Source organism: Artemia franciscana, chromosome 9 (genome assembly GCF_032884065.1).
Source record: "Artemia franciscana chromosome 9, ASM3288406v1, whole genome shotgun sequence".
In the NCBI taxonomy this organism is placed as follows: Eukaryota; Metazoa; Arthropoda; class Branchiopoda; order Anostraca; family Artemiidae; genus Artemia; species Artemia franciscana.
In genome coordinates, this window is record NC_088871.1 from 6,216,789 (window position 1) to 6,277,736 (window position 60,948).

The following is a 60,948-nucleotide window of genomic DNA, read 5'->3' on the forward strand; positions in this document are numbered from 1 at the left end:
GTTCTTTCGTGAAATTAAATAAAAAAAAAAGTTTTTTTTTAACTGCAAGTAAGGATCGATATTAAAACTTAAAACGAACAGAAATTATTCCGTATATGAAAGAGGTTGTCCCCTCCTCAACACCTCGCTCTTTACGCTGAAGTTTGACTCTTTCTCACAACTCTACTTTTTAAAACAATAAAATTTTCTGAGCGTTTTTGAATTAATGCCTGTTTTGATTTTGGCTCACCGTACATGAATTATTAAAATGATATTTGCATATTTTTTTTTTTTTTTGGCTGAATGGCTTTCTCATGGTTTCGATTGGACAATTTTGATAAAAAAAAATGGGATGGGGGAGGAAGGCCAGCTGCCCTCAAATTTTTAGTTACTTAATAATGCAACTACATTCTTTTTTATGAACGTTTTGGTTAGTAATAAACATACGTACCTTACAAACTTATAATGACGTCAGTCGACAAACATGACGTCAGTCGACACACAAACATGACGTCACTCGACACACACACACACACACACAACTTATTTTTATATATATAGATATGAGGGGTTTCGCTCCCTCGTCAATACCTCGCTCTTTACACTAAAGCTTGAATTTTGTCCCAAATCCTTAAGAATGACCCCTAAATCACAAAGGCCGCAGAACAAATAGTTGAAATTACTAAAAAAGCTTTAGCGTAAAGAGCAAGGTATTGTAGAGGAGACGAACCCCCTTATATACGTAATATTTTACGTTCCTTTTCAATTTTTAATGCTGCTCATTACTTCCAGTAGAAAAAATTATTTATTTTCTCATTGTTTTTTCTCATAATACTAGAAAACCCTTCACCCCTTCATGATAAATTCTTTTCCCCCATGATAAATTCTCCATGGAAAGATTCTCCTACGTAATCCCCTCCCCGCAAGCCACCACACCCATACGCAAAAAGTCCCCCTGAAAACGTCTGTACACTTCATAATAACCATTACTATATGTAAACAATGGTCAAAGTTTGTAACTTGCAGCCCCTCCCCCGAGTACTGTTGGGGATTAAGTCGTCCCCAAAGGATAGTTACTAAGTTTTTGACTACGCTGAACAGAATGGCTATCTCGAAATTTTGATCCGGTGACTGGGAAAAAAAACTGAGCGTAGCAGGAGGCCAAGATGCCCTCCGATTTTTTGGTCACTTACAAAGAGCCCTTGAACTTTTAATTTCCGTTAGAATAAGCCCTCTCGCGACATTCTAGGACAACTGGATCGATACAATCTCCTATGGAAAAACAACAACAAAAAAACAAACAAACAAAGACGCATCCGTGATGTCTTCTGGCAAAAAATACAAAATTCCACATTTTTGTAGATAGGAGCCTTAAACTTCTACAATAGTGTTGTCTGATACGCTGAATCCGATGATGTGATTTTCATTAAGATTCTATGACTTTTAGTGGGTGTTTCCCCTATTTTCTAAAATAAGGCAAATTTTCTCAGGCTCGTAGCTTTTGACAGGTAGGACTAAACTTAATGAAACTTATATATTGAAAATCAGCATTAAAATACGATTCTTTTGATGTAACTATTGGTAACAAAATTCCATTTTTTAGAGTTTCGGTTACTATTGAGCCGGGTGGCTCCTTACTACTCAGTTCGTTATGACGAACTGTTTGACCAACTACGATGCGAAAATCCAGTTTCATAGCCACAAAGACAGAATTCAATTTAGTTTGCTACACATAATGACAGAAGATAGTGTCTGAACATGGATTTCGAAATGAAGGTTTGGGATTTGCCAAAGACGGAAAGAGGCAATTATATCTTTCCAGGATGAGGGGTTGTTGCCCACAACAAAACAGTGCGTCAATGGACATAACATGACTTTATACTCTTACAAGAAGGAACATTTTTGGAAGTGTAACACTGCGTTTTGCGTTCTGGGTACTGGGTAATCTTCCTAATAAAGTATTGTATTTTCATCATATTTTGTTTTATTTCATTAGACCAAAAGTTTGGACTATATATTTTCACATTAGGAGGGGTGGGGTACATTATATCAAATACCTAACCTAACCACCTCCATATAATAAAATATTTAATCAAAATGCACCTGCATCGTAGTTTGTCGAACAGTTCGTGGTTTTCATTACTTCGTATATGAAAGGGGCTGCTTCCTCATCAACGCCCCGCTTTTTACGCTAAAGTTTTTTACTGTTTTAAAAAGAAGAATTGAGAGAAAGAGTCAAACTTTAGCGTAAAGAGCGGGGCGTCGATGAGGAAGCAGCCCCTTTCATATACGAAGTAATTTCTGTTCGTTTTAAGTTTTAATGTCGCTCCTTACTTTCAGTTAAAAAAAAACTTGTTTTTTTTTATTTAATTTCACGAAAGAACCAAACTTCACTTACTGAGTAGTGTGTTCTGAATAATAAACAAGTACCTAAAGATGTAAACAATCTGATTAATAACTGTTCTTAACTACCAAGGTCCTTGCGTCGGCCCTGCAGTGTTTTGCAACTTCAAGGTTCGATCTCTGGGTCCCGTATTTCCCAGCTAATGTCAAACCCACTACGCCACTGTTTTTCGTTATACCTTTCTTTTAAAAAAGTCACACAAACTATATTTGTTTCCGTAATGAAAAGAAAATGGTAAACCATGTTGGACAAATTACCAACACATGGAAGCCCAAATAAAAAACTTAAAAGGAAAGATTATGGGTTTTAAATTACACAGCAGCTCCATTATATAGTGCTTATAAATATTCAATTGTCTAATAAAAAAAAATATTGCACTCTTTAGGTTCTCTGGTTTTTAATACTGATGTGAATCTTCAAAGATGAAGTTTCACATGTTTTTTTTTTCCATATGACATTGACTCGAAGCTTGGGATTGATTAATTGCCTTAATAAAACCCTATCTCTTGTGGTAAGTCTGTATGCAAACAATAACAGCCCGCAATTTGACAACTTGTCCAGACACAAAAAGGAAAGTATTTTACCTTCTAAAAGTTCTTTCCTCTTCAAACGCCTGTTGTTAACTGATCATAACTGAATATTGAATTCTTATTTCTTAGCGACCCAAACGAAACACTTCGAAACTATTGAAGTGATTTCACTTCTCACTTATTGCTGAGTGGACGGATTTTAATTCTGCTGTTCAAGTTACACATAAAGTAATGATTTACGCACGTCGACAGGCAAACGGTGCCAGCTATTTGGTATTTAGACAGGGATCAGATAAAAGATGTTTTCAACTAATAATAAAAGAAGGTAAATGCTTTTTTGGAGGGGGATTTAAAACCAAACTTGAAACTATGAGAGCTTTATTGTATTAGTGACGGCATTATATTAATTGTGGGATTGGGAGGTTTGAGGTGACAAAGAGAAAGCCGTAACAAGGCAAGCAGCTAGGACACGTCAGAACTTTCCCAATTGTTACTAAATAGGCTACTACTACTGCTAACAAGCCACTATAGCACCAGTCCGTCTGAGGCCAACACAGCTACGCGCGCCCCCTCCTCTATCCCTATCTATCCAAAGCCTCCCTCTTTATACCCTCCCAGGAAGTTGTCATTTCCCTTAAATCTTTCCTTACGACATCCTCCAATTCAAACCAGGGATGACCTGCTTCGGGTTTGGCCCTAGACCAGTGTTTCCCAAACAATGTTGGGCCATGCCCCACCTAGGCAATTCTAAAATTTTTCATGCCCCCTCTTGATTCTTAAATTTTATTACTCGAAATTTTACTTATATTCACTTGAAGGAAGCTTAAAGGGCCATAGTGGTGCCAACTAGGGGGGGGGGACAGGAGCACGCCCCCTAGATTGGAAAAAGACCTTGATAGTTTTATTTAATTGTTATTTTGTATTTTAGCAAAGTGCTATATTGAACTAGCCATACTGAAAGACCAGTTTCTATTATTGTTCACTTCCATGCTTTTGATTTTTCAGAGCTATTAAATAGCACGGTTACTTTTCTTACTGTTGCTTTGTTTTGAAATGTTCCTCCTGTCCTCATCTCGGAGAATCCTAAATATACCGATACAAAAACCCTGTTTTGAAATGTGTAAAACAATTCCTCTCCACTGTCTTACCCATTGTCATGATCTCTGATTAGGATACTATCAAAAACTAGTTGTCATCTCGTCAGTTTTTCTGTTTTGCTGTTGTGAATTCGCAATAAAACAATGAATAAAACATAACAGCAAATTTTGGACTTTTTTGCTGTGAATGTCCGGGAGCAAAATGAAGAAACCTATTGCAAGAAATCGGCAATAATGTCAGCGGTCAAAGTGTCAGATTAATGGACATGATTTCCCCTACTTGCAACAATCTTTCAAAAACAAGCGGAAAAGTAGATGATCTAGGTCACCATGGAAGAGTGGTCTGCCTTTGCAGGTTCCATTCGCAATCGAGGATCTCTCTCAGGTATATCTACGGAGCGTCTTGACCAAGCAGCTAAACCTATTCTTAAGAGATATTTGAATCCGTAAAATCTCTACGAAGCGTCCTGACAATTTCCACTTCTGCACAAAAGTGCTCAACATAAAGCAACAGCAGAAATTTCCTAAAAATTCATTTTGCGAGTCTCAGTATCGGCTGATCCTCACAAAGACAAAGGTTTCATTACCGAATTTTTCCAACACTATAGGGAAGTTCTGAAATTGCCAGATTATCCAAGTTTAATTGGCCTAAAATTTTGGCAAACATTTATTGAGAATCTTAAAACTTTAGATTTTAATAATAAAATATTAGAATCTTAAAAGCTAATGATGGATTGTTTAAAGTAAAAGAAAAAATAATGTTTTACTGGCAAAGCGCTGGCTTTTCACTACATTTACAGCAGGAATAATATGTCTCCGAATCTGCAACGTTTTCAATCACAGCGAGAAGCACCACATGGAACTCCCAGAGCTGCCAAATTATCCAAAATGTTATTTCCGATGAACGTTTTCCTAGCTGGTATACTCGTACTTTAGCATTTTAGGGACTACTCTTTCGTGTTCTTTAAAAAGAAGGTTTATCTGTTTGGTTAGAACAACAAAATTAAAGTTTCTAAAAAGCAAATTTCATTTTATGCTGTTTATCAACAGCATAAAATAGGAGAAGCTAATTCGCTTTTCTAATATTTCCAGGAAAGTAGGCTTCGGCTTATATTTTTCTGCTGTTTATTTGGATCCCTTATTCAAGCTCTATAAGCTACGGCAAGACCTCCGAATCTATCCAAATAGTTTGACAAAATTGAAAAGTTGATAAGGGACGATATAGGACGATTTTTTAGGGTGCCACATCGCCTTAAAGGACTAAAAATATGTCAATTTCATGGAAAAATGTAAATTTCCTGATAGGAGAACACAAACCAATAGTCTACAGCTTAATATTTTTATTTTGTTATTATTGTTTTATAGTTTTTAGTAATTTTTTTATTTTGTGTGTTTTTTTTCGGTTTGGCGTCATCTCTGGAGGGTTTTAGATTTTTTCTTAACAATCTTCAAAAATTATTTTTGTAGTTAAAAATTACTGCTCAGTTGGTTCAAGATACATTTTACAATTTCTGAATCATTGTAAATGGGGAATTTTTCTCAAAAGACATACTAAAATAATAATAAAAAAGTTACTAAGGGCTTTAATTTGCTCTTTTCCAGGCTACACTTAACTATGTAACCATGATATTGAAAACACAGTTATAGGTTGAATTATAACTCAGCCCCACTCAACTCCTATTCGACTTAATCGTAGCCATTCTCAGTACCGTTCACCGTTCTTTATATATCCATGAAGTTTCTATTCTACTGATTTTTATTTTTGTTTTGGCTCATGACTTGCTAATCCGTTGGACCTTATAAGGTCGTGATTTCTAAATATTCTTTATAAATACCACATAATGCAAAGAAACATAACCTTGCAGAGTAGTTCAAACCTAAATCTAAAAAAGTTTAATCTCTAAATCTAATAACTAAGAAGTAATTTTTTTGGTTTAATCAATCTTTAAGATATTCCATTTTAAAAAAAGACATGCCCATAAAGAATATCCAGAAGATTTTATGATGTATTTTAATCTGAAAACCCTCAAATTTATCCTCCCCCTAATTTTGATATTACGTCATCCATGTAACGTTCCCAACAGATAAGTTTTAAAAATATGAATTTAAAACCTGATTTTCGAGTAAACAAATGTTCGCCAATAATCCGGATAGAGGTGGTCCCATTTTTAGGCCATTTATTTGTGGATAAAAAGAATTTCAGAACTGAAAATACATTGAATCTTATTACAGAGTTTATCTAAGGAAATTAAAACCTTTCAATCTATTCCCGTAGTCGAATCTTTGATTAAGTGATAGTTTTTGTTTCTATTTTATCTCTTAATAACAGTTCAGATATTGCTACATAAATATTTGAATGCACATAAACTATATCACATAAACTATGTATAACTATGCGTAACCATGTACAGTGAAACTATGTATACTTAGAAACTACTTACAATTGTTTCTTCTGAAATATTTGCAATTTTAAGTTTTTTACTAAATATACCGAATTAGTTATGTACAATTTTTGGGAATAAAGCAAAGGTTGAAGGCTTTACATAGCCATTTTCACTGGAAGCAGGGCCTTTCGTCCATGCTACGATAGGCCTTCAGGAAATACCTTGCCGATGTAATTCTGGTAAAGCATAAACTTTAAAGATATGAATGTAATAACAACCTTGGTAATATTATTTATCTGGACTTTTATTCAGCTATTCTTGTTCTTTAATTCAGCCATTCTTAATTCAATTAATAGTTTCTTTGGCGTTATTAGCTTTTTAATTCTTCCAATTGAGGATTTTTTACTTCATTTTAGTCTTAACGTTATTTGCTTTTTGTCTTTTTATTTTATTTTTTGTGATCTAAATCGTTCGTATTTTTGCTAAAAAAAATGTGGACTTGACTCGATGCTAGAGGTCTGAGGGACTTCTTGCTGTCAGCTTATAATCCAGGCTTAAGGACTTCGGTGTATGCATGAGAAGATGTGATGGTCAGTAGTGAAGCCATAATGCTTTTAAAACAACCATAGGAGGTATACCTGAAGTCGCAAACCCCTCAAGACGCAGGTGCTACTGATTGTCGATCTATTATGTAGACCAGGTTGTTACGTAATAGTAAATTGTTTGCTTATGCAAAGCCCTAGCAAGCAGTTTCAGCCGCAGCGCCTTGGCAGCCAACAAGTGTGATTGATTATTGATCTAATCGCACACCTGATAGTTACTTATACTTTAGGGTATGTTTTTTTCTTCAAGACGTTTCAAGACATTTTCTTTAAGCTGCTTTACCCTCAACGTCGCTAGTCAAGTGGGGAACCCCTGGATGGAAATGAGGATGACATATTGCGCAAAAGTGGGTGTGTAAATTTAAACGTACATGTTTGTTTTTTCTTTAAAAAAATTTTCATCAAATGTTTTTTCTTTGAGACGTTCTTTTTCTTCGAGATATTTTTTCTTCGAGATGTTTTTCGCGAGCCGATACTTTTCTTAAGAAATTTCTTGCTTCGATATTATTTTTCTTAGAGATATTTTTTTCGAGACGTTTTTTCTTCGAGATGTTTTTTTCTTCAAGACTTTTTAAAGTTTTTTGTCTTCTCGACTTTATTCTTCGATGCCTTTTTTCTTCGTGATTTTTTTTCTTGGAGGTTCTTTTTCCTCCAAGTCGTTTTTTCTAGGAGATAATTTTTTCTTCGAGATTTTTTTGTCGAGATGCTTTTTTCTTCGAGATTTTTTCGTCGAAATGTGTTTTTCTTCGAGAATATTTTTCGTCCAAATATTTTTTCTTCCAGATTTTTTTCAAATTTTTATTCTTGTTTCTTCCTCGAGATGTTTCTACAAGGCGTTCCCCAAGCCGCTTACGGAAGACGTGTATTGATTCACAGAACCTATACAATCCATCATCAAAGTTTTTGTCCGGTATAGGAATCGAACGTAAGACAATAGATTTCTGATGAAATGACGAATTAGTCAACTGAACTAAAAACCATTGCTGTTAGTACGTTCTTAGAATAGATTCCATGCAATAGGCTCCTTCTTGATCTCATTGACAATTTCACCTTATTCCTTTTCTCTCTAAGCTCTTGATCGCGTATTTTTTATCCCCAGGAAATAATTTCTATCGGAAAGACGGAATCGGTTATTGGAAGTAGGTTTAAGGGATATTATTGTTTTACATTTGATGCACTCCTGGGTGTTACATCATAGTTAAAAAAATTTAGGTAAGAGTAATGGTTAGTTATAGATATTATTGTTAGTTTGGTCTATTGCTCATCGGTACTTTGGAAATTCAAGGGAACCATGGAAACGTACTAAGATTGTTCGTTAAACCTATCGATAATTATTTTTTAAAGTGATAGTTTAAGAAGTGAAAGCATTTAATTCTTAATTTCTATTTTATTACGAATGAAAGCCCTAATCCGGATTTTCTGTGGGGCAAAAGTGTCATTAAGCTTCACAGGCTGGGAATTGGCTTCGATAAAGACCTTTTAACAATGAAACAGTATGCTTCCGCAGATCAATTAAAAACATAGGTCAACTTTAGTTTATAAGCTCATTTTTGAAAGAGCAATTTTGAGGTATGATATTTCTCGCCAGAGGGTGCCATCGGGTGCCTACATTGAGGCAAGCTGGCGTCAACTGGACTGAGTCACCAGAAGAAATAATATTGGGAATTTTTCTTGAAATTTAAACTCACAATTGTAGTGTAAACTGATATTTTTGCCGAAAATGCCCGTAAAATTTCTAATGTATGATAATATGTATCACAGGAAAGCCCCAAGCCAGTCATATGTTGCTGTGGTGGTGTTAGTTGACAGGTTGTATCATGAAGTGATTGGCTTGCAGAAAGACAAACCAATGAATTTAAAGCATAATTTTTATCGAGAGGATTTCTGAAAAATATCTTAGGAATAATCATGTGTAACAAATGGATGTCACGGGCCAGCCACTGTCGCGACGGTATTAATTGATATGGTGTATCACGATGGGAGGGCTTGCGAAAACACTAAGCAATGGATTCAAAGCACATTTTTTATATGAAATATCTGTGAATATGCCTTAAAAACGAGAATATGCATCAAAGGGATGTAAGATGGCAAACCACATACTACCACGGTGGCATAAATTGACATGTTGTTTCAAGAGTAGGTGGTTTGAGAAAAAAAGAACCATTGGACTTAAAGCATAATTTTTCACCATGAAAAAAATATGAAAAACACCTTAGGAATGGTAGTGTGCATTACAGAAATTTCAGGGACTAGCTGCATATTATTCTATCCTTTTATTATTTATTTATTTATTTTGCATTATTATTTTTATTATTTATTATTTCATATATTATTTTATTATTTATGCCTTAAATTTTATCCTTTATCAGTGTTATCACGTTTTGTTTATTGTTTGTTCAGATTTATGTGATTTTTTCTGTGATTTCACGATTTTATCATGTTTATGATGCTTGGCAATCAGAAATGCATAGTCTTGGCTCAGAGGAACCAGACATCTTGAATCAAAACCTTTCAGAAATACCACTTAATATGGCTCAAATTTATCTCTAATAACAATCCTCCCCCTGGAATTGATCACTAGGGTTCCCACCTCTCTTTTATTTACGCCTTTTAGTTAAAATTTATACTTTATCAGCTTTTTCACAATTTTTGCGTTCTATAGTTCGTGTTTTTACTTAAAGTTAATATCTTTTTAACGTTACGTTTTTCTGTTTGTTGAGTTGTCATTGCTTTTTTCTGTGATTGCATGTTTTTGTAATATAATGCTTGACAATCATAAGTGTATAGTCTTTGCTCAAAGAAACAAGGTATTTTCATTAAAACATCTCATAAATACCTCTTAATATGGCTTAAACTTACCTCGAATAACAACTTCCCCCTGGAAGTGGTTGCTAGGGTTCCCGCCTTTCTTTCATTCACACTTTTAGCTTATATGTACTCCTTTACCAGCTTTTTCAAGTTTTTATTTTTCTGTTTGTTGGGTTTTAACTGCTTTTTTCTGAGGTTTCGTGATTCTATGTTTTTTTTTATTGGTAAAACTTTTATGTACATAAGAAAGTCCCTGTCTTACCAAGTCATTTGAGAAAATCACATTAGAAAATTAATTCAATGTAGTAAACAGGTGTGTCTAATAGAGCAATAGTCAATAACAATTTTGGATACTTAAGTGAAATTAATTTCACTCTCAAATGACATGGATTGGAAACATAAGATCAACAGCTTGTCAAGTAAAATCTTTTTTTTGAATAATAATATTATGAATTGTAGGCAAGTATAGTTGGTTGAGGATCTGGTCTGGTCATTGGTAAAATCTCTGGTCTAATATTCGATTCCTATAGCTAACAAAATCTTGAAGAAAAAATGCCTTGAAACGAAACAAAACGCCTTGAAGAAAATTAAATATTGAAGAAAAATCTCTTAAAGTATTATGTAATATCCCACGTGTGCAACGTTATTACATAACTATCACGTTTGTGCCACCATTACGTAAGAGCCACGTATGTTCCACCCTCAGTTACAAGTGGGGGTTCCCAAAGGGCTCTGAAAAAACAAATCACACGAGGTTACGTCATTCTCAGTAGAAATCGGGAATCCCCTACTTGACGAGAGCACCCCCGTTGAAATTGGTTGCTAGGACCCGGTTGGAATTCACTGCTATAGCCCCTGTTGGAATTAGTTGCTAGGGTCCCATTGGATTGGCTGCTAAGTTCCCCTGTTGGAGTTGACTGCTAGGGTACAGTTTGAATTGGTTGCTAAGGCCACTTTGGAACTGCTTGCTAGGGCCCCCCGTTGGAATTGGTTGCTAGGATCCAGTTGGAATAGATTGCTAGGACCCCTTTTGGAATCAACTACTAGGGTCTCGTTAGGAAGGCCTGCTTGGGCCTGGCATCGTAAAACTTCCTCCACCGGCAGGCCCTTGAAGAAAAAGTTTTCATAATTAAACAAATTATCGACTATTATTCAATAATCAGCTTCACAGTACCATTCTATAAGAAACAAATGTACTATAGTACTGTGTATGACCCAAGTGTGTGTAATAACGACTTGAGGGGTTAGTAGCTCCATTTGTGTACCCCTACCAGTGTCTTGGGATTTCGTTTTAGGACACTACTAACATTTATAGAGAATCTTGACGTCAATTTGAAAAGCCAATGGAAGGCTGTTTTAAATTTAAAAGAAATGAATAATTTACTACCAAAATACTGGCTAATCACAATATCTACAGCATAAGTAATACGCTTCTCAAACTGCAATGTTTTCAATTAAAGCGGAAAGCATCACAATGAAGTGCCATAGCTGCCAAATCACCCAAAAATGTTATTGTTTGAGCATAGTGTAAAAGGTGAGCATTTTTGAGTAGTATAAATGTTTGAGAGCATTTTTAACGTATTCGTAGCCAGTATACTCATCCTCCCTAGCTGGTATGACGTTTCATTTAACCTAACTTAACTTAACCTACAATATTTAGGTTAGGTGTGGGTTCCACCATGATTGGTAAAGTCCCCCAAACCTAACCTATTCTACTACAGATTCCATGAACAAAGTCAGTTTCACGAGCATAAAATCAATGTTCAAATTTCACAAAGAGGCAAAAAATATAAAACAAGTTCCAAGACAAGAATTCCCACGCAACAAGTTCCACGAATGAAAATCAGCAGGCAGCAAGTTCAATGAACTAAGTATCAGTTTCACTAGGACAAAAATCAATTTACAAGTTTAGTGAAATGACAAATCAACATGCAACAAGTTTGACGAACAAACATCAGCACGCATCAAGTTCCATGAACAGAATCAGCACGTAGAAAGTTTCATGGGTAAAACCAGTTTTACGAGGAGAAAAAACATCGTACAAAGACAAAAATTAACATTCAACAAGATTCAGAAACGAAAAATCAGCACAAAGCAAGTTTCACGAACAAAAAATCAGGAGAAAAATCAATGTACCAGTTTCACGATGAGGAAAATAAATATGCAAAAAGTATCTCGAACAGAAATCAGCGCACAACAAGCTCCGTTAACAAATTAAAAAGCAAAACGTCCAATGAACAAAATCAGCTTTGTGAGGAGAAAAATAATTGTACAAGTTTCAATAAGAGAAAAATCAACACGCAAGAAGTTTCACGACCAAAAATGAGAACGCAACAAGTGAAAAGAGCAAAAATCAGCCCACAAAAAGCTCCATGAACAAAATCAGTTTCACGAGGAGAAAAATCAATGTACCAGTTTCACGAAGGGAAAAATCAATATGCAACAAATTACAAGAACAAAAATCAGCTCGCAAGAAGTTCCACATACAAAAATCAGCACTCAACAGGCTCGATGAACGAAATCATTTTGACGAAGAGAAAAATCAATATACGAGTTTAACGAAGAAAAATATCAACACGCAACAAATCTTAAGAATAAAATCAGCACACAATAAATATTATGAACAAAATTGACACACGACAAGTTCCATGTACAAATTCAGTTTCACTAAAAGAAAAATGAACATGCAACATGTTTCACGAACAAAATTGGCACACAACAGGTTTCACGAGCCATAATCAACACGCAGCGAGTTCCTTGAACAAAATCAGTTTAACAAGGAGAGAAAACGAATGTGTAAGTTTCACGAAGGGAAGCGTTGAGAAATATCAATATGCATGAAGTATCAAGAGAAAAATCAGCACGCAATAAGTTTCAAGAGCCACAATCAACACGCAAGAAGTTCCATGAGCAAAATCAGTTTGACGAAGAGAAAGATCTATGTACAGATTTCACAAAGAAATAAATCAACATGCTAAAAATCTGACGAACAAAGCCAGCACGCAATAAGTTCCATGAACAAAATCAGTACACGACAAGTTCCATGAAAAAATCTAGTTCACTAAAAGAAATTGAAAATGCAATATGTTTCTCACGAACAAAAATTGGGACACAACAGGTGTCACGAGCCATCATCAACACGCTGCAAGTTACATGAACGAAATCAGTTTGGAGAGGAGAGAAAATGAATGTACAAGTTTCATGAAGGGAAAATAATCATGCAACAATTTTCACGAACAAAAATCAGCACACAAGAGGTTCCAAGAACAAAAGTCAGCACGCAACAATTTCCATGAATAAAATCAGTTTCACGAAGAGAACAAATCAATGTATAAATTTCAAAAAGAGAAGCTCCATGACATTCCATGAACAAAATCAGTTTTGTGAGGAGAAAAATCAATATACAAGTTTCACGAAGAGAAAAATTCAGCATGCTACAAATTTCACGAACAAAATGAGCAGACAACAAGTTCCATGTTCCATGAACCACTAAAAGGGTGTCATCGGGGGTTGGTACATTGTGCTATACAGACCTCAACTGCTAGAAGTCTTCAGAAGAAACGCAAATGGGGATTTTTTATTAAGTTTAAACGATCGATCCTTAGGTAAACGAATTTTTTTGCATGAAAATGTTCGAAAAATGTCATAGATGTGATAATACATCCTAGAGCTTCTCATTTGTGTCAAGCATTGAGTGTCACATGCTTGGCATTGCCAAGGATCTTCGCAATTTAGCATGGAAATAGCAAGTTTCCGTTTTTCAAATAAAAACAATGATCATTTTTAGTTTATAAATCTATTTTGAGATTAATAGCTTAAAAAACTTTAGGTCTGATAATACTCACCAAAAGAATGTCATTTGAGGGGGAATTGGGGAGTCATCAGAAGAAACGCTATTTGGGATTTTTTTTTCATAAAGTTTAAGCGATTGATTCTTGTTGAAAGGAATATTTTTGTATAAAAATGCTCGAAAATGTGATATGTATGATAATGCTTGCTTAGATGTGTTTTTTGTCAGCCATTGAGGGTCACAGGCTTGGAATTGTCATGGAACATCGCAATATTGTAATGAAATGGGAAGTTTCCGCTGTTCAAATAAAAAACAATGGTCGTTTTTTAACTTATAAATTTATTTTGAGGAAAACATTGAAGAAACCCTTAGGTGTGATAATTGCGGAAGATTGTCATTGGGGCTGATACATTGTACCACGCAGGCCTCAATTGCTAATAGTCATCAGACAAAAATGCTAATGCGGACTTTTTAAAAGATCAATTCTTGAGTAAACGATTTTTTTGCATAAAAATGCTTGAAAAATATCATATGTGTGATTATTCATGCTAGAGGGTGTCGTTTGTTAGCCATTGAGTGTCGTGGTCTTGAATGTGCCATGTAACATCACAACCTAGCAACGAAATGGCAAGTTTCTGCTGTTCAAGTAAAAGCAATGGTAATTTTGAAGTTTATAGATTTGCTTTGAGGGTAAAAGCTTGAAAACAATCTTAGGTGTAATATTATGCGCAGAATGGTCTCATCAGGAATGGTAAGTTGTGCAACGGTGGCCTAAATTGCTAGGACTCATTAGTAGAACCTCTAATGGGAATTTTCCCGTTAAATTTAAACGATCGATTCCTGTGTAAACGAATTTTTTTGCTTAAAAATGCCCAAGAAATGTTATATATGTGATACTGTTCTTAGAGGGTGTCGTTTTTCAGTCACTGAGCTTCACAGGCTGGGAATTGAGAGAGCATAACACCAAGAAGAATGAACCAAATAAAGATTTAAGTCACATGTCTTGTGCCGTCATTTTCATTTATTTTGAGCAAACTTAGAAAATATCTCTAAATATCCTCTAAAAAAAATGTTTTCCTATGTTTTGAAAAAGTTTATATCATTCTCCAGGAAAAAATCTCTAGAAATTCTATAAGAAGGACCCTCCAAAAGGCTTGGATCATATCGCTAAGAAGTGAAGAATCACTTCGCAAGGGTTTATAATACGCTTCTAAAGCAATACTTAGCAAGCAGGTGCACTTCAAATATAACCAAATTCTAATAATCGATTTTCCCCTCTGGATCTCAATTATAGCAGTCATAGGAAACACGTTATCAATATTTTAGTCATTCTCGTAAGCGAAACATGGATATTCTCCACGTGTGGAATTTTTATTTCGTAGACTCTCTTTCCCGAATCAAAATATAAAAAAATAGATTGCCGTTTCAGCTGTCTAGGGCACAGTTCCATTGAGTAGAAATAGTCCTTTCGAATGCTAATGGGGACAAAATCATTAGAATATAAAGGTTCCCTGACAGAAAAACTCCTTCAAAGAAAAAGAAATCCCGAAGAAAAAATATCTTAATGCATTACGTAACAATGATGTGTGTACCGTCATTACGTAACATCCCACGTGTGCACTGCCATTACATAACACCCACGTGTGACCACTGTCATTACGTAACACCCACACACAAGATTACGAGATATCCCCAGTGTCCACCGTCATTGCCTAGCACCCCACGTTTGCGCTGCCATTTCGTGACATCTCACGTTTGCGTCGCCATTACGTAAAACCTACGTATACACAACCATTACGTAGCACCCGTGTTTGCAACGCCCTTACATAACACCACGTGTGCACCGTGCTCAGTTACAAGTGTACACGTGGGGGCTCATATCATATTACGTAACATGTACCTGCACCTCTTAGAAAACATTCTCTTTTACGTAACATGCTCCTGCTTTCTGTCGTCAGAAAGACACGATAGGTATTCGTTTGAAACCAGGGTTCCGGTTAAAAGCAGGGCTCCGTTTAAAAGCAGAGATAGGACTCCCGTCAGAATCCAGGGATATGTGTGTCATAGAATCCATGGATATGCGTGTCATAAAAACATATGATGTAACATGCACCTGTGTCTCTTAGAAAATATTCTCTATAACACAAGACAAACCTGGGTCTTAAAGAAGTTTTGAAAAAAGTGTTGGGATCGGGATTCGAAGGGATAGGGCTGTGGTTGGAGGCCTTACAGCATCACTACTAACTTCCGTTTTCTAGAGTTTCGGTTACTATTGATCTGGGTTGCTCATAAAATCATACATACAATCAGGAGATCACGGAAAAAAGCAGTTAAAACCCGACAAACAGAAAGACAAAACGTGAAAAAGCTGATAAAGGATACAATATAAGCAAAAAAGTGTGAAGTAAAGAATTGTGGGAACCCTAGCAGCCATTTCCAGGATGGGGGAGGGTCGTTATTAGAGGTAAATTTAAGCCATATTAAGAGATAATGTAGTACGCCATAATAAGAGATAAATGTCTTGTTTCTTTGAGTAAAGACTATGCATTCCTGATTGCCAAGTATCATAAACATTATAAAATCGTGAAATCACAGAAAAAAATACTTTATTCCCAATAAATGGAAAAACAAAACGTGAAGAAGCTAATAAAGGATAAATATAGGCAAAAAAGTGTGAATTAAAGAACGAATTTGGTATTGAGTGCTGTAGCACCCAATTCCAAAGGGAGGGGAAGGCTTGTTATTAAAGGTAAATTTAAGCTATATTAAGAGATATTTCTGAGAGATTTTATTGAAAATGCCTCCTTTTTTCGAGCCAAGACTAAGCCTTCTGATTTATAAGTACGTATTTCAGCAATATTTTTCTTCATATTTGGCATTATGTCGTTACAGGTAAATTTGAGCCTTAAAAGATAAATTTAAGTCTTTCTCCTTTAAAGGAGAACTTTTAAAGGGAACGCTCAATTCATTAAGCCATGGCTAGGCCTTCCTGTTTGACAAGCACACATTTGAATCGTAATTTTGCATTTTTTTTTTTTTGCACAAGCCATTCAAATATTTTTATGATAAAAATTATACTTTGAATCCAGTGGTTCCTGTTTTTGCAAGTCATCCCCTCGTGATACAACATGTTAATTCAAGCCATCGTGACAATATGTGCCTGGTCCTTCACATCCCTGTGATACATATTATCATTCCTAAGGCAATTTACCAGATCTTTTCTTGATATAAATTGTGATTTTAGTCTACTGGTTCGTGTTCTTGCAAACCATCCCCTATTGAAACGACATGTCAGTTTATGACAGCGTGGCAATATGTGGCTGACCCTTGACACCCCTGTGATACATATTATCGTTCCTAGGTATTTTTTAGACATTTTCTTGATAAAAATTTTGCTTTAAATCCATTACTTCGTGTTTTTTCAAGCCCCCCCCCCTCGTGATACACCATGTAAATTGACGCCAACGTGGCAATATGTAGCTGGACCGTGACATCCATGGAATACTATTATCATTCCTAAAGCATTTTTCAGATATTCTCTTGATAAGAATTATGCTTTAAATCCATTTATTTTTGTTTTCCTTACAAACCCCTTCATGATACACCATACCAATTCACACCACCATGGTAATATGTGGCTGGTCCGTCGCATATCTGTGAGGCATATTATCACACATAAGACTTTTTTCAGACATTTTCTGATAAGACATCCATTAACACTAGAATCGTTAATTTAAACTTAAATGATAATTCCCAATAATGTCTCTTCTGTTGAATCATGGCATTTGACCTCGGCGTGCCACAATGTACATGTCCGACGTCACCCTCTGGCATGCACTGTCCTACCTAAGGCATTTATAAGCTTTTTTCTTGCAAAAATTAGCTTATAAATTAAAATTGACCATTATTTTTATATTGAACTATGGGAGTAACAATTTCATTGTTAGAACGTGTTATTCCGAGGCAATTCCCAGCCGGTGACACTTAATGGCTGGAAAACAGCACCTTATGGTGTTCATTATCACGCATAAGACACTTTTCAGGCATTTCCGGCAACAATATCTGTCTACACTTGGATCATACGTTTAAACTTAAAGAAAAATTCCCAATAGCGCATCTTCTGACGACTCGTGGCAGTCGACACAAACGTGCCAAGAAAAACGAACACGCACGAACAACCATGCACAAGTCAGAAAAACAGGCACACACAGTCATACACACAGGCACGGTGAGAGACTGACAAAAACAAACAGATACACACAGAGTAAGGCACACAAGTAGTGATAAAAAATCAGTTTCACAAGGATTCGTGTACAAATTTCACAAAGATAAAAATCACAAAGAATAAAAATCAACATACAAGTTTAACGAACAAAAATAAGCACGCAGCAAGTTCCAAGAAGAAAAAAAATCAGCACGTAACAAGTTCCATGAACAAAATCAGTTTCACAAAGAGAAAAATCAACATGCAACAAGTTTCACGAACAAAAATCAGCACGCTACAAGTTCAAATAAAAACAATGGTCATTTTTTGGTTTACAAATTTATTTTTGAGGGAAAATGTTGAAAAAACCCTTAGGTGTGAAAAGTTCCATGAACAAAATCAGTGTCACAAAGAGAAAAATCAATGTAAAAGTTTCACAAAAAGAAAAATCGACATGCAACAAGTTTCACGGACAAAATCAGCACGCTACAAGTTCAAGTAAAAACAATGGTCATTTCTTAGTTTGTAAATTTATTTTGAGGTGAAAATGTCGAAAAAACACTGATGTGTCATAATATGCGCTAGAAGAGTGTCATCAGGAGTGGCATATTGTGCCACACGGGCCACAAATGCTAGGAGTCATCAGAAGAAACTCTAATGGGGATTATTATTAAGTTAAACAATCAATTCTTGTGTTAACGAATATTTTTGCAGGAGAATGCTCGAAAAAATGTCATACGTATGATGACGCTTGCTAAAGGGTGTGATTTTTCAGCCATTGAGTGTCATGGGCTGGGAAGTGTCATGGAACATCACAGTCTTGTAATAAAATGACAAGTTTTCGCTGTTCAAATAGAAACAATGGTCATTTTCTTCGTTTACAAATTTATTTTTGAGGGTAAAGGCATGAAAAAACCCTTAGGTGTGATAATGTGTGCCACAAGGGTGTCATTGGGGCTGGTAAATTGTGCCACACTGGCCGCAAACGCTATTAGTCATCAAAAGTAACGCTAGAAGGGATTTTTTCATTTAAGTTTAAACGATTGATTCCTGATTTAAAGGAATATTTTTGCATGAAAATGCTCGAAAAATGTCAAATGTGTGATAATCCATGCTAGAGGGTGTTGTTTGTCAGCCATTGTGTGTCACGGGCTTGGAATTACCATGGAAAATCGCAGTCTAGTAATGAAATTGCAGCTTTCCACTGTTCAAATAAAAAAATGGTCTTTTTTAGTTTACAAATTTTTGAGGGTAAAAGCTTGAAAAAACCTTCAGGTTTGATAATATGCACCAGAAGTGTTTCATTTGTTGGGGGGGGGGTATATTGTGCCAAGCTGGCCTCAATTGCTAGAAGTCATCAGAGGAAATATTAACAGAGATTTTCATTAAGTTTAAACGTATGATTTCAAAGGAATAAATGAAGGGAATACATGTTGTTGGTTGTCCAATCAACTTGGAACTCTTAGGACGTCAAGAGTGGTACAAAAGTGGCACAACAAACCGGCAGTTCACCGTTCTCCTTTCAAATAGCTTACCTGTCCTCCGCGTTTTACTTACATAAGGAAATGTGAATTTGTCATACACGGCATTCATAAGATTTTGCTTGTACAGTAAACATTTAGATATCAACAGACAGTTTTCTCTTTATCACAAAGAGTAACTAATGAGCAAGAATAGTAAAACTACCTCAGGAATGACACGTTATATAATTGTGCTAATTGGCCACCTTTTATTCGTTTCCGATACTTGGAGGTTCTACAAATATATTAAATGAAAACGGGCAGTTACATATTGGGTTGTAAGAAGAAAACTAGCATCAAGTAAAACAGAGCGGGATGAATACCCATAAATTCAACACCCCTTTCTTGAGCTGACCTTTCTTGTGTCAGAAACGTTTTTCCTTTTTTTGAAGCGTGTTCAAAATTTTTCTTTAGGTGTGTCCACTGTAAGAAAAAAAGCCGTAAGGTAGAACAGCGCTAACTGAATACTCAAAAATTTTGCTTATTTTCTTGATTTTTCGACCTCTCTTATTTCAGGCAGTTTTCATTTTTAGATGTTGAAACGTTTTCCTTTTTCTTCGCAGGATGTATGTGAAATAATTAGACTGCGCGAAAAAATCCGGAAAGTAGAACTGAATATTAATAAATTTGTCTTGAAATGATTTCCTTTTTCTTGTTTTTACGCAGGATAAATTTGAGATATATATACTGCAGATAAACAAGCCGGAAAAGAGAATTGAAGGGACTGAATATTCATAAACTCGGTTAGAAATGTTTAATTTTTTTCCCAGGATATATTTGAGATATATAGATTGCAGGAAAGCAAGCCGGAAGGGAGAACTGAATATTCATAAACTCGGCTTGAAACGATTTCCTTTTCTTGTTTTTTTCGCAGGATATATTTGAGATATATTGACCACCAGATGTATCCTGCGAACTGAATATTTATTAACTCGGTTAGTTTTCTTTTTTCTTGTTTTTTTTTTCGCAGGATACATTTGAGATATATAGACCTGCAAATATAAGGACTGCAGGAAACCAAGCCAGAAAAGAGAACTGAAGGGACTGAATATTCATAAATTCGGCTTGAAATGATTTCTTTTTTCTTGTTTTTTCGAAGGATATATTTGAGATATATTGACCACCAGATTTATAGACGGCAGGAAAAGAAGACAGAAAGAAGAACTGAATATTCATAAGCTTGGCTTGAAATGTTTTCTTTTCTCTTTTTTTTTGGTCAGGATACATTTGAGATGCATAGACCTGCAGATATAAGGACTGAAGGAAATCAAGCCAGAAAGGAGAACTGAAGGGACTGAATATTCATAAACTCGGCTTGAAATGATTTCTTTTTTCTTGTTTTTTCGAAGGATATATTTGAGATATATAAACCAACAGATATACAGACTGCAGGAAAATAAAACGGAAAAGGGATTGAATATTTATAAACTTGGCTAGAAACGATTTCTTTTTTCTTGATTTTTGCAGGATATATTTGAAATATATAAATTGCAGGAAAACAAGCCATTTGAAACTAAGTTTTGACTTGACATTAAAAACTCTTAATGAGAAGACATTTTTGTCAGATTTTTAAATGTAGATACACAAAATAAAAACTTAACATAAAATGCCTGTAGGCTGCAACAAATCTTAACAGCATTTGCAAAACAGCTTATTTATTAAAAATTAATCACTGTGTAAAAAGGCACAAAAATGAGTAAATGTAAAAAAATTCAGAGAGAACATTAAGTGGCAGCAGCTGCATCTTCTGCCACTGCATTTCGAACAGTTTGAAAGGTGGCAACTAGGCTTGACAACTGAAGCTTTTCATTGGTTCCAGCAGCCAAACGAACTTCGAGTTCTGCCAGCTTTTCCAAAAGATAAATTCGAACTTTTGGTGGCAATTCAACTACAAAAAAATGAAAAAAATAAAATAATAACACACTGGTTTCTCTATCCTGTCAATATACTAATTTGTCAGCTTTACGGTTCGCTGTAAAGGCGTTAGGAGGGAAAAGAGAAGCGCTACCCCACAAAGACATTATGAAACTCCTAACAATTCCAATTTCTAGTTCAAGTTAAGGTTCTTTGCCCCCCCCCAAGGAAAAAATTGGACAGCGTTGCTAGAGGTATCGAAAGGTCATGGACCAGAAGGAAAAGAAAAGGAAAGAGAAACGCTACCACGCAAAGACATTCCCAACTTACTAAAAAAATATATAAATAAATATATATATATATATATATATATATATATATATATATATATATATATATATATATATATATATATATATATATATATATATATATATACAAATATATATATGTGTGTAAATTAAATAGTGAATCCTTTGTTGATAATACAATTCATATTATCGCTAAAACAAAATGAATAGACTCTTCAAAAATTACCGATATTCGTTTCGAAAGTTTTATTTAAGCATCAAATTGTTAAACCGCCAAACCAATAAAATAAAAAACGAAAGTTTTGACGAAAAGTGTAATTTAATTTAATTACAAAATGCAAATGAAATTATTCAAAGTTTTCTGCTTCATTTCTTGTGACCCTAATTTGTGTTGTGATATTCTTCTGTTTTTGTTAACTTTGACAGGTTAGAGAGTCCTTTACTGTTCTGAGTCCCTCTTCTAATATTAAAATTTTCCAGACTCTTTTAGTGTTATTATTGCATTTACTTTCCTTAAATAATTCCTTCTTTTCAAATTTTGATAATCATCTTCGAATGAATTGACAATAGGATAAAACCACAGATTGGCTATCTGAATACATATCATATAGTATGGAAATAAGCCGCCAGGCCTATAAAGCAAATGGTAGCAACCAATAGCTGTAATAGAGAAACTAACAACAACTCACAGCAGTACTAAACCACCTAAGGCCAAAAGAGTTACATACACTCTTTCTCCATCCCAATCCATTCAATGTCTCCCCTTTTACACCCTTCCAAGAAGTTATAATTTCACTTAAATCCTTCCTTACGACCACTTTCGTTTGGCTCCAGATAGTCAGTCGAAAAGTACAATTAACAGTCAAGAGCGATCTTAATACACATGCAGACAGAAATAACCGGTTTTGCGTGCTTCAAGCACCTTAGAAGACCTTTGCTGATAGTATGTAAGAAAAAAAAGCTCACTAAAACACATGCTGTCTCTAGTTTATGTAAACTCAAAACAAAAATATATAAGAATATGTATATAAGGAATTATTCCACTTTTTAATCAACTTAAGTTTGTCAGTTTTGGCTGAATCTATGCGAGGTGAGGATTCTTAGACTCTTCCACCAAAATTAAAATCTGTGACTTTAGTTTGAAAATTGATATTATCGATGATATTTTTGGAGTAAATTTGTTTGCTTTTTTGTTTGATATATATTGTATTTTTCTGATGATAGCTGTTGTATATATACTGATATGTCCGCTTAAGTTTTATTCACTGTCTTCATAAATTACCTTATTACCTTCTCTTGTTCTGTATAATGGAAAGGCGGTGTGGTCTTCATCAGCATTTATGTGACAAATTGAAACATATGTTGGCAGGACAAAGCTCAAATATGTACGAGCTTTGAAAATCTTTTTCAATCCCTTGTAGTTTAAGAGACCACGCTTTAAACCAAAAACCTCTATTTTGTTGGATCTCTATTTTCTATCCTTTTTTAAAGCACCAATTTTACAACTAACTTAGTTGTTAGGGTGAACAATAGATTCATTACCCCAGTAAGTAACGGGCAATGTAAAAAGACTTTGCAATAAGAAAACAAGTAAGCAGCCATTAGGTATCTAACAAGGGTGGTGGCAATCTCTGTGATAATGGAGAAGCAGACCTAAATAACCGTTTTTTTCTGCTTCAAAAACCTTAAAACCTTATGAGACCTTTGCTGGCAGTGCGTAAGAAAAGGGGACAAATAGCTTGCTAAAACACATGCTGTCTCTAGTATGTTATAAGCTAAAACGTATGTGAATCGGACGGAGTTGGTTTAAGAAACGAGTTTTACTACAAACGCCAATTTTATTGGATGTGATTCTTATTCTTTTTTAAGCGTTAATTGTTGCAGCTAACTTATTTGTTAGTACGAACCATGAATTTATTACCTAAGAAGGTACTGAATAACGTAGAAAGAAATTGCAATACGAAAGCAAGAAAGCAGCCATCTAACAAGAGCAGCGGCAATCCTTATTTTACAAGGATTGCCACAGTTTTAAAATAATTTTCCCTTACAACTCTTTCGACACGACGAGATGAATTGTGTTTTAAATTTGGTGTAGGTATTTTGTCAAATCGAGGGCTTCGTGAAATCCTCCCCCATCCCGCCTTAGAATCTCCTTTTGCACTAACGGCTCCCGCGACAAGTAGCTCAACCGGTACCAAAATTTCAATCGGCACACGGCACATGTGTTACGCAAGTAGTTTTGTTCACTGGTTCGTCAAGATTTTTAATACTGCACCCACTCGTCAATAATTGTACCTATTTATTTGCTTTAGTTCATTAATATATTTATTCTTTTTTAAGTTATTTTCTTTATTTTGAACTTTTTTTTTATATAGATAGTTGGATATTTCAATGTCTTCGGTTTATGTTTGACTCTCTGATCTTTCAAGTCAACATATAAATTTGTATGACGATAGATATGGCTGTGATTTTTATATGTTTAGTACCTTATGTTTTAGGATAAGATAAAATATTTATTTCAAAAAGATCTCCATCACAAGCCCTCAAAGGGGCAAATTCGGATTTCGGAGTCGACAAAATACATGGTTGCACTAACAATGCAAAAAACAACAACGACAAATAAAAATCATAATGAATAATCAATTATGAGTCTATAAATAAACTATAATAAGCTAATTAAAAAGTTAAAAAGAGAAAAACCGGTCAAACTAAACTTGAAACTAGACTAGAAGTTTCACTAAACTAGTATTCTAGTACACTCAACTAGTATTCTAGTATATTCTAGTACACTAAACTAGAAGTAGCCATAAATAACCAGTTTGGCCTGCTTCAAACACCATAGACAAACTTTGTTGGTCACATGGAAGAAGAATCACAAGAGGCCTGCCAAAAAAATTATTTCTGTAGCCTATTATAGACTAATACGTCTATGCAGGACCGTATCTAGCATTTTTTTTTTCGAGGGAAGGTTTACACATAAAAAAACTTCAAAAACGCATCAAAATTTGTTTTTTGTTAAATTTTTACAAGCCGTACGAACATTTTCTGGGCGAGGGGTTGAAACCCCCTACCCCTCTCCCTGGATACTGCCTTGCGTCTATAGATAAAACCTAGCTAATGCATTATTTCTTAAAAAGTTCATAGAATCTACTTTAGAGCTGCTCACATCTACTTTCGACAAACTACATTTGATAAAGTAATTATAGAAACAAACAATACAGAAAGATAAAATTATCACGAAAAAAAAAGAAAAAAAAGAAATGAAACCATAGAACAATTCAAAAGTTTAAACAGCCGAATAGTAAAAAGCAAATAAAAGAGGACAACGTTATTACCTTTGTGCATAAACGCATGCAACTCTGACAGAATATCAGCTAAAGCCAGGCCTTTCAATATCTGTAAGTCTCGAACTTCTGAAAAAAAATTGAATTCGAATACAAAAGACAATAAAAGAAGCATGTGCAAAATTTAGCGGAGAAAATGTACATTTTAAGCATGTGTTGCGAAAAACCTTCATTCAAAACAATTCTATTTAACCTTGTCTGTTAAGAGGATAAAGAAAAATTGCTCATAAAAAAAAAACAATGAAAAAATAAACATGAAAAAGTTTTTTCAATTGAAAGTAACGAGTAGCATTGAAACTTAAAACGAACAGTGATTACGCATATGAGGGGTTCTAAAAATACTTTAGCATAAAGAACGAGGTATTTAAGAGGAGATAAATACCCCGCTCTTTATGCTAAAGTATTTTTAGTAATTTCAATTATTTATTCCACGGCCTTTCTGATTCAGGGGTCATTCTTAAAGAATTGGGACAAAACTTACGATTTAGTGTAAAGAGCGAGGTATTAACGAGGGTACAAACCCCCTCATATACATAATAAAAATATAAGAATATAGAAGTGTGTTACGTAAGTTAATTCTTAAGTTACGTATATTTTTTACTAATAAAAAAGTTCGTTAAAAATTAAAAGTTCTAGTTGCCTTTTTAAGTAACCGAAAAATTGGAGGTTAACTAGGCATCCTTCCCCACCCCTTATTTCTCAAAATCGTCTGATCAAAACTAAGGGAAAGCCATTTAGCCAAAAAAAAAGAATTAATATGCAAATTTCATTTTAATAATTTAAAAAATCAAACAAGCATAAATTCAAAAACGTTACGAAAATTAAATAAAAAAGTAGTTTTTTTAACTGAAAGTAAGGAGCAACATTAAAACTTAAAACGAACAGAAATTACTCCGTGTATGAAATCGGTTGTCCCCTCCGCAATCCCTTCCTCTTTACGCTAAAGTTTGACTCTTGGCCACAATTTTACTTTAAAAACAATTAAATCTTTAGCGCAAAGAGCGAGGCGTTGAGGAGGGGACAACCCATTTCATATACGGAGTAATTTCTGTTTGTTTTAAGTTTTAATGTTGCTCCTTACCTTCAGTAAAAAAACTAGTTTTTTTTATTTAATTTTTTTAATGAACTAAGATTCGGTTCTTTAAATAAACGTCCAAAATTAACTAAGAACTAAAGAAAGGCAAAATCTACTTAATAGTTAACTATTTAAGTAAACCGAACGAGACTCAAAACTAGAGATTTAAGTGAACAAATTGTAGTTTTGAAGGCAGACACATAAAATACTAGAGCAAAGTTAGAAATACACATATAAATACTACATTCTAAAAAAAAAAAAAAAAAAAAAAAAAAAAAAAAAAAAAAAACATTAGGGAATCCCATTTTACTAACCAATGTCTTCAGTAAAGAATTTCTTTTTCCATTATCACTATTATTAGATACCTCTGAGTTGCTTCAAAAATTCTTTGTTGAAAAGCTATTTATTATAAGTTATCTAAGGTTACAAAAAACTTAAAAATTTGTTTATATTTATTTTTTTACATTTCTACGAGCCGGAAAAACGTTTCGGGGGGGAGGGGGTAAAACACCCTATCCCCTCTTCCTAGACATGGCCTTGACTATATATAAATAGAACCGCACAGCGGTCCTAGGATATATTGTGCCTATATCGCTCTTTACTTAGGCAGTGCTATATCGTTGCCTATGATTTTTTTCACCCTAATTTTTTAATATTATTATTTGGAGCCAACTATTTTTGTTACAAAACACAGTTAAATGTCGTAGTTAGAGCTATTTTAGTGTGTTTTCATGCCCATATCCTATTTCTTATTTTTCGTCATAGTCCCTGCGAAATGTTACTAATGTAACATTTGAATTACAGTATTTGAAAATATTGCTGTAGAAGCAGCTGAAACTCTTCTAGAAAAAAAGTTATGAAGAATTTGGACTAGATTAGTGGTAAAACAGATTTGAAAGTTTCTGTAATTATGTATTTAGTAAGGTTGTGCAATAAGTTCTCTAATTTTTTTTTTCAATTTAAAAAAGAATTCTTCGAACAAGTAAATGGTATATTTTGTAACAATGTAAACCAATTTCTTTGTAACAAAGAAATGCAAGAAAATCACATTATAGCTGCAACTATAATCCAACAGTTCGTGGTAACGAACTGTAGTAAGGAGCGACCCGGCTCAGTAGTAACCGAAACTCTAAAAAACGGAATTTTTATAACAATACGAGCCTGAAAAAATTTGCCTTATTTTAGAAAATAGGGGGTAACATCCCCTAAAAGTCATATATAACTTCGAAGACCACACTGCCTTTCCATGACGAAAGTAAAACAGTTCAAAATAGGGATGAAACCTTTTTATTGACAGTGAACAGATACAAAATTTAACTGGATATTTCGAACACATATACAGTGTTCATCATCAGCAGTAAAACAGTTTTAATATCTAGTTTAATCTAGTTGAAATATCTAGTTAAATTTTGTATCTGTTCATTGTCAATAAAAAGGTTTCATCCCTATTTTGAACTGTTTTACTTTCTAAAAGTCATAGAATCTTAACGAAAATCCCACCATCAGATTCAGCGTATCAGAGATTTCTGCAATAGAAGTTTCAAGCTCCTATCTATAAAAATGTTGAATTTTATATTTTTGGCCACAAGACAGATCATAGATGCGTGTTTATTTGTTTGTTTGTTGTTTTTTTTTTCCCAGGGGTGATCGTATCTACCCAGTGGTCCTAGAATGTCGTGTTAGGGCTCATTCTAACGGAAATTAAAAGTTCTAGTACCCTTTTTAAGTGACCAAAAAAATCGGAGGGCACCTAGGCCCCCTCTCATGCTATTTTTTCCCAAAGTCACCAGATCAAAATTCTGATATAGCCCTTTTATTCAAAATAGTCAAAAAACCTAATAGCCATGTCTTCGGAGACGACTTACTCCCCCACAGTCCCCGTGAGAGGGGTTGCAAATTAAAAACTTTGATCAGTGTTTACAAATATCAATGGTTATTGGGAAGTGTACAGACGCTTTCAGGGGGATTTTTTGGTTGGGGGAGGGGGTTATGCGGGGAGAACTTTCCACGGAAGAATTTGTGATGGGGGAAGAAAATTTCCATGAAAGGGGCGCAGGATTTTTTAGCATTTTTTAAAGAACAATGAAAAAAAATATGAAAAGTTTTTTCAGCTGAAAGTAAGGAGCAGCATTAAAACTTAAAACGAACAGAAATTATTGCGCTTATGAGGAGTTCATCTCCTCCTAATACCTCACTCTTTACGCTAAAGTAATTTTCTTAATTTAACTATTTATTCTACGGCCTTTGTGATTCAGGGGTCATTCTTAAGGAATTGGGACAAAATTTAAGCTTTAGTGTAAAGAGCGAGATATTGATGAGGAGGTAAACCCCCTCATATACGTGCTAATAATATACGAATATAGAAGTTTGTTACAAAATTTAATTCGGAAGTTACTAATATTTTTACTAATAAAAACGTTCGTAAAAAAATAAAAGTTCTAGTTGCCTTTTTAAATAATCAAAAAATTGGAGGGTAACTAGGCCTACTCCCCCGCTTCTTTTTTTTCAAAATCGTCCGATCAAAACTACGAGAAAGCCATTTAGCCATAAAAAAAAATTAATATGCAAATTTCGTTTAAATTATTCATGTGCGGAGAGCCAAAATCATAACATGCATTAATTCAAAAACGTTCAGAAATTAAATAAAAAAAACAAATTTTTTTAACTGAAAGTAAAGAGCGATATTAAAATTTAGAACGAAGAGAAATTACTCCCTATATGAAAGAGGCTGTTCCGTCCTCAACGCCCCGCTCTTTACGCTAAATTTTTTTACTGTTTTAAAAAGTACAGTTGAGAGAAAGAGTCAAACTTTAGCGTAAAGAGCAGGGCGTTGAGGAGGGAACAGCCCCCTTCATATGCAGAGTAATTTCTGTTCGTTTTAAGTTTTAATATGGCTCCTTACTTTCAGTTGAAAAACTTGTTTTTTTTATATTTAATTAAAGAAGAAATAACAATTCCTCACAGGTTTTAAAATCAAATGAAAACATACACAGGTACTTAAATGTTACTTGTTAAATTAACTTTTCTTTGAAAAACTTGTTTTGTTGAGAAACTTTTTCTAAATTAATTAATCCTAAGCAGCTTTATAAACTCACAAAATACTGTGTTCACAGTATTTAACATATGACATAACATCAACAACGACATAAAAACAAAAATACTATCACAGGACAAATTAAGGTTTACAAACATAAGCTCTGCTACCCATGATTACTCATGATTACAACAAATGATTTTGAATTAAAGTTTAAACAGGGAGACTTAGTTTTTTTCTTGCAATATCTGATGGTTCCCAAGGATCTAATTGTAAAAGGTCTGTCCTAATGGGTCCCCTCCCCTAATGTGCAAATAGCCTATATACCCCAAACTCAATGCACTTTCCATTAAACAATTCTTCTCTCCCAGCACTTGTTACCGTTGCAGTTCTTTGTTTGCCGTTAGTCAGCACTGTTCAGCACAGTTCAGCACTGTTTGCAGTTCCTTGTTTGCCGTTAGTCACCATTGTTCAGCACAGTTCAGTACTGTTTGCAGTTCCTTGTTAGCCGTTAGTCAGCACTGTTCAGCACAGTTCAGCACTGTTTGCAGTTCCTTGTTTGCCGTTAGTCAGCACTGTTCAGCACTGTTTGCAGCTCCTTGTTAGCCGTTAGTCAGCACTGTTTAGCACAGTTCAGCACTGTTTGCAGTTCCTTGTTTGCCGTTAGTCACCATTGTTCAGCACAGTTCAGCACTGTTTGCAGTTCCTTGTTTGCCGTTAGTCAGCACTGTTCAGCACAGTTCAGCACTGTTTGCAGTTCCTTGTTTGCCGTTAGTCACCATTGTTCAGCACAGTTCAGCACTGTTTGCAGTTCCTTGTTTGCCGTTAGTCAGCACTGTTCAGCACAGTTCAGCACTGTTTGCAGTTCCTTGTTTGCCGTTAGTCACCATTGTTCAGCACAGTTCAGCACTGTTTGCAGTTCCTTGTTTGCCGTTAGTCAGCACTGTTCAGCACAGTTCAGCACTGTTTGCAGTTCCTTGTTTGCCGTTAGTCACCATTGTTCAGCACAGTTCAGCACTGTTTGCAGTTCCTTGTTTGCCGTTAGTCAGCACTGTTCAGCACAGTTCAGCACTGTTTGCAGTTCCTTGTTTGCCGTTAGTCACCATTGTTCAGCACAGTTCAGCACTGTTTGCAGTTCCTTGTTTGCCGTTAGTCAGCACTGTTCAGCACAGTTCAGCACTGTTTGCAGTTCCTTGTTTGCCGTTAGTCACCATTGTTCAGCACAGTTCAGCACTGTTTGCAGTTCCTTGTTTGCCGTTAGTCAGCACTGTTCAGCACAGTTCAGCACTGTTTGCAGTTCCTTGTTTGCCGTTAGTCACCATTGTTCAGCACAGTTCAGCACTGTTTGCAGTTCCTTGTTTGCCGTTAGTCAGCACTGTTCAGCACAGTTCAGCACTGTTTGCAGTTCCTTGTTTGCCGTTAGTCACCATTGTTCAGCACAGTTCAGCACTGTTTGCAGTTCCTTGTTTGCCGTTAGTCAGCACTGTTCAGCACAGTTCAGCACTGTTTGCAGCTCCTTGTTAGCCGTTAGTCAGCACTGTTCAGCACAGTTCAGCACTGTTTGACGTTAGTCAGCACTGTTCAGCACAGTTCAGCACTGTTTGCAGTTCCTTGTTTGCCGTTAGTTTTCTAAGATTTCAGGGAAACTAGATGTCACCTTTTAGTTTTCTGTCGCTTATTCGGATTGCTTATGCAAGCTCTACAAGTTATGGCAGTTATACCTCTACTGGTAATTTCCCAAATTGTTAGAAATTAGGTTTTATTACACCAGTAAAAAAGAAAGGCAACAAGCAAGATTAGTCAGCTAACAGACAAAACTACATAACTACATATGGAGTCTTTGTCACTAAAACCTGATTTTTCGATTTTTCGTAACTTCTTAGATATATATGGCTGTATAAGTTTCTACTTTACAAATCCAAACAATCTGATTTGATTTTCATGTCCTTAGAACTTTAAAGCCTAAATATATAATTTAATTAAGAGCATTATATAACACTAACAGCGAATCTTTTGGATACTTACTCTTCATTGATGAAGCAAAATCGTCGTTCAAGAGCCAATTAGCCACAGCGGCCATATCTGAAGGCAATGGATGCCCAACACAGGTATACACAGTTTCTTCAGTCGCTTCAGGGAAGGCCATTGAAGTGGCTTGGAGAATATTCAGCACTCGCCGCATATCACCTCCACTCAATGCTAATAATGCTTTTCTTCCACTCTCGGTTACATTTACCCTGTTTATAGAAATATATTAATTTTAAAATATATATAGCTTAATATATTAGTTTAAGTTTAAAAACATATAAGTTAAATATAAAAAATATATGTTTAAAAATATGTAGTGATTCAAAGTTGTCAGCTATTCTACTCAATATATCTTCACTGCATCTACCCTCCTTACCATTTTATGTTGCTACCCTGGGTTGTAAACAGGGTTCATGTTTAAGGGGAGAGCGTGCTACTCACGAAACATAGGACCCCGATTAGTATTTTTCACCCTTCCATGTTAGTGCAACTTCTGGCTTTCTGGGAAGGACACGTGCCTCTGCCCATCCATGGATCCACCCCTGAGGCTAAATAGGGAATCTTCTAGGTAGAATATATCCTCTACGTAAAATTTGATTGATTAGAAGCCATTATTTTTGTAAACTACAAAACAATAATTCATTTGTATAAAAATAACCAAACAATAACATTAAAAAGCATTACAATGCTGGTCTAAAAAAAAACCTTAGTATTGGACATAACACTAAACCCCTTAACCAGATATATATTCTTATTTTATGATATTTGTAATATCAAAAGCTTGTATACAATAAGGATGTTATAATAAATTGACATACAGCAAACTTATTCACCATAATTTATTTGTATTTATATTACAGTTTCAAACATATATGAATTGTAAAGAACTATAAAAAGCTACAATTTCAGTAAATGTCTTTGTGAGTAAAATTCACAAGAAATCTGTTCCCTTAAAAAGATTTAAAGCCTTACTTTCACCCTCCTGTCGAGTCAGAAGTTACGATGAATTATGAAACTGCAAGATAGGGTCGATTTATTTTTAGTTGACGGTTTGTGACACAGTTTAGTTGACAGTTTGTAGGATATTTATACTGTTGAATCCGTTTCAGGTATTAATTAAATTAAAAAAAAAAACAAGTTTTTTCAACTGAAAATAAAGGAGCAACATTAAAACTTAAAACAAACAGAAATTATTATGAATATGAGGGGGGTTCCCCCTCCTGAATACATCGCTCTTCACCCTAAAGTTTATTAGTACTTCAAAAAAAGCTTCTTGTTGTTCTCGCTAAAAAAAACCCTTTTGTTTCAGGAGTAGTTCTTACAGAATTGGAATAAAATTTAAACTTTAGCGGAACGAGAGAGGTGTTGAGGTGGAGAATACTCCCTCATATACGTAATATTTTGTGTTCATTTTAAGTTTTAATGTTGCTCCTTACTTTCAGTTGAAAAAACTTGTTTCTTTATTTAATTTCTTAACGTTTTTAAAATAATACCTGAAAATCTGGCAACCTTCAACTCAACGGATTTATCCCTCTCCCCAGGAAAATATCTTCTAGACAGTTCAATTCCGGTGAAAAATTTTCCCTGGACAATTACCCTTAACATCTAAACGCAACAAAGAGAATTGAATCGACAAACAGAAAGCAAGACGTATACATAGAATTTCGTATAGGAATTCTGGCAAATTCTCCCAGTGTAAAATTTACCCTGAGAGGTTCACCTCCTGGAAAATTCTCCCCAGCAGAAAATTCGTCACTCTCTCCTGCATTTGGAAAATATATGCATACTTCCAAATAACAAAACACTATACATAAACAATGGACAGATTTTACAGCTTACAGACCTTTCCGCAGGGGCTCTAGGGGGTAATGTTATCTCCATGTTATCTCAACTATGATGAACAAAATGGCTACCTCAAAGTTTTGATTGGACGATTTTGGGAGAAAAGGGGTGCGGGAAGTGGTCTAGTTGCCCTCCAGTCTTTATGGTCACTTAAAAAGGACACTAGAGCTTCTAATTTCCGTTTGAATAAACCCTCTACAGATATTCTAGGACCACTGGATAGAAACAATAACGCCGGGAAAAACAAAGCATAAAAAAATAAGCACACATCCGTGATCTTTCTTCTGGAATTTTTTTTTTACAAAATTCCACATTTTTGAAGATTGATGATAGAAACCCCTACATCTGATTGTGTTATTGATTCTGATTCTTCATTATCTGATTCTGATAATTATTATTTGACTTTTGGAGGGTGTATCCCCCATTTCAAAAGTCAGGAGACTTTTCTCAGGCTCGTAGGCTTTGATGGGTAACACAAAATTTAATGAAACTTATATATTTGGATTGAAACAGTTCGTGGTAACGAACTGTAAGTAGGGAGCGTTCCGGCTCAATAGTGGCCGAAACTCTAAAAAAATTTCAGAATTTTGATAACAATTGACACATCAAAAGAATTGTACTTTATGCTGATTTCAAATATATATGATTCATCATGTTTAATTTTACCCATAAGAAATTACGAGCCTGAGAAAATTTGCCTTTTTCGAAAAAAGGGGTAGGCACACTAAAAAGTCATAAAATCTTAATGAAAATCCCACCATTAGATTCAGCTGATTGAAGAACCTTACTGTAGTAGAGGTTTCAAGTTTCTGTCTGCAAAATATGGAATTTTGTATTTTTGCCAGTAGGAACATCACGGATGCCCTTTTATTTGTTATTTTTTCCCCAGGGGTGATTGTATCTATCCAGCGGTCCTAGAATGTGGCAGGAGGGGTCATTCGAGCGGAAACTCAAAACCTAGTGCCATTTTTAAGTGAACAAGAAATTTGAGAGCCACTAAGCCCCTCCCACGCTCATTTTACCCGACATCACCGGATCAAAATTTTGAGGTAGCCATTTTATTCAGCAATAAGTGAAAGGGAGATTTTTATGGTGGGGTGGGGGTCGAGAGGAGGGAGTTACATGGGAGGATCTTTCCATGGAGGAATTTTTCATGGGAGAAGAAAATTTTCCATGAAGAGGGTGCCAGATTTCCCAGCATTATTTAAAAAAACGCTCAGAAATCAAATAAAAAGCAAGTTTTATTTCAACTGAAAGTAAGGACCAACATTAAAATTTTAAAACGAACAGGAATTATTACGTATATGACGGGGTTTGCCTCCTCATCAATACCTCACTCTTTACGCTTCGAAGTTTATTCGAAAAAATGCGAAGTTTAGCGTAAAGAGCAAGGCATTGACGAGGGGGCAAACCATTCATAAACATAATAATTCCTGTTCGTTTTAAGTTTCAATGTTGCACCATACTTTCAATGGAAAAAATTTGTTTTTTTTATTTAATCAGCATTGTAAGTCGATTCTTTTGATACATCTATCAAAGGAATTGGTGTCAAAATTCCGTTTTTTAGACTTAAGATTAATATTGAGCCGCATCGTTCCTTACTTACAGTTCGTTAGCATGATCTGTTTAATAAGCATACATTTTTTGAGTGAGCCAAAGTCCTGGGTATAACTATTCCTACCATTCATACAATATTGAGCTGATAACCCTAAGACCAAACCAAAGGAGTAAAACTTGGAGAAGACAGGTCAAAGGCCAGTAGGATAAAACAGGAGAGAAGAACAGTTAACAGTAATGATGAGGTACAGATAAGATTGATGTAGTTTTTATTGTTGAGTCACACAGCTCCACTTAAAGTCGTGTTCAACAATTTCAGCAACTAAAGCGATGATTATGCCAAATAGGCAAAAAATGGTTAGTCATAGCAGACTAATCAGGTTAGTCATGGCAGACGTGCGAGTGCAGTAATGAACCTGCTTGTAAAAAGTTGACAGGCTTTTTTTTTTTTTTTTTTTTTTTTTTTTTTTTTAATGATAATTTTTTTAATGATATTCTAGTCAGAATTCTGAGAAGCATTAAGCTATCCAAATTTCCTTTTTTTAAGTCACACAAATATTACGCCTGTGCACAGCTCAGTGTTAGAAAAGAGAAAGAATTCAAATCACATCAATTTGATAGAAAAGGGAAATAATTAATGATCCCCTTTAATTAGTGATTTATTTAATCGTTTCTTTATTTTGATATTTCTTTGGCTTCTTGAATTATTTTTCTTTGGTTTCTTAACTAATACCCGTCTTTATCTTTTTCTTACTACTAGGCTTAGACCCGTCGTTTTCAAGATCTGCTTCTCTGGTTTAATAATAAGAATAACCAACGTTGTGGCTTGCAAAGGGAAGGGAAGCGTCCATCTTCATCTACCAATATTGTGACAGCAACAAAATAGTTGAATATACATAAAACCCCAGAAATACTTCGAAAAAAAAAAAAAAAAAACAATTAAGAAATTCATAAAAAGCATGGTCCGCGAAGTTTGGTTTTAGCCTTATAAAAATTGCATTATTTTAGAAGACCGAACTTTAACTATACAGTTAGAACAAGAAGAAGATGAAAACAGCCAGAAATACACTTTTCTCAAATTCTACAACTGTTCTGACCCTTCCCCAACCCAAACTGGAACAGCTTCAGAATTTGAAGTTCTTACTTTACCTTATATTGGAGACTTCAGGTTTCTAAACGTTAGCTAATAAAACTTTTAAAGAAATTAAAGAATTATTTGTATATTTTCTAAAAAAAAAGAAATTGATATTTGGTTAGGAATAAAGTTAAGAATAAACTTTTTATTTTTACAAACAGAATAGGCCAATCTTTAAACAAAGTTAGATTAATCATATCAGAAAAAAGAACTCAGTATTTTGGATACTATGATTTACCTCGGTATGCAAAGCATGCAGCCCATAAGCCACATTGGGAGCGTAAGTGGGCCACAACGGTGGCTTCAAACTGTGTCAACGGACAGTTTGAAAAAAACAAACAATTATAACGAACTTCAAGTGTTTGCTTTTGAGCTTTAGTTTTACTTTATAATATTTATTTTATTTTTTACATGAGAGTAAACAGAGACATTTTTGGGTCTTTTGGATTAATTTTTATATTCGAAAATAAATATATAAACATACTTCTATTGATATATTTGTCATAGCTTATTTAAAGTTGTCTACTTTTATGTGCATGTGAAATTACAAAGATTTTTTTTTTAATTTATCAAGTGACACAAAAGAGGTAGTGAAATTTATGAGTTGCTTTTACCAAACACCAAAGCAAATTATAACTCAAACCTGACGAAAATACTTTAGAAAATTCCACATTTTAATGTCAAGTTCTTTGTTTTAGACATCTGGCAATATAAAAAAAGAAAAAAACACACTTTCAATTATATAATATTATAATATACAGGCGGCCCTCTGCTTTGAAATATAATTGACTCCTGAAATGTGACCCATCTCAAAACATTCAAAAGTAGAAGCAGAGGGGGGGGGGAGAAAACACACGTACCAAAAAAAGGGTGCTGAAGTATGTTTATATATTAATATGTATATACAATCAAGTTAATTAGACAAGTTTATAATCTTTCAAGTGCTTTCTTTAAATACTTGTCAAGAGTTTGTTGAACATCGCCTTTTTTTCAATTTTTTCGTTAATATTTCTGCAATGCATCATTTTTTTTTTCAATCTCTTTGCGCACTTGAGATACTAGTTTTGATTGGCATTGCACTCTTCCATGACATTTACAAAATGATTAATATTAAAATTCGTTCTGGTCTTTTACTGCCAAAGTCTCCGTGCCCTTCCTCACTTTCATTATGGATCTGACAAAGGTTTAAAATGAGATTCGATCAGCTCATTAGTATTTTCTATGTTGACGTCAAATTTCAGTTCATTCAACAGACTACTATTTCATCTGCGATACTTTTCCGTATTATTCCTGAATTATATTTATTCTTGAAAAAAAAATTATATTAAAAGTCACATTTTTAGAAATGTTCGAAATAATCCATAAAAGAGGGGACTCTGTTCAATAAATCACACACAATGCAGAATCTCAACTGTTAGCCCTTAAGCCAGTCTTAGCCCCTAGCCCCTTGACGCATATCATAACCAAATAATACTTTAATCAAGCAAAAACTCTTCAACTAGAAAATTTCGACATCCCTTGATGTTTTCCATAAAACACTTTTACTAAGATATTTGGAAATTGAATTTTATTCTCGTCCAAGGTTAAGTTCCAATCAAATAAATTTCTAATCACGTGCATAGTACCAGCAGCCAACATTAAAGCTGTTTCTTGGAGCAGTATAAGTTATATGGATATTGTCTTTAGTTTGAGGATAGAAAACACAAGAAACTTTGAAAACACAATTTTATACATAGAGAAAAGAAAATGTTCAAAGTAGAATGCTCGAAAAACGATACTACCTGTTGCACGCAATGAGAAATCTAAACTGTTAGCCCTTCAGCCATAAGCCAGTTTTAGCCCCCAGAGGTCTTGAACCATATCATAGCAAAGTAATACCCAAGTCAAACATAAAGATGTTTTCAACTGGAAAATTTTGGGGTCTCTTAAGTTTTTACTGAACACGATTTTACTTTCCAAAAATGTAAGAAGTCTTTCAACTGGAAAATTTTGGGGTCTCTTAAGTGTTTACTGAACACGATTTTTCTTTCCAAAAATGTAAGAAATGACCAACAGTGAGAAGAAGAATAAGAAGAATAAAAATTATAACACAGATAGGCAGAGGAAGGATATGGAAAACAGACTAAAAAACACAAATGTATACCCATGTCTACTTGGCTGTTTAATTTTTTTAGTGTAAAAATTTAAAACTTGATCAATATGCGAAGTTTAAAAAGGGTGCCCTGTTCCGGTTTGAATTGCTTAATATTTATATTGAATCGGAAATCCAGTTACCCTTGTTTTCCCTGGTGCTACAAGTATATTGTCTCACCTTTCAGCATCGATAACATGATTCAATCGAGGAAGAATTTGATCTGGCTTTAGAGGACCAAATCGAAATCTCGTACATCGTGACTGAAGCGCTGGAATTATCTTACTCATATAGTTACAAATCAAGCAGAAACGAACATTTTCGGTGTACTTCTCAATGACTATAAAAAAAGAAACATGAACAGTCTTATTAGATGAAGTCATAAACGACCCACATGAGTCACAAGAAAAACGTATTTTCAAGATTCCGATTGGGGCAATTTTGTTTTTTAACTCTTTGAACTAAAAATACCAAGAAAGGGCAATTTTCAAAATCTAGGAAGGGGAGGGGGAATCAAAGGGTTTTCAAAAACTATTGTTAAATACCAAGCACAAACGAGTATTTTTGGTGTACTCCCCAATGACTATATATATATATATATCCGATTGGGCAGTTTTGTTTTTTAAGATTCATTGAACTAAAAATACCCAGAAAGGGCAATTTTCAAAATCTAGAAAGGGGGGGGGGATCAAAAGGTTTCAAGAACTATTGTTAAATAATAACCTCCAAAACGTAACAGAATACGAGGTGGTAAAAAAAGGAATCAAGAAGAAAATAAAATAAATGCAAAGAGTACCTTATTAAGGCAAAACAAAAAAACAAGGTTAAATTAAAAGAATGTAAGACAACAAACAACAGATTACTGCCATATTTTTCCCTTTAAGTAGACTGACATATATCGAAAAAAAAAAAAAAAAAAAAAAAAAAAAAAAAAAAACGCTACACGGCTAGCATCACGAGATATAGCTGTCACAAATACTGTCCAATATTTTTTTGTGTTTTTTAGGATTACTTTGCAGAAAAATCCATAAACAAAATACAAAGAAAATACACAGTGAAAAAAAAGGGAAAAGGTGCACAAACTAGGTACAAAAGGTGCGAGAACTAGAGGTTCTCCGATATGAGTTACAACCATATTCTTTTTAATCCTTTTACTATAGCCGACACTCATCGAAGATAAAACAAGAAGAAAACTTAAGGCGTATGTTCCCTCATAAACAAGTGAATGTGTGACAAGGGTACAACCATAACTGGCACCCAAATTACAAGACAATATAGCATCTAGACCTTTACTGAGACATAATTACGATATTTCTTTGATTTGCTTTAAAACCAGAAAATGTTTCTTTTTCAACGATTTTTAGCTCATTTTCAAAATGTTTTCAATCTAAAAAGAAGGCAAAGAAAATTCCGAAATGCCAAAATTTAGAAATCGAATAAGAAAACATTTCTCCTACGTTGGAAAAGACCACCAGACTGTAGAAAATACCATACCAAAAATCTGCACAAAGAACATGAATCATAACTCTATGTGGAATGAATATGGGTGTGGCAATAATTTTAAAGTCTTACTACAAACTAAACAAAATCCCTGAAAAGTTGTAAAATTTGTTTGTTTTTTTGTTAGATTTGATCAAATCGCTACGTAATTGAGTTTAGAGGTTTAAACGCAAATACAATGCGAGTAGGAAGGCCAAAAAAAAAACTTTGCAATTATTTCAAATGATGATTCTTTATTTTGACAAGGGATTATAACAATTCAAAAACTATAAAAAGACAACCAAGAGTTTCAAGCTTAGTACATACCGTCGTTAGAAATCAGACTAGCTTCAATAATCAAACATCTTTGAAAATATACAGTATGAAAAGACACTAAATTGCGAAAAGAGAAAAAAAATGGTAATTGCAAAAATAGTTGTATTTATTTTAACAAAGGATTACAACAATTCACAAACCTTTAATGTCTTACTTCAAACTAGAAAAATCCCTGAAAAATTTAAAAATTAGTTTTTTTCTTTCTTTGTTAAATAAGATCAAGTCGCTACGTGATTAAGCTTAGAGGTTTAAACGCAACCAGTTATATAATGCCAGTAGGAAGGCCCAGAAAGAAAAACTTTGCAATTATTACAAATGATGATTTACAATTATTACAAATGATGATCAAATGAACGACGATACAAATGATATGGAGCCACTGAAGACTATATGGAATGGAGCCGTAAAAGTTGTTTTCAGCTTGCTTTAGCTATATCCCCTGACTGACGGCTCCATCTATACTCCGATACAGGTCAGAACAGTCTTTCGTAAATACTTCAAATATGAATTATTTGGCTCGCACATTCAGCCTCCACAAACTCCACCCTAAAATCCATCTCACTGCGTCATTCAATGTTCTTCCTGTCACTCAAAATTATCAACTCTATTCCGCAACCCTAAATTCTGACTTGCTAAGAAAAAGGGTCTAGTCCTACCCCAGCTTCGTCCCATCTACAAATTGAATTTTTTAACATTAATAAATAAATGAATGAATGTAATGACTCCAGAAATGTCCCAAGTGAAATAAAAGTTAGTCAGCGTTCTAACGCATACTTAGTTACCAACAAAGTTGTAAGATCTACAGCTCTGTCAGGATTTTAACCAATCAAAATTATAGGTAGATTAAAAATACTAGTCTCCGGTAGCTGAACACCGTTGAAAATCACACAATAGACATAAGTAAATTTTAGCAGTGAAAATAGACTAAACGCACTTACTTCGTCTTAGCGCGTTTTGGGCGTCATTAGTCATGGCATCCGCTTCATCGAGGATGATCAGCTTAAACCCTTTTGAGAAGATAGTTCGTGTTGATGCAAAGCTCATAATAGGGCCACGTACAGTATTAATACCCCTGTCATCGGACGCATTCAATTCTAATACCTAGAATTAGTACATTAATGATTCAATCAACAAAAAGGGTACAACTTGACACTCAAATTATCCGGTGAGACCTAGCAGGGACGTAATTTGCTATGGGGCGGGGGGGGGGGGGCAACTACCCCCACCAAGACCCAGTTTGCCCCCCCAGCTGAAATTTAGTTTCTGCAAAAATATTGTCAAAACTAAGACAAGCCTACATAAATTCAAGTATCCAGAGAAACAGGTAATTTTTTCTTTAGTATATCTTTGCCTTTATGGTAATATATGGATTTGCCAAATAGTTTTAATGAAAGCTCAAGTTTGAATTTTTCAAATCTAACTTAAAGAGATTTTACCAAATTATATTTACAGTTATTATTGATTAGCTTTTATCATTAGAATTTTATTATATTTTTAATAAAAATTCATATTTATTTTTAATAAAAATTTATATTTATTTTTACCTTTGTTCAGTTCGTTTCAAGTCTACACTGTTGTTGCTGGTCTTTTATATGTGTTGAATTTTGTCCGAATATACGCTTATTTAGTTGTGTATTTATTTTATTTCTTACAAAATTTCTTGTGCTATGCTGAGTCTCGTCTTAAATATTCAAATATGCTTAACTGACAAAAACAAAATTGACTTCGTCGAGTAAAGATGTCACCCCGAGTCATTACTGTAGATATTCAAAATAATAAAAGTGCAGACTTCCATATTGTCCCGTTGACATTACTGCCATCTAGAAGACATTCAGTACCACGTGCTTAAATTAACAATAATACTAATTTCAATGATTGATTGCAAGCAGGAACTCTAGATAACAGATGTTTTCGTACAAAGCTTACGAATTTGATGGAGTTATTCATAAGGTTTTCCGCGACCAATGTAGAAAAACACTTCCTCAGTAATGAGAAAATATATGGCTGATATAACTGAATATAAGAATAAGAATAAAAAAAGAAGCTACATTCACATCAGAATTAATCATAGCTATCTTAGGTCTACACAACCCAAACAGAAGGGAGGTGAGTACAGTTATGATGAATGTAAATAGGAACTCAATTACGGAAGTAATTTTTCTAATAACTGGGTTTATGACCTTAGAAGAAGAAGCAAAAAACTAGACTTTTAACAGTTCTTATAGATTTGTGTCATATGCAGTCAATACATTTCGAAGCAATATTGCTTCGATACGATACGACAATATTCCGATACGATAATATTCCGATACGACATTTCTTGTGTTTGAATACAACAATTTCAATTCGACAATTTTCAGCACTTTCTCCAATTTTTATGAGAAGTGGAAATTTGCCAACTCAATAGCAATGAAGACACATGCAGATTTGATATAAGATTGAAATAAAGCCTGTATTCACGTGCATAACATTAAAGTACATGCAATTCAGTGACCATATTGAGTCACATTAAGCCAAATATTGAAATAATTTTTCCTCTGAAAATCACGCTTCAAAAACAGTAATGGAATTAGAGGTAACACGTACCAAATGTTTTTGAGACATGCGAGTTTTGAAAGTTTCGGAAATCTTTAAACGGAAATTAATGACAACTGAACAATAGTAATGACTTGACGACGAAATTCGCTATATCAGGGGAATGGGAAATTATGAAAATTTCCTATTATAATAAAATTGGATATTTTATGATACACTTTTTAAATCCGGTGCTTACAGTAGGAACAACCATTACAAGATAATTGTGGTTGTCTTATAAACATTCGGCTGTTTTATATAAATTTTTGGCTATTTCATAGAATTTTTGACTCTTTCAAAATAATTTCGGCTGTCTAAAAATAAATTTGTCTATTTCATAATATACTTTTTAAACTTGCTAAGTAGCATACAACAGAAAAAAATTAGGAAAATAACAATATTTGTCTACGGAAATTTTCGCTATTTCAAAAAAATATTTGGCCATTTCATAATAAACTTACGTATTTCATAAGTTGCTTTCAAACTTTTAGTTACAGCAGGGAAAAAAAACATAAGAAGATAATACTGGCCGTCACATGACAATTTACCTATTTTACTATAATACTTTGCCATTTCGTAATAAATCTGGTTATTTCATAATACCCTTTCTAAACTTAGTAAGCACATCAGGAAATAAAAACTAAGAAAACAATAATGGTTGTATTAAGAAACTTTCACTATTTTTTAATAATATTAAGCTACTTCATAGTAAACTTGGTTATTTCATAAGTCACTTCATTACTTTGTAGTACACCAGGGAAAAAAAATTAGAAGATAATACTAGTCGTCAAACGAAAATTTAACTATGTTATAACAATTCTTGGCCATTCCGTAACAAATATGGCTATTTTATAATAGGTTCTTTAAACTTGGTCCTTACAGTAAGAACAACCGTAACAAGATAATAGTGGTTGTCTTTTAAACATTCGGCTGTTTTATATAAATACTTGGCTATTAAACAATAATTTTGACTCTTTCAAAATTCGACTGTGTAAAAATAAATTTGTTAATTTAATGTTTTACAAAAAAAAATAAAAGCATAAAAATTTCTTGATATGCATTTTTTGTTAAATATTTATGAGCTGGACGAAAATTTCTGAGGGGGGGGACATTTTCTATTCAAAAAATCTTAGCTAGTCACGAGAATCACCAGCTCGTTTCAACATACCAATATATGTGTTAACACAAAAGACCAATAGTTTGTAGAAGGGTAGGTGCAATAATCTGTCAGACATTAAACTTACAATAATATACAGTGAAATTTAAGGGGTGAAAAAACATCACTTTGCTGCTATGCAATATAAAAGTAGCTCTTAAAATGAAATTAACTATTTGACAAGCTAGTAGGATTTAAGTGCTTAAATTATGCTTAACCGATTACTGCCAATCTATTTCAGCACTTCTTTATTCTCTATGAAGAGGACGAGAGAAATAAACGAAAACACAGATAGCCAAAGAGAGAGAAAGAGCGCGAAAGATGGATAAAGAGGCGGATGGAGAGAGATGATACTTTGGAAACAGATTGTTTCCCGATGCCTGTGAAATACTATTACTAACAACTCACCACAGCACCAAGCCACCGGAGGCCAATAAAGCTATGCACGCTCCTCCTCCATCCCAATCTATTCAAAGCCTCCCTTTTTACACCCTCCCAGGAAGTTCCAATTTCCTTTAAATCTTTCTTTATGACGTCCTCCCACCCCGGACTTAGGACGACCTGCTTTCCGTTTAACCCTAGACGGCAGCCCAAAGAGGACAATCTTCAGCAATCTGTCATCCTTCATCCACAAAACGTGCCCTAGCCATCTCAACCTTTTTTTCATTATAGCCCTAGAAAGCAGGATCAAACCACACTTTTCGTACAGCCTACTGTTTGAAACACGGTCGTCAACCCGTAGCAATCCAGAACAATCCGTAGACAATAAATGCCCCACGCAAACAGAAAAAAGGAAATTAAATTAGAACTTGCTGCATTTTCGTTATGAATCTTGTCTTCAAATCAAAAGATGATAGAAAAATTAAACACACAAAATGAACATGCCAAGAAGGGGAGGTTTTTGAAACTGGTTTAAATCCCTTTCCCCTCAAGTAGTGACTAAAAATGGCCTTTGCCAAATTTTCACCCCCTCCCCTCCTATACAGAACATTTCATCCTCATCTTAAGCGTTCGAAGCGCGAGCGGCACAGAAATGCGACAAATATAAAACACTTTTAGTTTTTAGTGATTTCTTAAATTTATGGATTTTAATGTGCTTGTATTAATTATTTTATCTAAATAAGAATTGCGAATTTATCTGTACAATATTTTTGTAGAATTATCATACATATAATTGTTCTAAACGAGAATTTATACGGAATTGAATCAAATTCTACAGTGAATTATGGATTTATTTTACAGTTATTTTTATTATTATTATTAATACTAGTAGTTATTATTTTTATGGATTTTAGTCTTTTAGAGGGTTACTATATATCGCATACTAATATAAATAGTAATTTATTTTGGCCCACCATACAAAAGAAAAAGAAAGATGAAAACCAAACGAAAGAAAAGATGGAAGTACATGCATATATACTGAAAGGATCAAATTCACAAAAAAGTAGACTCGATAACGAATCTACGATAACGATAACGATAACGATCTATTCTCGATAACGAAGTCCATCTGTAGAGACTAGGACAGAGATTCGAAGACTTTCTCAGAGGCAACATCTTCTTGGCACTTAGTAACATTTGAGGCGTGGGTATACCAAACCAATTTAGCAGGGTCGTATTTTTTGATAAAGAGATAGCCCATAAAGAATTTAAAATACTTGCAAAATACCTCTCTCACTCTCTGCTCATCCTTTGTACTGATTTAAACCCTCAGAAGGAACAAACACACACACACAAAAAAAACGTGGTAAACTAACAGACAAATACAGCCTATCCAGTACGACTTAGTCTGTCAAAATATACTTCAAAAAAATAAGTTACTCTATCCTGCACGGATGTTACTAACAATCTGATCACAGGTGCGTAGACGCGTGCTTCTCAAATCTGAACCCCAAGTAATACCCAGATAACAAGGTGAAGGGCTTGGGCTTATTTGACCTAATGGTAACATATGATGCAAAACTATTTTATACACAATAAACATGGAATAGAGGTTTTATAGAACTATTTATAGTGAAAAAAGAAATCACCAATGCAACAGCACAGACACAGAAACAAACACACAACCGAACAAAAAAAATATAAACTATTTAAAATATTCAATATTAAATAATAAAGAATATATATATATATATATATATATATATATATATATATATATATATATATATATATATATATATATATATATATATATATATATATATATATATATATATATATATATTTGAGAATTTATATATATATATATTATTTATATATATTTATTTATATATAAATAAATTATTTATATATATATTTGAGAATTTAGAGTGGCGAAACCCTATATAGGCCAGTGTATTCTCCTGATGAGCCCTTATGTTGGGTGTTGCCTCTGAATTATTTGTCTATATTATTTTTTCTATTGTTCGGTAAATGACGACTTATACTTATTGACGACATGACTGCCTGTCCATGGATTATTCTTTATGGTTGATTGTGTGTGGCTATGCTGTTTGACCTATGTGATTGTATGGATGAGAGTAGGGTTAAGGCCTCATTCAAGTGCTGGTCTATATTAATCACTAATTTAGGAAAACAGTCTTCCTTTTCTCCTTCTGTCTCTTTTTTTTTTTTTTTTTTTTTTTTTTTTTTTTTTTTTGTTTGTGCTGTAGCATTGGTGATTTCTCTTTTCATGATATATATATATATATATATATATATGTATATATATATATAAACAAAAAGAAAGACAGAAGGAGAAAGGAAGACTGTTTTCCTACTATAGTAACTAATATAGATAAGATATAGTAATTATATAGATATTTCTATATACAACTGTTATAGATCTATTACACCTAGGCCTCATTTTGAACATAATCGTTAAACATCTCTATTGGATTGAATATTTGTCAATACACAGGATAACGGCCATAGAAATTATAATATATAGATTTCTTAAGGAAGAGAACGCGTACAGAACTGATATTAATCTAAATAAGATTCTAATAAATACAATTGCTTTACAGTGGTGAAGCCTTACCATTGACTGCATTTCTGAAGGTGAGTATAGCTCTTTAGCACATGCTAGTATTGTACTTGTTTTTCCAGTGCCTGGTGGCCCATACAATAGCAAATGAGGAAGCCTCCCTTCAGCAATAAACTTCCTGACTAAAAAAAATCATGCGAAATATAATAACAGTAATTAATGGAAATAGAAATAGAGTAACAGTAAATAAGAAAAATAGAAGGAGACATGAAATTGTGAGTTCATTCCATGAGAGGGAATAAAAAGTGAAGCCGAAGAGAAAGAGAGATTACTTTAGTCTATATGTATAGCTATATATAAGTTTACAAATAACTAAACCAAAGAGAAAAAAAAGAGATTACTTTAGTCTATATTACTTGGGTCGCTATACGTAGCTACCTATAAGTCTATATTCAACTTAGCCGAATAGAAAAAGAAAAATTACTTTAGTCTATATATTTAGTCGAACAATTTCATATTGTTTAACTTAATCAAAGAGAAAAAGTGAGACTGCTTTAGTCTATATTACTTTGTTTAGATGCAAATTACCGAAGAGAAAACTAGAGACTACTTTCGTATTAAAAAGTGTGCTTTAATTCTATTGATGAATTTTTGTGACGTGTTTTCTCAAGCTAATCACGCTATTCCTTATCAGGAAGTAATATCTCTGCATTTTTAAAACCGGGGTAATGCTGAACAACAAATCTAGAGCGAGAAATAAGTGGTATTTTTGGAGAGACAAATAGCTCCGCATTTAAGACTCGAGAAAAATATTAAGCTAACAGAACGAAAGAATTTTTTCGTTCGAATAAAACGAAACGTTTTTGAGTTCTGGCAATTTTTCTGCCTTTAACTATTGCGGTGAGGGAAGACTGCGCGTCGCTGTGCGGACGGTGCTACAATGAGTGGTTCCTGGTATTATTTTGTAGCATTCAAAACCTTGGAAGACGGATTAATCTTCTGCTTTGCTTCCTAGCCTAAATTACCCATAGACTGCAAAACACTTGTAAATCAAACATGTATATGACCAATGATCCAGATTAAAAATTGCTTTAGTGGGATGAGGCCGATCAATAGCTTCAAAAGATGAAGATTACATCCCAATTTATGCTACTTTCGAGTAAGATATTTCAAATGAAGATCTCAAAAACCACTCTCCCAAAAATATGAATGGAATCCTTAGAATCCATAAGTCGGCTCACAGTAAAAAAACAAAAAGAAGAAAAAAAGAAGCATGTACAGATCTTTGCGTCGGTCTTGATAACCCTAATATTACGCTAAAAGCATGCCTGGAACCAATCCAAGAAATTTTACACATACATCCCTTTAACTATTTATAAATGTACAGAAGAAGTGGACTTGAAAGTAATTGCATATGTTGTATTTACAAACAAAAGCTAAGGACAAAGTCTTCCTTATTTGTCTCGTCGACAAAGCTAGTTATACCTTTGATTGCTAACGATGCCAAGGCAAAAGTATCAAATTACATTTTTCCTAAATTCTTCGAAACAAGGAAAGCCCCTTAGAGAGTTAGAACAGCCGAATAACTATCACACTACTTGTAAATCTACAGGTCATTTACATAGTAAGAGTCCCCCTCCCCCTAGAGTTGTCAGAAGATTTCCCCCCAAGAAAAATAGATTATAATGATATGAGATTAGAAAGATTCTATTTTTGGCGCTTTTTAGCTCTTTATGGACAGCAAGAGAGAGATACAATAACTGTATGACAATTTTATAGAGACAAATATACAGTCCAGAACAGACAAATGACAATTTCAGGCTAATTCTATACTATAACCAATTTATGACAATTTTAAAAACATAAGTCAACAATTCAACACTCATAAGGACCAGTACAAGTAAATTAGGATGTACCACACTCTCCGAATTCCTCAACAAAAGTCAGTTTTATAGCCCTTTACTAGACTCAATTGAATATACATGTATTCAAGGGGAGCCAGAAAGAAAATGACAAAGTATGCTATCTAAACTAAGAATATTTATTTTTAGGAAATTACCAAAAAAGTCCTTTCATATTTATCGACTTTGTTAGATACACGAAGGTCTGACACTTAAGAGGAGAATAGTTCTTTTTAGGGAAGACACAAAAACGCAATATTAGGTCGCAATTTTCTAGGAAGGTATCCTTCTGTTCTCTTCCCCTAATTTTCTATTACTATATCTATTTTCATTTGGCAAGTGCGTTGGTTTTGACATTCATTTTAATATTTGTGAAATACAACTTATTACGACTAGATAAGTTCAGTTATACGGGAATTTCTTTATCTTAGTTTACGCGAGATATACCACAAGTGTTTCAATACAGACAATTTGCAAAGCTGATGAATATTTTATTTAAAAATGTACTGAAAATTAAACAAACAATATATTCTGGTGGGTAACTTTTTATCTTTTGCTATCATGCAAATTAAGAATTTTTAAAGATAAAAATGCAAGCTTGGGATTGTCACGACGATTCGTGACTATCATTAGACAATGCTTCTGTTGTGACGAATCATAGCTATTCTAAGACAACATTTATGTCATAGCCGTCCTGAGTTTCCATTTTCAGTCTTTAAAATTTTCAATTTTTCCTAAAGCAGCATTTACACACAAGTCCAGCAAGAATTCCATGCTCAGGCACGCACGTCTGGCCATGCAGTGGCTAAAGCATGAAAGTTTTTCAGACATACATGTGAACACCACCCTTAAGAGCAGGAAATGAATACAGTGCAATAGAGACTCCCTGATTAGCAGAATTTGAAACCCTGAACCAACGGTTCTAAACTGCACAAGCGGATTACCTAGCAGCAACTTGTTGCAGCTAAGCACTAGCACTGAATTTCACTTGTGATCAGGACACTGGCATGTGACTAGCCAATTGTCTAGTCATGCTAGTACAATCAGATATGCATCTGAACACTATTTAAGACAACATAAATAGCCGTGACATAAAAATTGCCAATGCCAATTCTCATGACTGTCCCACACTCTCATTTTTAGTCTAAAAAAATTCAATTTATCTGGCAGCAGATAACTTCAATTTTTCCAAGTAACAGGGATATTTTTTTTTAGTTTTAGTACATAGTACAAGATAAAATCGTCACAGCTTTGATATTTAGTCTTTAAAAATTTCTTTCCTTGTAACAAGAAAATTAAATTTTTCCTGGTAGTAAGAAGTTTCTTTTTTTTTTTTTTTTAGTATATTCCAAGACGTTACTTTGCTTCCAAATTTGTTTTTATATTCTTAAGTACATTCTGACTTAATTTTCTTAATATGTTCAAACATTTTTAAAGCAAAAAGGCCAGGGAGGGGGTTGTTTACCCTGCAATCACTTTTGACCCTCAAAAGGGCAAAACCTTTTAATTTCTAAGCGAATGAGCCCACTCCTAAGTTTCTAAAGCTAAACCCTTCTCTACAGAGGACCGTGAAAAAAACAGTGCACAGAAGGCACTTTTTACCAAACCTAAAACGTTCGTTCTGATACATGGAAATATATGTATAATGGCTTATTTTCAAAGATGGCATAACTATTCGTCGTCTCGGCATGGGTCTTCATTTCAAATATTCAATCACCGTCATTCAAATATGAATCTTAAAAACTCAAGTAATATCTATTAACTATACTAGAGTTTTATATGTTTCTATGATTTATTTCGACAAATTTTAGCATTGGAATCCCACAACAATTTTCGTGCTTTGAAATATGGCAGGATTTGTGAAAAATATTGGAGGTGCTGTTTTATTTTTGTAGGATGCTATAAAAAGTTCCATTATGAACCACTGTATATAAAGCTTTTAAAAAGCGTCGAATAGAATAAAATTCTATAACTTTCAGGTCTAAATCGAGAAATTGACTAGTTGTTCAAAGGGAGGAGCCTTCGGACTGATAAAAGTAGGGAGGAGACAACAAATCTTATTGTTCTAATTAAATGGCCATTGTGTTTCAGGAATATTTCTTAAAAAATAAGGAGAAAAAGTCAAAAATTTAGCATAAAGAGCAATGTTTTGTGGAAGGGACAAATCCTTTCATATACGTAATAATTTCTCTCCATAAAAAATTCCATGGAAAATTCCTCTCCTCCATGAAATATTCCGGCCTTACGTATTATACGCCACTCACTAAGTTTACAATGTGTAAAACTCAAGAACCAACCGGTTTCTTCGTTAGTTTCTTCATTACTTTAGAAACAAATTTGGGCTATACATTTGAACATTAGGGGGGGGGAGAGATAAAGTATAGCGGTTCTGCATTCAAAATGTGTCAGGTACAGTTATTCTGCATATTATTAAGTAAGAATGGTTTTCTGACTTCCAACTGTCCAAATACTCTACCCCCTCCCCCTTATGTGCAAATATACAGCCCAAATTATATATTTCTCATCTATTCTGTCACTTGTCTTTGTCTTGTCTCGCCCTAAGCTGAAAGAAACCAGCGAAGAAACTGGTTTGTTCTCGAGTTGTACGCAGCGTAAACTTGAGTGTGTGGCGTATGTTGCATAAGCACCAAAATTCCTTTTCCCTACGGGAAAAAAAACTCAAATAAAATTCTCAAATTTGGAAAGCCTTATTTTCCACGAGGGGTATTTTCTGGGGGGAGGGTATTTTCCGCGGGGAGATATTTTCTCCGGGGGGGGGGGGTAAACGCCTAAAACCATATAAAATGCCCCACTCTTTATACTTAGCCTTTACTAGTGCATTTCTCAAAGCATTTTAGAAAGAAATAAATATTTGAAGTTGGTAGTTACATATGTTTTGTTTACTGATTGCCTTTCAAAACTTTTGAAACTAAAATGTTATTGTTCTGAAGTTATATTTTTTTAAGTTTTAATATATTATTTTCAAGTTAAGTTATTTTTAGATTATAATTTTATTAAAACGGAAGGTTTGCAGAGGTCATTAATGGTTTCTTTTCACTTCTTGTGTGAAAAATGTAATCAATGAAAGGTATATCGCAAAAATATTTGAATTCGGAGTGAGGGTAGGTCCAGCAAATTTCATGAAAATTTTTTTCCCAAATTGGGCTGCTATTTTTCAATGGTCATATAATACATAGTGAATTTAATAGTCAAACAGTCTTGAAACCAGAAACACTGTGAATGCTTTAAAATATTAAAAAAAACTCTTATCCAGAATCGCATATTGAGTTGCAAATGCTTAAAATCTTATTAAAAAAAAAAAAAAAAAAAAAAAAAAACACTTATGGTTGAAACCGAAAAAGTGTTGCCCTAAAACAAAAAAGCCCAACAGCTTCTATATATTTCAGAAAATATAACATAGGTACATTGTCTGAGTTTATTACGTTACTCTACTGAAAATATGTTAGCTTGCGCTTGAAAAAAAAATGATTTTCACAGAAAATGTATAGAAATTAGAAACTTTGATAATTGGTTTAATAAATGGGTTTAAGATCAAACTACTTAGTTAAATGTTTAAAAATGTAATGTAAATTTTTTGATTTTCTTTTCTTTTTCTTAGATAAACAATTTTGATTCTCTGTTTTGAACAAATCATCTGCATTCAAATAAATCAAAGATACACACGAGGTTATATTTGTATCAGAAAATATATTTTAAACAAACTTGTTTACTCCTTTAGACAGTACCAAAAATAAATGAATATAACAATAAAATAAATCTTACTTGTTTTGACAATATCTTCATGAGATATTAGATCTTCCAAGCGGCTAGGACGGTATTTCTCCACCCTGAAAATGATCAGATTAACACCCAGTCATAATGAAATTTTACTAATACCAAAGTTTAAATACCACTAATTTCTTTTGGTTCTACATATTTCAACAAAAACAACCTACATATTTCTTTGTTTTCTTTACTTTCTAAATAAAGAACCTAATGTTATAAATAGTGTTTTTGAAGAACTTGCAACATCATAACTGAGACACAAGTACTAATCTTATATAGTCAATTTTCAAATAGCCTGCCTTTCCAGTTAAGACTCACACAACAAATTTTTACTATTTTGTCTTAGGCAAGCACCAGGTATGCAAAATATTCCAAAATGCTAGTAACAAACTCAACAAAATTTTAAAAACTGCCAGCACTTTAGCAGCACAACTTGTGCTTTTCTTTGAGCAAAATTATTTTGATGTATTTTCCCTCAAACGTGATAATATCAAACCAATGGTTCTAAAATATAAGAAAAAGCATCTTTAGAAAAAAAAGAAGAATGTTTCACTGACCTTTGAATCACAAGAAGAAGTTGAGCTGAAACAAAAAGCATTTTCTGCCATTTTGTGGTGTAAAACGACAATTTTTGCCCAGGGAATGCGAAGAAGCTATTGAGTGAAAATCCGGAGAAAGCTATTTGATTCAAATTTATTCCAAAACTATATATTGTGCTTTCCTTAATGCTGGCACATTTGTTAGTAATAATGTACTTACTTTCACGAGATAAGCGGTTAGGAGTGAGAAAGTCAGGGAAAAAGTTATCTTTATTTTTAACCGTTTGGTGCTACCCACAGGTGGAAGAGTGCACACGTGGACAGAAGATTGGAACAGCCATACTTTTATGTGTATCCGTAGGCTAAACAATGTGAGATGGTTAAACATTTCGGTTCTTTAAACGGTTCTGTAACAACCAGCTTTGTCCAGCTCTCAGCCTTAATGTTTTTATAACGTTATTAAAAATACAAGTTGTAACAATTACAATTGGTTCTGATGGGCTAACAGGTTCAGTTTTTTTTTCTTTTACATATTAAATACAACTTAAAAACCAGTATGTCCGGATGAGAGTCAAGCTCTTATTGAAAGGTCCTTGCTTCCTTTCTTTTCTCTAACCAGAGAAAGATAACCCTTTCCATAAGTGGTGAGGAGGGACAAATGGTATTTTTAAACAAAACATGCCAACAAATTTGAAATCTGTCATGCTAATTTGCTAATGCACCTTTTTGCACGCCTGGCCAGCACTTTCTCGTGGATAGCTGTGGTCAGCTCTTTTGTCATCAAAATACAGCTTGTCTAAGACTAGGCCCTTTAGTATATGCTTGACAATCCTGTAAAAGCTTTACAGATTTTCTACATGCTTGAAACTTCTCTGGAAGAATTGATTTCCAAAAACAGAAATGTAAATATATTCTGCCATTCAACTCTATCACATTCAGTAAAAAAATTTCTACATTCAGGGGTTCCATTATAATCCTTCCCTTCATCTTATTATCCTTTGTTTGAAACTTTTTAAAGCTGTAGCCAAACTGAAATTGTGTTTTATTAACAATATAATTAATGTTGCTAAACTATATAATTAATATAGTTAATATAATATAATATTTATAACATAGTTACTATCATGAAAAGATAAATCACCAATGCAACAGCACAAACACACACAAAAAAAAAGAGAAAAAAAAAAGAAAAAAAAAAAAAAAAGAAAAAAAAAAAAGAGAGAGACAGAAGGAGAAGGAAGACCGTTTTCCTAAATTAGTGATTAATATAGACCAGCACTTGAATGAGGCCTTAACCCTACTCATCCATACAATCACATAGGTCAAACAGCATAGCCATACACAATCAACCATAAAGAATAATCCATGGACAGGCAGTCATGTCGTCAATAAGTATAAGTCGTCATTTACCAAACAATAGAAAAAATAATATAGACAAATAACATTACTATATAATATAGTTATTATAATTAATGTAATAATTAATGAACTAAAAATATAATTCACAATGCTAAACTAGCAACAGATACAACAAAACTCTTACTTCAGCCTATCAGAGAAACCTTCTCTGATTTTTATATGCAATTTCAGATTATTTGTCTCCCATCCCTCCCAATAATGCCTCGATTTTGACCTAAGCCGAGCAGGTATCTTTGCAAGATTTTTGCACTTATTTTTATCAGCAGTCCAATGGTGTCAATTCACTAATATTTAGAAGTAGCAGCAAAAAGTATTTGTCAAAACGTGGAAGCTGGCCATTTTGTTGTCTAATATAATTTCTTCACTAAAAAACAACCAAAACTGGCATTTCATAATGAAAACACCACAAAAGGTTATTTTCAATATCTTGAGGGGGCGAGAGTAAATTACCCCTGTAACAGTTGGATTGTAATGCCAGTTGGTAAAGGAAATAATCTGATAGAACACATAACTCAGATAGCAAAAGAAGAAAAACATTCAATTCCACATGCAATGCTCTTTTGAAATAGCCAACTTGCTACTACAACAATTGCAGTCAGGCTTGCTTCCAGTTTAAATGCATTCCAGCCATAGGCTGCATTATGACTTCAACGTTGTATTTTTGTTGTATTTTTCAGTTTACATTATCTGGCATTATGAGTCAACTATTAAAATGAAACAAATATGAGAGATAATGTAAAACATCTAAACCACCCCACATTTGGATATAGGCTAAATCAGGATTAGGCCTATATCCAAGCATTAGAAAAAGGGCCTAGGATCCATTTGTATTCATGCAGCTCTGAAAGTAAACCAAATATAAAATTTATGATTGTAATGAACTTTTCTTTAGCCAATGCTTTTGTTTTTAATCTGTGCGTCAGATTAGGAGATAAACTTTACAAACATCATGATAGCAAAATTATCACTTCATCATTTTTCAAGAAATTTATTTTTAATAATAATAAAAATATTTATTACCCACAAGCATACAAAAATATAAACAGTGGAGTGCAGAGAAATAATTAATGAACAAAGCAAAAACAAAAGAACACGTAACTCAACAATGGCAAGCACAACAAAGCTAATATAACAAAGAAAAACAGTTTAATAAAATAGACTAACAGATCAGTAGAACAGACGAAATAACGCTGCATTGATAACTAGAAACATTTACAAACACAGTATAGATCGCCACTCATAATTCGCATTCATCAAGTTCATCATTTATTATTAACCCACAAAGATAACCCTATGGAGAAAAGAAAAAGCAAACGAAATTAACAAAGTGACCAAAAAACTAAACACTTATCCTACATAATATATAAATAACAAGAGAAAATATAACTAAACTAGAAAGATAACTTACAAGAAGAATAAGATTATGGCACCATCACCCCATACAGGGAATTATTCTTGCAGAGAGACCAGACATAGCAAGAAAGCAGATTTTGGACAGCCAAGTATGGATCAACAATGCCATATCTTTCACTAATCCAAGAGTTTCTAGTCCAGGGTGGTAGGCCTAACAAAAACTTACAAAAAAAGATAAAAGCATGACCGGATGGTACGTTTATTCCGATTGGTTAATAGAGCCCAAAACGGGGAAAGACCAATAACGTGTGGCTGCACCAGCGCATTGAAAAGCCTTGCTCTGATATGTCTATTATAATTTGTCTTGGCAGATATGAGTAGACCATAAGATTTGCGGATCTTGCTGGTCAAATGTTCAAATAGCAGTGATCTTCTAGATTTCGCATCACAACCAATTGGGAGCCCAATGTAAACTAAACTAGGCACTGGTCTCACGACACTATTTCCAAGTCAGATATCAGGAACATCATCTGAGCTTTGACGGTTGAAACAACAATTTCGCTCTTACTTTTGTTAAAAGACAGGTTTATTTCGGAATAAGCATAGCTTAGAACATCAAAGTTCTTTTCTATCATCCCCAAAAAAAAACGGCTTAAATTCAGTATATCATCAGCATAATTTAACAGTGATATATCTCTACCTCTAAACAAAAGACTCATCTCAACATCTTTTTGTGATTCCATGACACTATTATTGTGAAGGGAAGGGGAAGAAACTGCCCCTTGCCATATACCTTTTTCTACAGGAACTACTACAACCAAACCATCAATCGTCAGGACTTTAATTCTAACCTTCAGTTTCTTATATAAATTTCGGAGTGGTAGGACGACTGATCTTTTAATGCCACGTTTGAGCACACAAGACAGTATCTGAGCATGGACGCCAGAATTGAATGCTAGGCGTACATCATGACTAGCTGCTATGACCCTTTCTCCTGTCTGGTCACACTCTAAAAGTACATTGCAAATGATATGGTGAGCATGTTCCCTACTATTAGATTGCTTAAAACCAAATAGATTATCAGGGCTTTCACAGACTCTGCATATCTCACCAATAAAAAGAAGCACACAAATTTTGCAAAGAACTTGGGCAACTGTTATGGGGTGGTGAGAGCCACACTGAGCAGGGTCTTTTCCTTTCTTTAATACCAGGGTAACAACCCCAACACAAAAGGAATGTGGCACTAAACCGCAAGTGAAGATCATCTGGTATAACAGAGTGAGATGCTCAAGGACCCTTTGGCTGCCATGAGCTAAATGCATGCCACAAACTTGGCGAATGCCTTGCAAGAAATTTTTCTTTGCTTTAATTATCGCCACCCAAACATCCGAAACAGTTACCTCAAACCCAATTGAAGGCAATGCTTCACTTAACAAGAGATCAAGGTTATCTTCATATTTTGACTAAAGCTGAGCGTCGGGTGCTACAAATTCTATTTTGTAATAACTATTCCACTGTTCTTCTGTGGGCCAGAGGCTGGGACCGTTGCAATCACTTCTTTTTTTCCTTTTACAGAAATTCCACATGGCATTTGGGTTACTTTCCAGCACGTTACAATTTTCATCCAGAATGGTAGCATTGTGCTTCTGCAGGCATTTGACAAACTTTCTTTTCAGATAAATCTGCACCATATTTACAGCACCTGACCAGGGCTTTCCTATATCCATCCACATTTTGTGCCAAAACTTAGAAGCATGGCGAAGCTGAGCTAGGAGTGGGTTTTCTTTCCAGCGTGGGACAATATATGTCTCTATTGATCTTCTTCCAGTTGGATTTCTTACACCACTTCCTGACTTTGCTGAGACATATGCTTGGCTGTATAGTTGTATCAAAAGAACAGGATACAGGTAAGTGATCAGAAATGTTGATTGTAGTGTCCACATATGGAGAGGGGAGAGGCAGTGTTGTTAGCTTGGTTTGAAGAAAGAAATCAAGGGCCAAGGTTGCTCCCAAATTATGGATGTATGTAAAACCAAGATTGTTCAAAAGAACCTCAAGACCAATATTAAGGAAGATTTGTGAACGTGGGTCATCAAAATTACTTCTGGTTTAAATGTCTCACCCCCTCTTCCTAATGCCTTGATACACCTCAAGGCTATAAACAATGTTGTTTTTCTTTATTTGCACTGTTTGGCACCATGAACCCCTGTTACTGAGAAATAAGTAAAAAAAAAAACAATCCAAAGCAAAGCAACAAAATTTGCACACTAGAGTATAGCCTAGGTCTCATCTAGACATTAAAGAGATGAGTCTTTGATGCACTTTTGAGTTAGGCGAATGAAAGTTTCAGGAAATATGTGACTCCATTAGAGTTGTCATTTTTTCCAATATACTGAAACCATCAATATTGTGGACCTTTGTGTCCTGATAAGACCCAATTTGCAAAACACTGCTACAAGTTTGACTCAAATGGTGAAATAGGATCATCTCCTAGCAGAGCATGTAAATGCATCATCACTTAATAACATTTGATTACTTTGAAAGATGTGCTATTTTCAAGGATCAAATTATGCCTCAGGAATTTGTTTCCAAGCCCCTCTCTCTACTTCTCCCTATTTCCAGGACTAAAGAAATTGCAATGAAAACATGTCAATGCCAGATTTAACTTTAGAAAAAATGTTTTATAATATTTTCTTTGAGTGTACTTTTTTTAAACTTTACTCCCATATAGATTTTTTTCTAAATTCTTTATAGCCTAGTAAATCAACAATTAGAGAAGTTATGAGTTTATTATGAGCTATCAGTTTATTGTATAGCCTTATGAGTTATCAGTTTATTGTATAGCCTAGGGCTAAATAAACCCATCAGGGGGGGGGCTTATGATATATTGTCAAAAATGTAAACAAAACACAAAAATGACTATCTGAAAATTCTTCCCTTTTTGTTCTGGAATGTGTCCTTCTGGAGAGCTATATTATCAACATTTACAACTTCTTATTCTATAGAGTAAAAAGTTTAACTTTATAGTATTTTCTTCAAAAGTTTTTTATATAACCTAGAGCTATATTTGGCCTCTCTTAAAACTAAATAAAAAAAGCTTTTGTAAAATTCTAGTTGATTGACTTTTTGCTATCTCAGAAAGGGGTTAGGTTAGGAATATGAAAATTTCAGGGATGGGTCTACAGGCTAAAGTATATCCCAGGAAGGTATTTTGAAGTACCTACCTCTACTCCTTCTCCCTCTAGAGAGTCCTGAAATTTGCCTACATGACAGGTCTAAACTTATTTAAATTTTGAAAAAACAACATTTTACCTTAATTTTCAGTTACCAGTTGTTTTTTCTCTGCCTTTAGTTCCAAAAATGCAATTCCTGTTATTTGAGTAGAATTCTGAGCTATATTATGTTTGTTTTTGTTTTTTAATTTAGGAAATGTATTTGAATATCTTTAAAACCTTATAAATTGGGATTGAGCAAAGTTGTGAAGCTGAAAACAATTTTGTTGTACTTCATTCAAGCAGAAGATCAATTTTGCAAGGTTTCACTTTTATAACACAAATATTTTTGAAGGTCATCAAAGGTTAAGGCCCTCTAGAGGGAGAAGGAGTGGATGTATGTACTTCAAAATACCTTCCCAGGATATGTTTTAACCTGTAGACCCATCCCTGAAAGTTTCATTTTCTTAACATAACCCCTTTCTGAAATAGCAAGAAGTCAATCAACTAGAATTTTACCAAAGCTTTTTTAGCTGAAAGTAAACAGAAATACACTAAAAACAAAACAAACAGGACTTATTCTGTAAACAAAGGGGTTGCCTTCTTCCTCAATACCTTGCTCTTTATGCTGATGCTTGTAGCACTTGAAAACATTTTCCTAGTCTAATTAAATGGTCCTTGTGTTTCAGAAGCTGTTCTTAAAAAATAAGGACAAACTGTCAAACTTTAGCATAAAGAGCAAGGTATAGAGGAGGGGGCAACTCTTTCATAAACAGAATAACTTGTGTTTGTTTGAGTTTTAGTTACAATTGAGCCAAGTTGCTTCTTACTTACAGTTCATTGCCACAAATTGTTTGATGGATGTGTCACAGTAGACACCTATGCTATTTGAAGTTAGGCCTATAAATCGGATTGTAACATTACTAATCTTTTTAAAATATATTTTATTCATAGGGAGGCTTTAGCCTATTCCTGACAAAATTCTAAACAAGCTAATTTTCAGCTATCTTAGAATGTGATTAGACAAGGTAATCAAAATGAAACTTTCAGTAATGAATCCAGGTCCAATAACATACTCTGGGAAGATATTGCTATAACTCCAATATTAACCCTCTTCTGATTTCTATGTCTAAAAAATCTGCCCATTTTGCAGGTTTTGGAACTTATCTTCAACATACATTCTCAGTAGGCTATATACTCTAGTCTGTAGATTCATCCATGAAAGCTTCATTTTCCTAACCTAACCCTTTTCCAAGATAGAGAAAAATAGCTTGTCTAGAAATTTACCATATTAACCCTCAGAGGCCTAAGCTATACAATTTTACCTCAGCAATCAAACATTCATTTAGCCTAGGCTATTAACTTCAATAAATTCCAACAGAGTAAAACCCTCATCATTTTACAAAATGACATTTTGTATCTTCAAAAACGAAATTATTCATTTGATTTACCAAGGTAAGTTAGTAGATTTTTCTTCAGACATTCCTGGAATAGGCCCAGCCAAAAGCAAAAGACAACTAACATGCGTTTTTAAAATTTGATAATTTCACTTAAATATTTTTGGAAGTTGCCGCTAATCGGAAAATATAATCACCAGCTTCTTGACGAAAAATTAATGAAAGAACGAAAAAACACTTTACTGCCAGTGTTCATCTTGAAAGCAGAAGAAAGAAAGTAGTTTTCGATTATCTAGGTCCTTATAAAAAGCGTAGGGTCATTTTTCTAACTAAAGAAATTATTTTCCATGGTGGTTAAAGAAGACATACTTGATGACGAACGTGATGTCGTTATGAGTTCATATCACTGTCATCAGGCTAAATGACCGACAAAGGTAACTGAGTAAATAAATTAAGGTGTGAGACGTTTTTTAGTGACAGGCTAGTTTTATGGCGGGTGGTTAGTAATGAGAATATTTTGGGGCAAAAAGTAATGGCTTTTATCTAACCATAGCGTTCGGACTATTCGATGTCCAATCATAGTCGCTTGTTCAAAGATGATCCGATTAGCATCATACCCATTTCCTTCAGACCTTATAGCCTAGAGAAGAATCACTTATTACGTTGTTTTGCCTCAAAAAGCGTCGTTGTAATTAATTAAACGCTCAGCAATAACTATCTGAACAATGGTGGATGGGTTTTGCTGCTTTAAAGATGTCAGATTAAGTTATATTCGCAAAAATCTTCGACTTCACAAGAATAAACAGTAGAATTTAACTAACGTGTTGTTTCTGAATTTTAAAAGGATTTAAGCATAGGAAAATTTATGATTTCTGTAATTATGATCAAGATCTCAGATTTCTAACAAATATGGGTCTTTCGGTGTTTTTCATTGGGGTAATTGGAGAAGAACAAAGACCTCTGTTGTCATAGAATCGCCCCTGTCGAAAATCTGAAAAATTCCTTTTTCGGGGAATAATTTATAAAAACATATTTTCTGGTGTTTTCATTGCAAAAATCAACAGACTCCCTCTCTTATCTAGACATTGAAAAATAAATTTTGCCACCGAAATTTTCTTGAATTGGTGTTACTAATGTTTTTCTTGGAATCAGCTTTGTTACTCTGAAAATTTCTATCTCTCCATCCTCTGATTTTAGCC

At 34.0% G+C, this 60,948-nt stretch overlaps 2 protein-coding genes across 2 annotated transcripts in view; both read right to left on the minus strand.

Moving 5' to 3' along the window:
* LOC136030934 (uncharacterized) overlaps positions 1 to 3,030 on the minus strand; it is an 8,906-nt gene extending 5,876 nt beyond the window's left edge. Inside the window, exon 1 of the mRNA XM_065710043.1 lies at positions 2,968 to 3,030. The gene's annotated coding sequence lies outside the window, so the exon portion shown is untranslated. The remainder of the gene's footprint in view (positions 1 to 2,967) is intronic.
* Positions 3,031 to 20,956: 17,926 nt separating this feature from the next.
* On the minus strand, positions 20,957 to 59,925 carry LOC136030935 (replication factor C subunit 5-like). The gene is made up of 8 exons (XM_065710044.1): positions 59,804 to 59,925; positions 51,827 to 51,891; positions 46,197 to 46,324; positions 40,383 to 40,545; positions 37,810 to 37,969; positions 30,962 to 31,173; positions 24,819 to 24,896; positions 20,957 to 21,206 (listed from the first exon to the last, which is right to left on the minus strand). Exons 1-8 carry the CDS (start codon positions 59,833 to 59,835, stop codon positions 21,043 to 21,045), a joined length of 1,002 nt encoding a protein of 333 aa, XP_065566116.1. The 5' UTR covers positions 59,836 to 59,925; the 3' UTR covers positions 20,957 to 21,042.
* Between the last annotated feature and the right edge of the window lie 1,023 nt (positions 59,926 to 60,948).

Excerpts from the sequence above, each read along its gene's own strand:
- LOC136030935 (XM_065710044.1), bottom strand. The coding sequence starts at position 59,835 with ATGTCTGAAGAAAAATCTACTAACTTACCTTG. Across the intron at positions 51,892-59,803 it reads AAATCTACTAACTTACCTTG|GGTGGAGAAATACCGTCCTA; the intron begins GTAAATCAAATG and ends GATCATTTTCAG. Across the intron at positions 21,207-24,818 it reads GCATGCGTTTATGCACAAAG|TTGAATTGCCACCAAAAGTT; the intron begins GTAATAACGTTG and ends ATTTTTTTGTAG.